We start from the raw sequence: 72,089 nt of genomic DNA, 5'->3' as shown, positions 1-72,089 counted from the left end.
CTAATAAACAAGTTTTGAAATAAAATTTTAAGGGATATAGATAGATTGTTGAGTGAGTATGATGATACAGAAATATAAGTTATATTAAATATAAGTAAAAAATCTTACCCAAAGTCACTGTTCACACGCGTTATAGTCACGTAAGAGTATGTAGTTCTCGTAAGAGTTTTAATTGTCTATAGATTCTTCTAAAAGTTCACATCCTAGGTCACCTTCATCATCGTCAGTGTCTGACCACGAACTATCAGAATCATCTTCGCCAACGTGTATAATTAGTTCAGCCACGTCATCTATTAAGTGTTCTTTTTTAAGGTATTCCTGTTCTACTTCAATGACGTGTTCACATGTATTCTTCCACACATCTGCTCCGAGATTGTTGAATTTTTCTTCCGCTATTTGCCTAACGTCGGACATTTTAAACGACACATTCTTTGAAGCCACATGATTTTTAACTACTGCCCAAATTTTTTCAATAGGATTTAGTTCAGGGTGATATGGAGGAAGACGTAATACAATGTGTCCTTGTTTCGCCATTATAGTGTCTACTACATATTGTTTATGTGCTGGTTTATTCAATTTAATTTTTGCATAAAGTTCTGGTTTTGTATCAGTCACTGCAAAATAAATGCATCTTTCTGTTAGCCATCGCTGCATGTCCTTTTTTTCCATGAAGATGTAGGGGCAACTTCACAGGCTACGTTATGATAGGATGCGTTGTCCAATACAAGCACGGTTTTCTGCTGCAAGTTGGGAATTAACTTTTCTTGAAGCCATTTTATGTTATAAAGTTTTCGTGGTTCATATCATTATGATAATCTCCAGTACGCTGACCAGATTTGAAAATTAGAAGGCCATTTGGAACGAAACTTGAAAAAAGCAGGATAGTAAAATCACGTCGGGAGAGACTGGCAGAAATAGAAATATAGCTGTGCTACTATCTATTAACGTGACAGGTAATGTATTTATATATATATTATTTACAGACCGATTGCTGATACTATAAATTATATATATATATATATATATATATATATATATATATATATATATATATATATTCATCTCGAAGTTCGTACAGCATCTGCCGCTTCTCGCATTTCGACCGCCATAGTTTTCTTTCCATCCATTTGTCTTCTTTGATGGCTCAAATCTCTCAAAATCTCTCATTATGTACCGTACATTTTCTTCTCAGGAAACTGAAGGCCTTCCTCTTCTTCTTCTTTGTTGTGGTATGTAATTTAAAGCTTTCTTTGGCCAGCTATCTTCATTCATTCGCTTCACGTGACCATACCACACTAGTTGTCTTGTTTCAATTCTGTCTACACTGGAATATACAGTATTTGTCCTCCTAATATTTTCATTCCTGATATGATCTTTTTTGGATACACCACACGTTCTCCTTAGAAAATCCATTTCTACTACTTCTATTCTTTTTCTATCTTTTTTCGTGATCTGCCAAACTTCTGCCCCATAAGTCATAATAGGCTCTACCAAGGTTCGATAGATTGTCAATTTTGTTTTTTGTCTAATATCCTTAGACCATAGTAGAAAGTTTATTGGCAGAATTAGCAATACCACATAAGCTGATTAGACTCATTAAAGCCACAATGGATGAAACTCAGGCATGTGTACGAATACAAAACAACCGGACAGACTTTTTCAAAATCTCGCAGGGACTAAAGCAGGGAGATGGGCTGGCACCAACATTGTTTAACCTGGCACTGGAGTATGCGGTTAGGCAAATGCAAACTGGACGAGAAAACCTACTGACCAATAAAACGGTTCAACTGGCTGCCTACGCCGATGATATTAATATTATGAGTAGAACATCAACAGGAGCACAGGAAGCATACGCAGAGTTAAAAACACAAACGAAAAGGCTAGGTCTGGAAATTAACACAGAAAAAACAAAAATAATGGTACAGACGAGAAGAAATATAATCCCACAAAACATTATGCATGAAGATGACATTGAAACGGTTGGAAAGTTTACATACCTGGGAGTAGAAATATATGCCGATGGAGCAGAGGATGGAGAAATACGAAAAAGGATAACGCAGGCAAACAAAGCTTATTTTGCCCTCTCCCATATATTTCGGTCTAAAAGTGTCCACCGAAATACAAAGATGAGAATCTATAAAACTTTAATTCGGCCAATAGCATGTTATGGCAGCGAAGCATGGGTCCTGAAAGAAACATCCAAAAACAAACTCGACACATTCGAAAGAAAAGTACTGAGGAGAATACTAGGACCTGTGAGGGAAAACGGAATCTTCAGAATTCGATATAACAACGAGCTCTATCAACTGTATAAGGAAACACCCCTGTCAGACTTCATTAGAATACAAAGATTGCAATGGGCCGGACATGTGATACGAATGGGAGAGGATAGGCTACCAAAACGAGCACTGAACGCCAGAATGCAGGGAAAGAGACCAGTTGGAAAGCCAAGAAAGCGCTGGGAAGACACAGTAAGCAGCGACGCACAAGCACTTTTAGGAGTCCGTGTATGGAGAAGAGCAGCCACAGACAGACAAGGGTGGAGGCAAAAAATAAAGGAGGCCAAGGCTCATTTTGGGCTGTAGTGCCGTAGAAAAAAAAATAGTAGAAAGTTTAGAATGTTTACCACTTTTTTTCCCTGCTGAGTTCTGTTTTCGATGTTTCTTTTGGTAGTGCCTTCTTTAGATATTATAGATCCGAGATATTTACATTTATTGCATGTTTTTGTGTTTCTAATTTCTAACTCTGGACCTTCTTCATCATCTCCTATTTTAAGATACTCTTTGTCTTTAACATATTCATATTGAGGCTCCATTTTTCATATTCTTTCTTTAGATTTCGAAACATGTAGTCCAAGTCTTCCTCATCATTCTCTACGACTACCTGATCATCTGCGAAAAATAAAGTTGTTAGACATTTACCACCGCCTATGTCTATTTCCATTCCGGATACTTGTTTCCTCCATTGCTCTAGCGATGATTGAATATATATTTTAAATAAGGTCAGAGATAGACAATATCCTTGTTTAAGCCCCTTTGTTATTGGAAATGATTCAGGGTACGCTTTCCTTCTTTAACGACACTTTTTGCATGTTTGTATATATTTGCGATACCATCCACATAAGGTACCGTATCGTATGTCTTCTCTAAATCTACAAACAATAGGTGGGTAGATAGATTCGTTGCCTTCCGTTGTTCGATTACCTGATGCAGAACGAATATACCATCAGTGCACGATCTTCCTACACGAAATCCATTTTGTTGTTCTATGTCTTCTGATTCTATTCTTTCTCTTATTATTCGACCGTACAACCTCCCCACTGAGCTGATAACAGTTATTCCCTTATAATTAGAGCATTTGTGTTTATCCCCTTTCTTGAATATTGAGCTGATGTATCCAACATTCCAATCATCAGTGATATTTTGTTCTTTTAAGCATTTGTTAAATAGTTGAACCAACATCTCATGTAATATTTTTGGTCCATACTTTACCAACTCAATTGGGATGTCTCCAGGTCCTGCTGCTTTACCGTTTTTCGATTTTTTGGAGGCATCGCTTAATTTTCCAGTTTTTATCTCAATTATTTGTGTATGTTCGGATATTTCTTCCATTTCGATCTCTTGGAATTTACATCTATCCTCAGTCAGTAAGACCTCATAATGGTGTTTCCACTGTTTCAGATCTATTAACTGTAAGTTAGATTTCTCATTTCCTTCCCTCCGGAGAGACTTTATCACCTTCCACGCTTGCCCAACTCTTGTTCCACCCATATACCTATCCACTTCTTCACATCTTCGATCCCACATCTCATTCTTACTTTTCACTTCTTCTCTTTTTACATCTTGATTTAATTTTTTATATATCTTGTAATCTTCCTCATTTCTCGTTGATATCCATTTCTGATAAGCAGTTTTCTTCTTGTTTACTAACGTTTGCATATTCTCCGACCACCATTCTTGATTTTTTGTTTCATATTTGTCTTTATACCCCAAAGCTTCACTTGCAGCCTTATGAATGCATTTTGAAGTTGCTGGTATAATTCTTCCGCTGATATATTTTCTCGATCCACATTTTGTAATTTTGTGGCCAGTCGTAATTTGTAAAGAAATTTCGTTGAATCTTCTTTAAAGTTTTCTAGGGTATATTACTTCTTGTTCCTTTTCTATATTCTGTGCCTGAGTGTTATTGTTTTTGCGATAGTTAACTATCACGTTGGCCATAAGTAAATGATGGTCGAATCCACATTCTGATCCACGGTATGCCCTTAAGTCAGTTGTTTTCAGCTGGGAAGTTTGACGTTGGATTACATAATCGATTATCGAGCACAGATTCCTAGTAGGTGTATCCATGTAAATTTGTGGATGTATCTATGTATGTTGAAAAAATCCATTTATAATTTTGAGAGACATTGTTTCACAAAAATCTCTAAGACGCATTCCGTTGTCAATGGTTATTCGTTCCCCATATCTTCCTACGACTCTGTTATTTTCTTCTCTCCCTACTCTGTCGTTTAAATCTCCTAGCATAAAGATTTCACAGTTTTCTTTAACTTCAGAGAGTATTTCATTTATCTTGTAAAAATCGTCTTTACTTTCTGGATCTGCATCTTCATTTGGGGCATACACTCCGACAATTACAATGTTGTGCCCATTCTTTTTCATTTCCAGTATTAGAAGTTGTTCATTTACTTCAGTCCACGATTTAATATTGTTTAAGATTTTTTCGAATGGCAATAGAGACTCCTCTTTTAGCTCTGTTATCTTTACTCACTCCACTGTAGATATGTATATATTCTCCTATCTATTCATTTCTTTTTCCCTTTTTCTTGGTTTCGGTGAGAATACATATATCTATTTTTCTTTCCCTTAATTCTTTGAATACTTCTGCTTGTTTGGTTCTAAGTCCTTGTACATTCCATGTAGCCAATATCATTTTCTTTTTCCGTTGCATTAGTCGTCTTTGTTTTGATCCATCCTTTCTATTCCGAGGCTTTTGGTCGAAATTTTTAGCATTTATTTCTTTTGACAAGGGATGAGTTGCTAGCCCATCGCCTCATCCCTCCTCCTTTATCCGGTCTTGGGACCGGCACCGGCATTTACTGAGCTACTCAATCCACGCAGCACTTACCGGAGGAGGAGTTAATGTATTTTTACCTCCATTATTTGTATTTGGTAGAGTTAAAACGGCAAGAGTTAAAAAAGGATGCTCCGGAGGGGAGTATTTTTTTGCTTGTGAACAAATAGAGTGGGTTACTACCAATTCATTTTTGTTTTGGCTAAAAATGTTTGTTGCTCGAGTGAATCTCACTAAGGTAAGTCCGGCTCTTTTGATACTTGATGGCCACAGTTCTCACAAGGAACTACAAGTAATTATAATTATATGCTATAGACCACAATGTTCACATTAGATAATTCTACCCCTCACGCCACCCATAAACTCCAGCCTCTTGACCGAGCAATAATGAGACCCTTCAATGCTGCGAACAATGAGGCTTGTGCAAAGTAGATGAACCAATATCGCCCGCTTAGAATAACCCAAAGAGATATTGCTGGATTGGTTAAAACATTTTTAAAAGGGGGATAAATTCTAAAAATAGAGTTTATGCTCATTTTTTGTTAACACATCCATCCTTCTTTGTTCTTGAAACTGGATTGCAAAAAATTATTTATTTAGTTTATTTGCAGTATTGTACCAATTTAGAACTAATTTTATATAAACTCACTACTCTAATGATTACTCTGAAAGATATGCATCCTTGAATAAGAAGAAATGTTTTTCTGAGTAAGTATATTTGATATTTTTTTACCTTATTTAGGCTACACAACGTTTGTGATTTATTCGTGAATGTTGAAACAATAGATATTTTTGCCACTTTTCTTGTTAGTATAAATCTTAAAACCATGTCTTTTTAGAAGTATTTTTTGTTTGTAAAATAACAAACAAAATAGCATTAACGAAATAATTTTCAACTAAACCTTATAGCAATCATTTCCATAAACTCACGTTCATTCTTTATCTAGATTTTACTTTCAAAAGTTACCTCAAACGATATTTTCGATTCCTTTCATTCCCGTAGAAACACCTAGTCTGAAAAAACAGGAAGAGTGGAGGAAGTTAGCGACTATGTTTTGAATCAGTTCAACCAAGAATGACAAATGGAATTTTCTTTATTCTTTTTAATACACTTAGAGCAGCAAAAGGGCCGTTTTGGCGCCAAATAAGTCTTTCGGTATCCCGACAAAGTCTGGACGATATCGCTACGATGAAATTTTAACTTTCCAAAATTCCACAATTTAACTTTATTTTGTTGGAGATAAATACGATTTAGGAAATGGTCGTGTTTACAGTGTCGGATAAAGTAAATACTTTTTAAGGAGTCATCGAAAAACTGTAATACTGTGTCATCGTAAAATTGAGTTCAATGTACGTACCTCGTTGAAAAATATAAGGCCAATAATTTCTTGAGTATGTTTACAGGTCTTCGAGACCGTTCAATTTTAATATTCTGATATAATATGACTGCAAGATATGACTGTTGGCGATTTCTACTATTTGTTTCCAGAATTTGAGGTTTTTGCATTTTGCTTCCAATTTATATGATCCAACAATATTGGTCCTTTTTTTATTTTCCTCGACCTTTTCCTATATTTTTCTCTGTTTCTTGCCTGTATTGTCTTATTTTATACATTTTCCATTTCCATAATATATTTCCACTATCTTTTTTTATGTACTATTTTTTGATCTTAAATGAAGTTAATCATTCCTTTATTGTCTCCTTATTAGATTGTTTATTTAATTGAAAGATCTTGAGCTAAATACCTTCCAGGACGTTTCGTTTCAGTCATTCTTAAGAATAGCTCACGATAGTAGAACAGAAAGGCTGTAGGTAAAGACGAAATACCAAACGAATTACTGAAATGTGATTGACCAGCTATGACAGAACAATTAACAATATTAAGTAACAAAATTATAATACACGATTAAGTACCGGAAAAATAGAGAACTAGCGAACTCATTCTGCTGTTCAAAAAAGTAGATAAAAACAGCCACAAAACTATAGAGGTATAAAATTATTAAATACTACATTAAAATTTTACAAGAAGTAATGAATCAGAGAATAAGTTTAGCAGATGAACAATGGAACAGCAGATGTACTGTCTTTTGACTGATTCCATAGATAGATGCAAATTGAGCTGTAAAAGAAGTAGGGTTCACTATCGTTTCATCGATATCGAAATTATGTCAATTTTTTGTCATCGCTAATTGTTGGTCGAGCTGATCGTTTGACATCTTGAACACCACCTGTTTGTTTAAACTTCCGAAGAAGATTCCTCAAATAAGCTCTCGATGTTGGGCGATCGGGGTACCTCTCATTAAAAAGACGTTCCGCTGAATGGAAATTATTTCCACATTTACCAATTATTAACACAGCTGCTAGTTTGTCGGCTACAGTACGTACCATTCTGCCGTTTTAAAAATTTAAACATCTCGTTAAACAATAAACTAAAATTAAACTAAATATTAACTAAGAACAACTAAAAGCAATTTGACTGAACTTGAATTGACTAAACTAAGCAGAAACAGAAACTAAATATTCAGGTATAAACGCGTTTGCAAACTAAAAATAACTAGAGAATTGACTAAACCAAGCAGAAACAGAAACTAAATATGTATTAAGAAGCTATAAACGCTTTTACAAACTAAAACAACTAGAGAATTGACAAACGTCAACTTTTTTGACAAATAACCAAAGGCGGACGTTAGAATTTTTAATAATTAAATGCCAAACTACAATTTTAGTATTTATTTAATTTATTCGTCAAAATTATCATAAATCCAAACAAAATTAGTATGATTGAATAGGTATATTAAAATAATTGTAGTTCCGCATTTAATTAATAAATATTCTAACGTTCGCCTCTGCTTAATTGTCAAAAAAGTTGACGTTGACGTAAAAATAATTAGAGAATTGAAAAACGTCAACTTTTTGACAACTAACCAAAAGCGGAGGTTTTAATATTCATTAATTAAATGCGAAACTACAATTTTAGTATTTATTTAATATATTTATCAAAATGAGCTTAAACTCAAATAAAATTAGTATGGTTGAATATGTATTTCAATACCTTTCAAACGAGGTATCATTTGCCATAAGTTACGATTTAAAATTATCTGTCACAGGGGCACTGTAACGTCATCTGTGACTATTATGTTACTTGTTATGACTACTTAAGAAGCCTACATCTGTTTATTACGAAGATATTATAAATATATATATATATATATATATATATATATATATATATATATATATATATATATATATATATATATTGTTATGATGTGTTGTTTGTTTGAATGATGAGCAATGAGTATTTTTAATAATATAATATATAGGGTTAGGTTAGGTTAGGTTAGGTTAGGTTAGGTTAGGTTAATATAGGGTTTTTATCGCGGTTCTCAAAGAATTAGCTTGTGAGTACTTTTTTAAATTATCTTTATTATAACTATTATGAAACACACATATATATCTAACCTAGCCAATGTAAATTTAAAATAAACTATCTTTAAATTGATGTTCTTATAAAACTAATTAAATTCTATAGACAATGTTAAATTTAAACAAACTATCTTCAAAATTGAAATTGTTATAACACTAACTAAATTATATTAACAAAATTTTGTACCTTTCTTTCACTGAATGCCTAAATGAACTGTTTTCCACTATATAGATTCTAATCATCAATAAATGTCTTCGTACTTCGGTTATCCTTGTTTTTGTGAAATTACTTTTTTCCAATTATCAGCTTCTACCAATTTAAGATATAGTTTTCTTCACCAGCATTTCTACACCACCAAGCAAACCAGCAAACACCATTTATATTTATTCTTCTTTTCAATATTCCAATATCCAATTATTATAAGTTGATTTATACTAATCTCCAATCATAATATAATTTTAATTCCTTCCAATGTCCATCCAATATTCTTCTAATATACTTTTATAATCTTCAATAATTATTTGTGTATAAATATAAATGTGCATTAAATATATGCATAATTTTTAATCTTCATTTAACTCACTATATTAAACAATTTGACTATTTGTAACTGATTCACTGACTCCAACCAATCTTTCATATTTCTTACTAAACTTTTCTGACTGACTCCTTGAAAATTCTGAACAATTTACTTCACTAAATGTGTCTACTAACTTTCATAATAAACTGGCCTGACTTCTGACTAAAAACTGCTATCTTGAATCCAAATCACGGGTATTTATATCCTTTTTAATATTCCAGAACCATCTGGTAAGAGATCATGTTCCAATTTGTTCTATTTCTTCGATATCGATGTTCTCGAAAAAATTATCTGTTCTATCCACCGACATAATCATTATTCCAGAATGTTCGACCGTAAACAATGGTCACACTCTGCACTCTGGAGAATTCGTTAATGTTCCATTGATAATTTTGTTGACATTTAGGCTTTTCAGATCAGAATAAACATTCAAATTAGTAACTAACACTCTAATTTAATAAAATACACAATTCAAACAATATATTATTATAACCCCACTTTATATTCCCAATTATTTCCTAAAATGTCAACTTGGAGACAGAGTTTGTATAGTTGGTTGCCTAGTCACATGGCTCACTTAAATGTATCTACCACATTATAATTACTAAAATACAACTTTTTACAATTATTATATGCTAATTTCTTAAAATGCCCTCACATAAATATATTTTTATTAAATTCTCTAGTATATAACTTATTTAAAACAACCAAATATCTAATATTATGTAGTACATAACTTATAAATTATTTTCTATAAACCCCAATCGTCACAATATATATATATATATATATATATATATATATATATATATATATATATATATATATATATAAATATATATATATATATATATATATATATATATATATATATTTATATATATATATATATATTTATATATATATATATATATTTATATATTTCTGTATCTGTCTGTCTGAACCTATGAAGACACCCATGTCCTGTGAGCACTTGCGTCAGGAAATAATCCAGTCGCCTGTCCAACCAGTCCCTTTGGCTTGTGATCAGTGTCTTAGTCCACTGGGCAACCAATATCTTGCTATCATGCTGTTCCACTCTTCTTGCCATCTTTCCATTGATATTTCCCTTTATTCTTTTTTATGGTGTTTACCCGTTATAGTCCACAAGGCTGCCGCAGATACCTACAGTCCTGTAGGCGCATGCTACTCACAACAGACTCATTCTGTCCACTAGTATCATGAGCCCGTTGTAGGTCGGTATCTTCCTCCACTACAGACTGGTGCCGCGTAAAAAATGATTGACTCCACAACACCGTGTAGGACCCCCCTTCTCTCCCTATTGGTGTAGCGTCACCCCTAGATATTTGACGCATTATTTTGATGTTAGCTATGCCCCTGAACATTGGAGTTTCATCCCTTGTCTTTTCTGTTTACACTTCAGAATGATGGCTCCGTTCTTCTCTGTCGCGAGTTCCAGTCAGTGATCTGTCATCCAGTCCTTCACGACGATACCCGTATTTCTTACCCGAAATCGGAGATCCGGCTCATCCCGCGCTACTACCAGCACAGCGAGATCATCCACAAAAGCGAAGGGGGTTATACCTTCCCCGTATTTGCAGTTCATGATTCCGACATATGCCAGGTTCCATACCGTCGGACCCAAGACCAATCCCTGTGGTACTTCGGCCATTACACGCCAACGAGCGTGTCATTTCCATCCATGATGTTTCTTTCGGAAAGATATTCGGCCATCACATTCATCGGATAGCTGGGACACTCCCTCTTCTCCAATGCCCGCAACAAAGTGTTGAAAGCATTTGTAACATCGAAGCAGAGCCGCCCAGCGCTGTCCGTCCCCAATGTTATGCAATACCAAGAGTATAGTCAAAATTACAAAGTGGTACAAAGTGGTACGTTACAGGAATAAACTCACAGGTCGTTTATTTTGCTAATACAAACGAAGCAGTTTTATAACATGAATTTCTAAAGCATCTCTGTATGGAGTTAATTCATAAACAACATCTTTTAGGAAGATCAAAAGTCAGCTTACTACTCTCAATATTAATTCGAGTAAAATAAGTTTTATTAAAATTTTATCACACCGGCGAACGAGAAAATGATTTTAACGTTACCGCTGGGGGGAATAGAATAATCAAAGGCTGCATACCTTGTATATTAGTTAAGAAGGGAGAACTTGTGGATTTTCTAAAGAAGAGATAAGCCTGAATATATTAAAACAAAATGAGATACAGATAAAAATATAATTGGTCACTTTTAGATTCACGATACATTTGTACTGATATGTATGAGTTGTATTGTAGTCTTTAAATGAAGACTGTTACAAGTAAGTATTCATATTTTCAAGTACTCGTGAAATGTTCTATATCGTCCCCGTATCAAATATTGACCTTAATATTGACAAACTCACTATTGGCTGTTATTCAGTACTTGAAAGAGGTCTTCATGAAAGCAACTTATACAAGAATTATTATACAATTCAATTCTAATGTTATCTTGAAATTAATTTGTTTTTCAAACTGCTTCCTACATTGTTGTAAGCATTGTTATATAAAACAATCATAACAAGAAAAGCTAGCAGAAACTTTTGACCTAAGTTTTATCGCAGAAGTTTTTAAAAGTCTTTGAATGCTAGATGCAGTAATAAAATTATTACTACTTCCTTTAGAATTTAATATTATATAAGGTTAAAAACTTTTAGCACGCTATAAAGAATTCTTTCATTAATTTATTTCTTGTAGTCTTGAGTATATATACATATATAATCTTCACTATATATTCTTCACAAATTATATATCTATAATTTTCACAAAACATGAAATTTAAATGTAAAATGTAATGTTTAAAGTTTAACAAAGTGCTTATTGAAAATGGCAAATTTGCCGAAACGTTTAAGCAAAATTTAAATAGTTTTATTTACATCAGACCGACAAACCCAGGAAATAAAAAAGTTTCTATATATATATATATATATATATATATATATATATATATATATATATATATATATATATATATATATGTATGCATTTTGTAGTTTTCCGGGTTTGAATCCGCGTTGATTAATTTTGGTTTTGATAAAAACCATTATATTGACGACGTTTCGGCAAGGTCGCACTTGGCATTGTCAAGTCAGGTAGTAGCGCTTCTCGCTGCTGCTGGAAGTTAACTGACTTAAATGAATTATTTCGGCCTATCAGAAAATGATATTATTAAATCGTTTTCGTTCATGGCCACCAAAGCAGGTGGCACCTCTGTACGCTAACCACTGCAGTAGTCAAGTTTTAGAAGACATTTATTGGGCTTTCCCAGTTTGAATTTTTATCAGTTCAAATGTCTGATGCGGCTGGGATAGGCCGAAATGATTCATAACACCTTATTGATATTGATTTGAGCACGGGAAGTTTAACGAATTTGTCCTCCTAGGCCATATATTTGACCATTTAAGGTTAGACTGAATAAGGTGGATGGTGAGAGCTGGCATGAAAGTAACGATTGGTATGTGTAGGTTTTCGATAAACAGAGTAATGAAAACCTTGGGATTGGTTTTGCTTTATGATAACGTCGAAAAACGTTAAGGATGAATCAGTTTCCATCTTCATCGTGAACTGGAAACTAGGATGTATACCATTCAGATGGGTTTGAAAAGACAACAAAGCATCCCTGCCATGGGTCCAAATGACGAATGTATCGTAAACATATCGTAGCCAACTTGTGGGTTTAAGCATTGATGTGGATAGTGCTCAGGCCTCGAAGTCTTCTATAAAGATATTGGCAATTACTGGAGATAAAGGGGAGCCCATTGGAGCACCATTTATTTGTCTACAACGTTTACGTGTACAATGTTTAATGGGAGATAAGTGGTCTTGTTGGATATTGTATTCAGTTTTCAAAATGTTTAGAGTTTCATCTATAGGAATATCGAAATTTACTAGAATGTCTGACAGTGATATGGGATATTGTTTAAGAAGTTCGATGAAATGAAAAGAGTTTTTGACGAAGGATAAAGCATTTTCGGCGAAAGGTTGTAGGGTTTTGGCCAAATACTTGGCCAAGGCTTATGTAGAGCAGTTGTATGCACTGACAATGGGACGTAGAGGAATATCGGGTTTGTGAATTTTGGGAAGACCATATATTCGAGGTGTTCTAGAAGACTTTTCACGAGGAATTAGAGATTATGGCTTTTGTTGTTTTCTCCAGATAGGTTGTTGGATTATTAGGAATTGGTTTGAATATATATATATATATATATATATATATATATATATATATATATAACGATCTCGTTAATACTCCATATATATATATATATATATATATATATATATATATATATATATATATATATATATATTTATATATTATAAATTTTTTTTAATGTTAACATTAAATTGATTTTTAAAATAACGATTTGTATATTTTAAAGTCTACTTGTCAAAAAAATTTTTTTAAACATGTGTACAAAATTTTAACATTATTTTGCAATATAATTTATTCAAAATTTGCTTTAAAACAAACTTCTAAAGAGGATATGAAAAATGCAAAATTATTGTTTGGCATCCTTAAGTTGCCATATATACTCAAGGAAACCTGTGAGACAGTATTGGTGAAGTTTGCGTAATCTGTGTTGGTGATTAGATATAGAGATATGTTGGAGTGATGAAGGCTGCAGCTACAGAAAACTGTGACCTGAACAATGGAAGTATAGACATTGAGAAGGAGTTTTTCCTTGGTAGATGCATTCGGTGAAAATTTCAGTTCCATCATCGTCTGGTCTGATATAAGAATTCTAACGTTGTATGAAGTAATATGTATTTGTCACTCTTTGTAGTAGTCTGATTTTTTCCGGGGATTCTTAGCACCCTCTGCTCTAAATCTGTTCCAACCGCTACCTTGGTTGAGAATGTTGAAGGCGCCGGAGACTGAGGGCCGTTCAGTAGTTTCGTCTTTCATGGAAAATAACTTTTAGGGTTCTAAAGTCATTAAAACGCCACGCTTGGCTAGTGCGTATTCACGAGTTGGTTTGGAAGTGGGGGAGGAAAGGGTGGAGATGGGAATATTTTGGGTTTTGCCATAATTTCCTCGGGGATGGGAGGCTGGGAAAATCCATGAGCTAGCGTGGGCAGGTATGCTATTCCTGAAGTAGATCTATCCCCTGTCGGGATTACAGAGAAGTATTTACCCGCTACCCTTTACAAACAATAACAGCAGCACTTTAAACTGTTCATTATGTTCACAAAATTATCTTTTTATTATTTTCCTAACTTTAGGAAATTACAACCAACCTCTCGCTTAAATGAAGCAAAACGTTTAAAACTCTGCACAAATTGTTTACGTTCTAGACATCTTACTAAAAACTGCAAATCTTCTGGCTATCCCAAATGTAGTAAACCTCATCATACACTTTTACATTTTTATAATTCTAATCAGAACACTCCAAATTTGAAAGTAACATCTTCTTAAACACCTTCGAATCAAACTAATTTAAGGATATTTGATCCTCTTGGACTCTTAGTAGCAGTTATAATAACCGCTAAGATCATTCTATAAGACTTAAGGCGCCTAAAAATTTCCTGGGATGAAGTTGTACCCATGGATATTTATACAAAATGGTCAAATTATCATTCTGAATTAGTTAACCTAAATTCTTCTTCTTCTTCTAATGGCGCTACAACCCTTTGTGAGTCTTGGCCTGCTTAACAATGTTCTTCCATTCTGCCCTGTCGGATACTTTCCTTCGCCACTGCCTGATGTTCATGGTTTTAAGATCCCTCTCTACGTCGTCTATCCATCTTTTACGGGGCCTTCCTCTTGTTCTGTTTCCTTGTAGCTTCCATCTCTGGACTACTTTTACAGCTCGATTATCTGGCATTCTTTCTAGGTGACCAAGCCAGTTTAGTCTTTGTGATTTTACAAATCTGACAATATCTGCGCCCTGCACTAGTTCATCCAGCTCGTGGTTCATTTTAATTCTCCACGAACTATCGCTGCATTGGGTTGATCCAAATATCTTCCTTAGTATTTTGCGCTCAAATATTCTCAGTTGATTTTCATCAGTGGTTGAGAGGGTCCACGTTTCACATCCATATGTGACCACTGGTCTAATTACTGTTTTGTAGATTCTCAGCTTAGACTCACGATTCAGTAACTTACTTTTCATTAAGTCTTTGTATGCATAAAAGCACTTATTACCGCTAAGAATCCGTGCTTGTATTTCTTGACTGATGTTGTTGTTGTCATTTATTATTGAGCCTAGGTAGGGAAAAGTAGAGGCATATTTGTAGGTATGGTTGTCTACCTTCAGATTCTCATGTTCATTCGATTTTGTGCACTCCATATATTTTGTTTTGCTTTCATTTATATATAGACCAAACGTAGCAGCTTCTCGTTTCAGTTCTATAACTTTTTCGCTTAATACCCTTTTGTTGCGGCTTATTATGGCAACATCATCCGCATATGCGCATATTTGCATAGATCTTGTATTAATACAGCCGTTTATATCCAGTTTTCTAACAACAGCTGCTAAAGTTAGATTAAAAAGTGTTGTTGATAAGGCATCCCCTTGTCTAACTCCATTTTCAATATCAAAGGCCTGCGTCATATCTCCATCTATTCTCACCATAGCTTTGGAACCCTCCAGAGTCATTCGTATAAGTTTAACCAACTTATTGGGTATCCCTAACATAGATAGTTGCTTTAACATCTTTTGTCGATCTACTCCATCAAACGCCTGTTTGAAATCGATATACAAGTTGTAAATAGGTATGTTATATTCAACACATTTTTCATGTATACCTCTTAACATATGTATTTGGTCTATAGTTGACCTCTTTGGTCTGAAGCCACATTGGTATTCACCAATAATCTCCTCCGAAAACGATTCCAGGCGGCTATTTATAATTCCTGATAATATCTTGTAGATGACATTTAAAACTGTTATGCCCCTATAATTTTTGCAGAGTCGTTTGTCTCCCCCTTTGTACATAGGAAGTATGATTGCCACTTTCCAATCTTCTGGGATGACTTCTAGTGTCCATATGCGGTCGATTAGTTTATGGATACGCCTCCATAGCGCATGTCCACTATTCTTTATCAGTTCTGCAGTTATTCCATCTGTGCCAGGTGCTTTGTTATTTTTTAGATGTTTTATGACGTTTATCGTTTCTTCCAATGTTGGTTGCTCAACTAGTTGTTGTGCTGTGTGGTGAATTATCTCTTCATCTTCGTTTTGTTCTTTTTCTGGGTTTAACAGCTCTTGAAAATGCTCCTTCCACTTTTTCATTATTTCCTCTTTCTCGCTGATAATTGCCCCATTTTTGTCCTTGCAAACTGTTGATCTTGTTATATATCCTTGGGTGCATTGCTTGATTTCCTTGTAAAATTTTCTAGCCTCTCTTCTGTTATTATAATCTGTTATTTGTTGTATTTTTCTATTCAACATTTCTCTCTTTTTCCTTCTGCATATTTTCTTTGCATCTTTTCTGAGTTCTTCATATGCCTTTCTATTCGATCGGGAATCCCTTTGTAGACATTTCTGTCTAGCTATATTTTTGCTATTTATTACTTGTTGGCAATCTTGGTCAAACCATTCCTCGTTTCTTTGGCTTGAGGTTTCACCTAATGTTTCCTTTGCCATATTTGTAATTGTCGTTTTGATGATATTCCATTCTTCTTCAATGTTGTTTTGTTCTCCTCTTTTATTTAATATTACTTAGTTAATCTAAATTAATTAAAATAAAAAATGAAATTATTTATAGGTGTGATTCCAGCATTGTTATGGCATGGATCAATACACCTCCTTTGTATTGTTAAAACTTGTTAAAATCTTTCGTTGCAAACCGAATTTCACAGATTTAATCCTTGACTACTTCTAATTCCTGAAGATATATAAACACACATGAAAATCCTGCAGATTTATTGTCACGTGGTATTTTACCCACGGCACCACAAAATTCTGATCTATGGTTTCATGGCCCTCCATGGCTTTCATTGGCTGAAAATTTCTGGCCTCATCAACCCTTCAAACAGGTTAAAATTCCTGAACTTCGATATACTGTTAATCTATCCGCAAGAATTTGCATGAATTTCGACATTATTTACAAAATTTCTTCCTGAACTAAATTACAACTAATTGTTGCCTGTATATTACGTTTTTGCAAAAATTCCAGGCTAACCATGCCAGAAAGAACCTTTAACGATTTAACATTTTGAATAAATTGCCTGTCTGATTTGTCTTATTCGCATCGTACAAAATCAAACTTTCTCTGATGATCTCACACATCTCAAAAAACATGGCAAGGTCGATCATAAAAGCAAACTTCTCACCCTGAATCATTTTCTTGCTTAAGATGATATAATTCCGAGTTGGTGGAAAAATTCACAACGCTGACATCTCATTCGAGAGAAAGCATTCCATCGTTATTCCACAAAAACGTCATTTTACAGACATACTTGTACGACATGAACACATAAAATTACAAGATGCTGATCCACATCTACTTTTATCTTCCTTGTGAGAAAAATATTGGCCTCTCAATGGACACTATGTCGTTAGAAAAGTTGTTAGAAACTGCATCACAGGTTTCATGGCAGCCCCAAAACTCAAAACATATTTAATGGGTAATCTACCTTCTTCACGTCTTGCTCCTTCACGATCCTTTACCCACTCGGGACCTGATTATGCGGGACCCTTTCCTTTAAATGACCGTCTTATGAGAAACTACAAGACTATTAAGGGTTATGTATCACTTTTTATTTGTCTGGTCACATAGACTATATACTTGGAGGTTGTGAGTAGTCTGACTACGGAATACTTTATAGCATGTTTAAGACGTATCACTTCTCGACGGGGTAAATGCGCTTCTATTTTTTTCGATAATGGGAGTATCTTTAAAGGTGCCAACAATGAACTTTCCAACTTTCTCAAGATTAACAATTCTGACTTACATAACACACTCTCTTCTGAGGGTATCGATTGGAAATTCATTCCGCCGCGTTCACCTCACTTGAAGTACCCTTTTCAAGATTGGTTCCTTAGTATTTGTTAAAGAAGATGGACTGGAACTTCTTAGATGGGCCTTAGGAAAAGTAACTGACATCCATTTCGGCAGTGACGGAACTGTGCGTAGTATAACGCTAAAAACAAACTCTAATGTATACAAACGTCCGGTTGTGAAGTTTTGTGTGCTACAGAACGAAAATTAACTTAAGCTTTTTTTGTGTTTTGATAAACTTTACAATTTCAGCTTAATCTTGACTTGTAGACTTTATACAATTGGGGTTTTGAACCCCCTTGTGGCGTTCAAATGGGGCGGCTTATGATAAAACCTAAACGATCTGATCTGAATGATAAGATAATCGGCCACGGCTGATTGTGAAGAGATCTGGCTGAAATCAACCCTCCTGTTAAAAAAGACATTCCGTTTTAAAACTTCGAACAAGCAACATGTATTAATAATGTATTTGTAACATTTATTTTTATTTAATTATTACAAACAATTAAGTTTTTTTTATATTTTTACATTTTACATTTACATAGAAGTATTAAACCGTTTCATTTATGGTCTTAAGTTCTTTACTAAAACCACGGAAAGTCCTAATAACATTAACCAACAAGTAACTGGAAGAATTCAAGATTTCGTTTTCTACTGGACAGTTACCACCACACATGCTGACACACTTCAAAGGCGGCATCTGAGAGTGGGCATTGTGACTGTTTTTTATTCTGTTTGTATTGTTTTTTACTCTGTGGTTAAACTTAATAAAATTTTTTAGTAGCTGGGCAAATTATCCCCTGGGATATTACCCAATAAAGAAAGAAGAAGAATTTTTTAGTATATCTGACGGATTTATGAATTGAAGTAAGGTTAGACATTTATTTGATGGACAGTTTTGTTTTATATAAATAGCTATAATCGGTTCACAATTTGTCGATAGCTCACTACAAGTTTAACCCTAATTAGAGAACTGAAATACAGAGAGAATATTTAATACGATATAATAGTAAAAACCAACCTGAAACTGACGGTTTAAGATGTTTTTGACTAACCCACCTTGTATCTGAAGGAATACAATACCTTATAATCCGATTACGAAGGTATTTTGAATGGTTACAGATGACCGACCAGTGTCCTTTTTAGTTTTCTCAGGAGTTGAAAAAAAATGGATACATTTAAAACACATTGAACATTTTGACAGGCGACATTTTGCGCCTTTCCCCTTTAATACCATACGATTACAAACTACTATTACTTACCTTATATCATTACGATTAGAAAACTATTCAAATTCCAAATAAATAGGATCAACTTCGGAATCCGAGTCGTCTTGAGGGTTAATAATTAGCGGTTGTGTCTCTATGGTCGTATCAATTATGTTATCAAGATCCCACATTTTTTGTTCTTCTTCTATTACATGTCTTACTGCATATTTCCAGTTTTGTTCTGTAAAATGTTGTAAAGACTCGTATAACAATTCACGTACAGCTTGTATTTTATATGACGTATTTTTTCTAGCCACATAACTTTTCATTTGTGCCCAAATGAGTTCAATTGGATTTATTTCGCAGTGGTAGGGTGGAAGTCTAAGGACTATGATGTTTCGCCTTTCCGCCATTTTGTCAAATACGTATTTCTTGAACTTAGTTTTGTGTTGCCGATCAATTTTTAAAAGTTCTGCTTTTACCATTCCATCATCGTAAGGCAGCTACATATTCCGCAGCCAGTCAAAAATATCCTGTTTCTTCCACGCAGTCGTTGGAAGTCTTTCTACTAGTCGTGAATGATAAGGTGCATTATCTAATACTATAATTGAATTTGGTGGTATGTGTTCAATCATCTGCTCAAAATACTCTTCGAAAACATCAGCTGTCATCTCCTCGTGATAGTCTGTTGTGCTTTTGGACTGAATTCCAACAAACCATGCTTAACAAATCCTTTTTCACGGCCAATGTGAGAAATTATTAATCTACTGCCTTTACCAGAAGGTGGGGAGATACCAGTAGACCAACCTTTCATAAAGGCTTGCCTGGAGCTTAATATATTTATATCTGACCAAATTTTTTTCAGAGTATGATCTGAGTTTACCCACGTTTCATCTTGGTAGAAGATTGGCCTTCCTTTAGCCCGGAATTTTCGTATGGATATTAGATAATTTCTTCTCCAACATATTATCTCCTCCCAGTCAATCAAAAGTGATTTTCGGTCTGATTTCTTCCACCGGAAATTTAATTCTTTTAAAACTTGCCACAATTTAGTTCGTCCGATATGAGACAAATCCGGGCCGTCTCTAACTTCTTGTAAAATTTTGTTTAGGTTTGGTATTTCTTTTTTGAAAAAAAATCCATGAATTTTCCTTCGAATACCATTTTTGGCAAATTCCATCAATTTCAATAGGCTTTTTTCCTCTCTTTAAGTGTTCGTTTGTGTTTGGGTTAGCTACACTGTGTTTTTTTCTTTCTGATAGGAACCTATATATAGTTGACTCCCCTACGCCAGTCATGTTGGCACAACTTTCGACTATGTTGCGAACAGTGTTTGTGGGATTCTGAGAAACCAGAGCATCGTGAACATTCAGGACAAGTTAAGTTTCGAATATAAACTGAACAGACGAGGCACGTGGCCAAAACCGGCATCTTTATACCCATTATATTATTAAAAATCTGGGGAATTCCATCCTAATTATCTTGCAACGAATAGTACCTTCGGATATGAATTCCAGGTTTTCTAGTAAAGTTATTAGCGCGAAGATTAGTATTGAAATATCCAAAGAGATAAGGTATTCTTATTTACAAAATTGTTAATGGTTAAATTCTTATTTTTATTAATATAATATAATAACCAACATTAGCCGTGAAAGTTTTAATTGTTTTTTACTAAATATATTAGTATTACAACATTATTATTATATATAACAGTATTAAAACATTATATTATTATTTAATGAATAAACACCTCAGGAATGCCTATGATGATACAAATTTTACGACCGTTTTATGACTTTGAGGCACATTTCGTGCTCTTAACAATTTGTGAACGGAGAATAGTACAGTTTTTGGTCATTATCATTGGTTAAACAGTTTAAGTAGTTTATCAGCAATCAACATTACATATGTGGCAAGAGTGCATCTTTCTGGATATAATTTACAGTCACTTTTATGGAGCTTGAACTTTGTCCTATATATTTTTTATTACAAGGGATACTGTAGATTATATTCGTTGTCAATTATTTGGGATGTCTATCTTTCAATTTTGAGAACACTTTATTTATGGTTAGAACTGTTTTATTTGAAGTTATTACATCTGTAACATTTTTAAATCAATAAATATATATATATATATATAGTATACATTACAGTTTAGTAATAGGTATATTGTTTTATTGTTAATTTTTATTTTTCCTGAATCAGATCGTTGGACGTCGCTGATTCCTAATGTATCTACATTCAGTCTTTCCATTTCTTGAACGGCATTATGCACCTTTCCTGCTTGTTGTAGACCTCTAACATTATAAGTCACTATTGTGCAAGGTTTTCACATATTGACTACCGGAGAGGCATTGCAGTCTTGTGCGCTTCTTCGTCTGCCAGATCTTGTTTTCCTAGTTTAGTACTTACAGTGTTTGGTTATAATTTTCTTAGTCATGATGATTAGCTAGGGACGCTCTGCATTCATTTCGCTTTGCCTTAAGCGTTTGCATGACGTTGTGCAGTTCTGGTTCGTTCACCTTTAGCAATGTATTCGATTTCTAGGAAAATAAGGTGCTCCTTCACTTACCAAGTCTTCCACCCGAAGCTGTTGATCAGTAAAGTAAGTGGGAGATTGCTTATACCAGAAATCATTCAGACGTTAGATCCTCGTTTGTTATCTAGCAGAATGCACCGAAAGATCACCGCACGGGCAGATGGAGCTGACATTTAAATAAGAGAGGCTATACGTCGTATCTCACTATCACTTGCATCCCTTTTGACTTGCATTACATTTATAAAAGTTCCAGTATAAACAGAACATTGTTTATAAGAGGTTTAAATAACTTTCATCATGCGACAAATATTACGTGTGTTCGTTTATCGAACAAATTCGTTTACAACATATTTTACTTAATTTTCCTCCACATAAACAAATATAATAATAGTCTCCCGTTTTAACGAACATACCTATATAAATAAGTACTTATAATATCTTGGTGATGTTTCGCGACATGTTAGCCCAAGCAGACAGTCAAATTTTCTATAGAATTAAATCTTTTGCTTCTACTATATTTCTCGTATCCTCATCGTTTACGAGATTTATCGTCACTCTGTTATGAAGTTCTAATTCATATGTGCATTATGGAAAGGTTAATATTAAATATCGGCATAAAATATTTAAATTCGGTAAGTAATGTTAATGTTCTCTCTAAGTAAAATATGGAGAAGAGGCCGTAAAAAACCAACTTGGTGAGCTAATACTAGAAGTATGGGATGCCGAAGAAATCCTCAAGAATGGAATAAGTTGATTACAATTCCTATACACAAAAAGGGAGATAGAACTGAATGAGCAAACTATAGAGGAATTTCCTTATTAGAGGTAATATATAAAGTACTCGCCATATTTATTAAAAAACGATTAGAAATATATATAGAGAAGAATCTAGGAGAATACCAGGGAGGATTTCGAAAAGGAAGATCAACAACCGATCAAATTTTTATGCTAAAACAAATCCTAATCAATTGCTATGAATACAACATTTCAGCACAAGTACTTTTCATTGATTACAAAGTCGCCTACGATACAATAGACAGAAACAAATTAATATAAACGCTAAAAGAATTCCAAGTGCCAGAAAAAATAATAAGATTGGTAAAAATGACATGTAGACAAACCATTTGTGCTGTGAGATGCAACGGTACAGTCTCAAAAGAATTCGAAGTATAAAAAGGTGTTCGCCAAGGAGACCCGTTGTCTACATTGCTATTCAATATAGTTCTAGAAAAAATTGTAAGGGTTAGTGGGATAAATAGGTCTGACGATGTGGTTCTTATTGCAAGAAATGGAAAAAAACTATCAAATATAGCAAAAAGACTGATTCGGGAAAGCTCTAAAATGGGACTGAAAGTTAATATTAATAAATCGAAGTACATGAAGATCTCGAGCTAAAAAGGAATAAATACCAGGGGATCCTTTAAATTGGAGGTGGAGGATAAATCAGTTGTAGAATTCGAGAAGCTGGATGAATATATGTACTTAGGTACTCTTATTGATCAGACATGTAAGCAAGAAACTGACATCAACCTGAGACTGACCAAGAGCAACAGGTGTGCTACAGCCATGAGCAAAATAATTAAGGCCAAAGATATATCTCGTAATACAAAAATATGAGTATATAAAACTATAATTAGACCTAAATTGCTATACGATGTCGAGACATGGACTATGAATAAAACCATACAGAACATATTGGAAGCATGGGAAAGAAAGATACTTCGCAGAATGTTTGGTGGAAAAGTAGTAGAGGAAGAATGGAGAAGACGATGAACTAATGCAGAAGATTGTATGCTAACCCTACAATAACAAAAGTGGTAAAAAACGTAGACTAGAATAGTTCGGTCATCTAGAAAGAATTCAAGGTAATAGACTAGTCAAAAATATTGCTTGGAGAGTACCTGAGGGCAAAAAAAAGATAGGAAGACCAAGAAAGAAATGGAGAGATATAGTGATGGAAGATGTCAGAGAGATGGAAATCAGAGATTGGAAGCTGATAGCTAAGAACAGAAAACGATGGAAATTATCCATCCAGCAATGAGCCTAAAAGTTAACGCTGTACACCTTTCAAGTGAGTGAGGGGCGTATCTATAAACTGTCTTCTAGTACGAGGCCAGCTTCTTGCATAGACAAAAAAGGTCACAAAGAACCAACCAATAAAATTGATGTCACAAAATTTAAGAAACACATCAAGTCATTTCCTTGCTATAAGAGCCATTATACACTTTGTGATGCTCCAGATAGAAAATATTTAAATCGAGATTTAAATATTAGAAAGATGTATCGACTGTATCCACTTAATAAAGAGAAATGCGAACAGGAAGGTTCAGAACCAGTCAAGGATCAGAACCACATGTACTATCATGTTTTCTCATCAAATTTTAATCTTCACTTCAAACCTCCATCTAAAGATACCTGTCAGTTATGTGATTCTTTACAAAATTCCATCAGATTTGGGAATAACGACAAAGAACTACAGAACGCAAAAACCGATAAAGAAATTCATCTCAGAAAGGTAAAACTAGCGAGAGATTCGCTTAACAAAGCTAAAAATTTAGCTGATGTAAACATTTATGTTCTTAGATTCGATCCACAAAAATCTTTTCCTTTTTTTAAACTAAGCACGTCTGTTGCTTATTATAAGATGAACTTATATGTTTACAATTTGGGAATTCATAGTTTTAACGACAACAACGATACATGCATGAATGCAGGAAATTGTAATAATATAATTTTATATTCGGACTATTGTACAGGCCAGAACCGAAATATTACACTAAGTCTATCACTGCTCAACCTCGTACAAGACCCTGAAATGAACGCTACTTCAATAGACCGCGGGGCAGCCCCATGGCACTATTCCGACACTGTTACTCACAATTTTTTTAAGGACTCAAAATGGAGGTAGCATAAAAAAATTTCGGTGCCCAACCCCCCTCCCCCCCCCCCCAGGACAATTCAAGGTGCGCCACTGGTCGTAGCTACCTTCCGAATGATACAGATTTTGGAGTTATTAAGTCAAGCAAAGAATAAAGAGCTTATTTATTGTCCTGAAGATTGGATCAATTTAGTTTCCACTGCTACGAAGACTAATCCATTTCAAATAATTGAAATAAAACGAGAAGAATTTCTTTCGACAAGAATGTTGTAAAACTGTATCATTAATAAAAAAATCGATAATACAATGTATCAAAAAAAAAGCTTTTTATTTTCATTAACTTTTCTTATATTTATCAATATGTTAACTTTCAAAAAAAATAATTATTAGCACCTATATGGGAGTCGTTATTTTTGAGCCCTCCTTATGGAACTTTTAATAAGGCGCTCTAAAGGCCCGTCGTCACTGTAACATGTTACCGAAACTTTTGGCAACGTGTTTCTGATAACATGTTGATAACTGTTGTGATGAACGTCCTTATTATGATTGCAAGCAGTAAGTAACATTTTTATAGTCCAGTCTATTTCAACATGATGTACTTCTCGTAACTGCCGCTTGTGTAATTTTAGCGTGCAACGTTGAAAAGAAAAACTTTACGTTCACCGAATAAGTATTGTGGTAGTGATCTTTTAAAGGTCTTAAAAGCTGATAACTCCATTTCATTAAATGGCGAATTTAAATGTGACGGAAGCTTTAAACATTTTGCTTAAATGTCAAGTGCGGATTTTGACTTTTTGATAACTCAAGTTGGTCATAAAATATATAAGGACACTCGATTTAGAGACGCAATACCTGTGCCAAAACGACTAGCTATTAATCTTAGGCTTTTAGCAACTGGAGACTCTTACCACAGTTTGGTGTATTTATTCAAAGTGTTGAAACAGATAATTTCGAAAATAATTCCGGAAGTGTTTGACTCACTAATACATTCTATTCTAAAGAAAAATATAAAAGTAAAAACATTTTAATGAATTTATTTCGGAGAAAACGGGAGAGTAAACTCGTCTTGACTGCTTTGCTGGACGTAGATAATCGTCAATTTCCAATCCTACAGTTAAAATATGCGACGTTTGCTTCAAGAGTGTGACTTGGCTTGTTCTTATCCTTTGAGAACCTTAAACTATTAAATGCAAACCACTTGCTTACGTAAACGTCATCAATTCCGTCTCCTGAAAGAGACATACTTTTCTTAAATTTCCTCTAAAATTGTCCTATTACGCTTTTAATTTTTTTTTGTCTGTTGCATCTTTTTGTATTTCCATCATTGTCGCTATCTGGGTAAATGCATCACTCTTAATTTGCCGTTTTTTTAATCTTCGTAACGGCAATCCGACAATACGCTATTATATTTTTTGACCACTCCATTTTTCCCCAAAATTAAAAAAATATAAAACAAATCATAAAAAATATGTCTCATATTCACTCACTTCCGGCTTAAGGCCGTATGACACTGCATTTTCTTGTATCATTTCTTATATCGTTTCTGATATAGAAAGTTATTTATGTTTTCTTGTATCATTTCTTGCACGTACATATGTGCTCTGTATGACACTAGGGGAAAAGCGTGTACCTTGGGACAAAATTTACTTTTAAATTTTTATGTTTTTTTCTTTCATCTGAAACTGAAATGTATTTGATCCATGTAAAAGAATGAAGATTTAGGCACTGGACTGATATTAAAAATATCGATAATAACCAACGAGTAAATCAGTAATTACCATATAAGTGTACAGTGATATTAGTCCCAAGGTTCAACCTGTGGTTTACCCTTGGGACAGTGTTGTTTGTACATTGGGACATGAACTGACTGTATTTATATAAATAAAACAAATATTGAAATAACTTTTTTAATGATGAAAAAACCAATAAAAGTATTTTATTGTATTTATATATTATTTAAAAGAAATATTTTGTGGAAAGGCAATGTTGAATGAATGAAATCCTCGCCGTATTTTGGGCACAGGCAACACTTTCACTATGCTTGAATGCTTCACGACGGCAATATCTTCAACATTTGGGAAGACAAAATAAACTTTCCGTTTTCGGAGAAACTTCACAGTAACTTCTTGGTTTATGCTTACTTGAACCAAACCAGCATAGTAAACATCAGTGGATGTAGCTTTTCCAGTGACTTCAAATTTTACCACAACCCAGCTGCCAATGGTAAAATTGAGTGCAACTTTGTCTGATGGAAAGAAATCAGGAACATCTTCATCTTCGGAACTTGAGTCAAATCTGCTTCCATCAGAGATGTCTTTAAGCTCGAGCTCGTCTTCATCTTCAGACGAAGAAGAAGATACAACTAGTGCTCTTTTGACTGCCTCTTTTTTCCTCGGGACTGGCTTACATATTTTAATTTTCTGCTCCTTGATTTTCTGCAACTCCGGTGAGTCTGTGACAATCATACATCTTCCCGGTCTCCTTCCCCTTCCACCAGTCTTACGCGGTGGAACCTTCGGAAATGGGCGAATTTGTTCAGGGGTCATTCCAGTAGTGGAACATGGCGCACTGCTTGTTGATGGTATGGCTTCATCAACTTCCATAAGTTCTGTCTCTTCAATATCAGTTTGTTTTGGTTCATATGGCCTGTTGGTCACCTCAGCTGGTAAGAACTCATGGTCTCCGAACACGTTTGCATTAAATGGCCATATACCTGCTACTTTGAAACCTGACGAAATGTTATTTGGGGTAAACGCCAATGGGAATGCTTTGCCTATCAGCTCTGACATGTCGTAAATAGATATAGGCTTTCCCGGATGGTTCAGCATCCATTCTTTGCTAGCATTATTGAAATACTTTTTAAATGGCCCAAACACAGACCTATCCAACGGCTGAAGTTTGTGACTGGTATGCGGAGGAAAGGTTAAAATTACTATTCCATTATCCCTAGCTATGTGTATAGCAGCCAATGAGAGGTGGCTTTCGTGGTTGTCGAGGATAAGCAACACTTAGTTTCAGGAGATGGCTTCACAACTGAAATGAAATGTTGAAGATATTCAACGAACAATTCAGCATTGGACCAACCACTAGAAGTTGCCATACCAATAGTTCCAGGTGGTGCGTTGTTAATCATGTGCTCTTTGAAGTGAACACGTGGAAAAATTATACCTGGTGGAATAAATGTTCCGGCAGCGCTAACGCAGGCTATCATAGTAACATTAATACCCCTCTCGCCAGAAGTAGCTGCTCCAATTTGCTTAGCTTTTATATCGCCAAGCACACGAACTGGCTTGTGAACAGTAGGGCAGCCGGTCTCATCGAGATTCCACACATTTTGAGGTGTTAACTTTAATCTCGAATAAATTTCTCCCAATTTATCAAAAAATATTAAAACGTTTGGCTTGTTGAAACAGGCCATTCGACCTAAGCTTGTGGCTTCAGGCTTCCGAAGAGATATTTTGTTATTATAAGAAGTTCTAAAACATCGGTACCATTGTCCACCAGCAGTTTTATTATTATCCCATGATTCAGGGTAGTTCACATTGTTGAGTTTGGCGTACTGATATGCTAGTTTTCGCATTTCTTCAACAGTGACGCCATAGTTCCACTGTGCAGCTTTGATAATGTAAGTGAGCAGTTCGTTTTCTTGTTCAGTACTGAAGACTTTGCGTGTTGAATTATTCGCTTCATACTTGAAAGTCGCTTTCATAGACACTTTATGTTTTTGAATATGCCTACCAAGAGTACTTTTTGAAACACCATACAGATTAGCTATTTCTCTCAAAGGTCGACTATGCGCCAGTATCTCATTGGCAGCTGCTTCTAATGCTTCTGCATCTGGTTTCACCCTTTTTTTTCCTGTAGCACTTCTTCCCATCTGCAACAATAAGATTAACATTAACACGGTGAAGAAAAATATCTGGTTGTACCTTGGGACAAGTCCCTACGTACAACCATAACAACGTCCCAAGGTACAACCAAGCACATGTTTTACTAAATCTAACCTCATCAATTTAAAGTAAAGTTTTTTCTCATAAAATATAGTTTACAGTGAGCATTAAATATATAAAGACGAAATACGCCGAAAAAATTCAACCAATAGTTCTTACCGTGCTTTTCCTATTATTTTATAAAGATGGATAAAATTTACTTCACGGACACCAAAACGTTTTACACTTGTCGTCACATCAAATGGCTGCTGACGGAAACGCGAATGTTTGATGTAAGTGGAGACAGTGTTGCCATCATATTACAAATTTCTCAGATTTCTCGCTACAACGGTTACATTTTTATAATGATTGTCCCAAGGTAAAACCGTCCCAAGGTACACGCCTTTCCCCTATGCAAGTTCTTTTACCGGAAATTGTATGTGATTCGGCACATGATTGGTAGAAATTTTGACACATAGACACATATAAAAATAGAACTGCAGTACCTGAGGACCCCAAGCCAGATGCTACTGAATATTTATTAAAATACTGTGGTTCAAAAATGAAAGAAATAAAATGTCCCAATATTAAAACTTAATTGGAAACCACAATTTTTGAAGATATTCAACAGGCTGTAATGGAAGACAGAAATAATAATAATATTTTAGTAATACATCTCCTACTTTCAATAGTTCCGATGCTATTTGATCCAATCCCTGTGATTTATTGTTTTTCAATTTGGGTACTGCTGTTCTAATCTTGGTTATGGTTGGTGGGCACTTTTCTCTGATGTCTGCTTGGCTTGGTCTAATTGTATATCAAAGTTCTCCTCCAGCTCCCATTATGACAGAAGTTTTACGTTTTTGCGCACAAATTGGGGCATTTCTTGTACAAGAAACTGCAGCGGACACAAATTCTTGTATCGTTTATGATATAAGAACTATACGCTTGTATGACACTATCAATTTTTTGTTATATCAGAAACGATATAAGAAAATGCACAGTGTCATACGGCCTTTATAATGCAACTGAAGAATAGATTCAAAAACATTAAGTGAGGACGCAGTACCAACTGTTGCCAACATCCTTTCATCATTACCGCTCACCAACGGGTAACAAATAACTTACAACATGTCGATTTTTTAATGGTTGAATAATTAGGTACATTTGAATCAAAAGAAAGAAATTTATCTTAAAGACCACTGGTAAGTACCAAAGTACCAAAAGTAGGATTGGTTGTCTATGTATAGGATTGGTTGTCTATGTATAAGGGGAAGTAGAGTTGTAATTGTTGTAAAATAAGGATAATTTTAAATTTGATTGAAAAATGAAGGGGTTTTCTGGGTTTTCTAGGATTATTGATGCTAGGAGACAGATATGTATTGAGAAAATTTTTATGAAACATGTAGTAAATATTCAGTGTAGGTGATATAAGATAAACTGTAAAAAATTGAGAAGAATAAGAAGATTATTAATGAGGACTGGGGAGAACTGGATGAATTACTATGGATGACATGGATTGTTAGCTATCCTACATTAACGAAAACTAACAACCCACCTCTTATTATCCATGTCATCCATAGTAACTCATCCAGCATCCAGTTCTTCCTAGTCCTCATTAATGATCTTCTTCTTATTCTTCCTAATTTTTTACAGCTTATCTTATATCACCTACACTGAATATCCACTACATGTTTAATAAAGATTTTCTCAAAAGGTTTACACTATATATCAATGTTTATTGATTTGCAGCTACACGTTAAAGCGCTGAACGTGAAGTACAAAGGAAGTACAAATTGCGTAAAATGCCCTTTGTCTAGTTGGAGAATTAACGCATTGTAGGATTTAAAGAATGGAACTGGCATTTTGCATATCTTAGCAGAATGTGTATAAAATAAAACAGAAAAACTATAAACTACCTCTTTAACTCTTCTAATTAAATTAACTCTTCATTAATTTAATTTTCCGGCTTCCAGATCGGAAACCTTTTTCCAAATACAAATTCTTAATAAAAAAACTGAGATATAACGGAAATAATATAAGAACAATATTGTATTTCTATTTAAAATAAATTTTTACAACTATTTACATTGATCATTATAATATCTTTTATTGATCATTATAATATCGTCTTTTTAGAGTTCTATACTTTTTCAACATATATAAAGTCTCGATCTCCTTCTTAACAAAGTTTCCATGAGCAATCATTTTTTCAATTTTTTCGGAATCCATTTCGTTTTTGTTCTTCATAAAAGCAGCGTGAAGTCGTTGTCGAAAAAAGTCGTAACCTTTTGGCCAATCTTTGCCAAGGTGAAGAAGCTAAAAAATAATTAAATTAGTCTAGAATATAAACTATGATTACAGTAAAGAATCTGCCACAATATTCGTTGAACAAATTTATATTGCTTTTGTAAAATAAAATGTTGATGATCAAAGGAAAAACGTAGCTAGAGCACTAGAGTAACAGTTCATTTTTCTTTCATTCGTGAGCATGATGATATTAAGAAACACAATTTAGTGCTTCAGCATAAGTACTAAAGTCTTCTACAGTCTACTACTACTAAAGTCTTGAATTGTAAGAGTACTAGATATGTGAATAAATGATCATTAATTATCAAAAACAATGGTAAACGTGTATAACTTTCGTAATATGCTTATATGTATTCTGTTTCCCCATTATATGGGTGGCTCCACTCCGTATGGAACAGATATATTGTAATAGTTTCAATGCTATGAAATAAAATAAAAATTCGGAGAAGAAAAGAAATAAATAAAATAAAGATTTTCGGTTTCTTAGTTTATTACATTTCTCTTGTTCCTAGTCGGTCGACCGGTTTGGACACCGTGACACTTAGAATCCTCAATCATGATTTGTTTCCATCTTTCTCTGTATTCTGCAACTCTGAAGCAATGGTTTAGTAGGGCTCCGACTTCTTTGTAATGTGGTTCACATATCTTGTTAGTGTTCTTCCTCGGATTCCCGTTCCTTGAACCGTTCATTACAACGTTAGCTTCCCAGACCATCTCTATACACCACATGACCAAAATGAGCAGTGATTTTTTCCGTAACAATGTTTCGGAGCCTTTTGTAACGTGCAGCTGTCTAAGGATCTAAGGATTCTTCTTGCGGTCCAGTGTATTCGCAAAATTCTTCGCCAGCAAAGCATTTTGGACGCATCTATAGTGCGTTTATCAACTTCCTTCAAGGACCAGCGTTTAGACCCATATAAAAGAAATGGAGAAGGCCATTATTTTTTAAAGCCTTGTCTTTGTATGTACTTACCATGTATGAATTTAAATCAGACTCAGAACATTGGCTGCTTGGGTTAATAATAAAGAGTTCAATTAAACCGTCAAATACTGTCAATGCTCAACATATTCTGGTCACTCACGCGACTTATAACACTTTAAAGAGTTGGATAACATTGTCTATATTCTTCTTCTTATTCTACATATTCTGGTCACTGACGCGACTTATAGCACTTTAAAATAGTTGGATAACATTGTCTATATTCTTTTTCTTCTTCTTCTTTATGGGTAGACATATCTCTGTTTTTCAATGTGCCTCCATTAAGTTATCGTTTCATCATTTCATTTTCGAGGTCATCCCACTGATCGTCTTCCTATTGGGGAACGTTCTTCCCCAATAGGGGACCTGGCTCCTGCCTTCTTTACTACTCTATTTGTGGTCATTCGGCTTATGATCATTTCATTATACTCTTCTCTTTCTTACCCAGTTCTTAATGCTCTCCACTTTGTAACTTTGTTTGCTCTGTTCACTTGATCTTTCATTTCTGTTTCAAACTTTCCGTAGCTAGATAGTGATTCCTAGATGTTTAAACTACACCACTTGTTCTATTCTCTGACCCTCCAGCTCTTATTTATATTTTAGCAATGTCTTATATATTTTTGGAATTAACTCAGTAAGGAAAATCTATAAATTGAAAAAAAAATGGGGTGACCATTTAAAAAAAAATGGTGATGACATCATCATACGAAGGTGGTTCACCCTGTATATTAAATTATAATTGGAAAAAATACTAAAATGAAATCAAAAATCGACCTGTTTCGGGAATTTCTAATAATGTTAATTTAGCTAATATGTAATTAATTTACGCGTTACTTTATGGATGCACTGTATACTCCATAGTTTAGTCGTAACAAAAGAAAACTAGAGATTTGACGCACACTGTATGTATATACAGGTAAACGCTTATGTAGGTAAACATGTATTCGTACTCTAATATTTTATTTTTATTTCCAATTGTCTGCTTTCACTATGTAAACTTTCATGAACTTGATTTCACGTCATTAATAAATGTTTGACAAGATAAACATAAAACATTTGTGTGTCCCCCTACTATAATTTTAACAACTACTTATTCTTTCTGTAGTAAATTTGTAAAATTGTTTCTGTAAAGGCTCCTATACATACATTTCAGTTTTTTTGGATTCAAAATTCAGTGTGTTAAAAATAATGCAAGTAAATTCATTATCTAAGATGGTGCTTCATCAGAAATACCATTACTGGAGTTACTGATTCTAAAGTAGTTATTTTTTTGTTGTTCTTCTTTTTGCAGATTTTCCATATTATGCTTCATAAAAAAATAGTTAAAATGTACCACATCCAGTTGAGATTTGATTTTATACCATTGTATTTATAAATTTTATTATAGTATTGCCAAATAGTTGTCCTATATATGTTACAAAAATATCCAAACGGGCTTATAAGCGTTTTCAACTATTTCATTTTCTTTAAAATTGTGTTTTGTAAAAGAAATCAGCTAATCGTATGTAAAAATTAGATTACATACAGAACATTAACAACAGATGACAGAACAATTAACAACATTAATTAATAAAATTATAAAACACAATAAAATACAGGAAGAATGGAGAACGAGCGAGCTAATTCTACTATTCAAAAAAGGAGATAAAAAACAGCCAGAAAACTACAGAGTTATAAACTTGTCACATACTGTCCTAAAACTTACAACTTTTACAAGAACTAATAAATCAGAGGATAAAGAAAGCGTTTGACAGAGTAAGACTCAAAGATGTAATCCATCTTCTGCATAATAGAGAAGCTCCCCTAAATATTATAAAAACCATCGAAAACATTAACCAAAACAACAAAAAGGAAGTCGGAATAGATGGACAACTTACAGAATCTATAGAAATAGGCAGCGGAATAAGACAAGGGGCTTCATTGAGCCCCATGCTCTTCAATTTGATCATGGATGAAATCATCAAAAGTGTTAACAAAGGAAGAGGATACGGAATGGGAAACAAAGAAATAAAAATACACTGTTACGCAGACGACGCAATATTGATAGCCCAAGATCAAGATAGTCTGCAAAGACTAGTCCACATATTTAACATAAGAGCAAAAGAATTTTATATGATTATCTCATCTCAGAAAACTAAAACAATAGTAGTCAGCAAAGAACCAACCAGATGTAAAATAGAAATTGATGGCATCAGTATTGGACAAGTAATGGAAATAAAATAACTGGTAATTACACTGTCTAGCTATGGAGACCTGGACAAAGAAGTGAGAGATCAAGTACAAAAAACAAATAGACTGGCAGGATGCCTTAATAACACTATATGGCGAAACAGATACATTAACACTGAGATGAAATCAATAATTTATAAAGCCAGTGTAAAACCAATAATGACATATGCCTCAGAAACAAAACCCGACACAGCCACAACGCAAAGGCTACTGGAAACGGCAGAGATGAGAGTACTGAGAAGAATTACAGAAAATACGCTGAGAGATCGAAAGAGAAGTTAAGAAATTAAAAGAAAATGTAACGTACAGTGTATAAATGAATGGACACAAAATAGAAAAAAAGAATGGAGTAACCACATAAGCAGAATGGAGGAGACCCGTGTGGTCAAAATAGCAAGAGATAAGTCACCAATCGGCAGAAGAAGTATCGAACGATTGCACAAAAGATGGAGTCCGCCATGAAAAAATCCGCCAATGAACAAGCAGAATTGCTTATAAAGAGGAAGAATAAGAAGAAGAAGAAAAATTAGATTATCAAGTATTGATTTACATTTATTATGAATTAATTGTAAGAGAGTAATCAACCATTCAAAAGAAGCAATGATTATTTCAAGGCTTGCCTTAATTACATTGTTTTTCGATTGCTCGTTACTATAAATATGGAAATATAATACACGTCTCCCACACGGTTATGAAGTAAGATAACTAACAAACGCGAAAACATTTCAGGTAAATTTAGGTAGATTAGAAATATACTTTTTATCCTTTCATTTTCTGTTAATTTTACTCTTTCTTGTATACCTCACAATTTTGTTTGCTAAAACAGATAAAAGTAGAATTCATTGATCCATAATCTCTCAAACGAAAAGTCCATCACAGGATATTTTGTAACAGACATACAAAAGAAATTTTCCAACAGACAGCATTTGGAAAACAAAAGGAAATTTTCCATGAAATTACCACATCAATTCTTTAGTAAATAGAACTGAACTGTATTGTTTCACCCAGTGCTTTTTGCAACGTAGGTAAAAGATGATAATGATAAGTTTTAAATAAGTTTTAAGGTGCATTTTGAAATTTTAATACACACATCAAAATAATCGAGGGAGAAAAACAAAATGCGAGATTACAGGATTTTAAATAATTTATTTCAAATATTTTTAATAAAAAGTTATAAACCAGTGTCCTGAATATAAAATAAACATTTTTTCTTAGAATTATCGCAATATCTTTTACGAAAATTAAAAGAAAACTCCATAAGTCAAAAAATGGTAACAAAAAAATAATTTGTGGCCCCTCAACTCCCAACAAAAGTAGTCTTTAGATTAAGTTAGTATAGTATATGGCATGCACGGTTGTTGATTACTGTCCTACATCTGAAAGGTAAACTCACGATCAGATGGTCAATGTCTTGCCGCGGTATTCTGTTCCACTCCATTGAAAGGTCCTCAAACAGTTACTGTCTTGTATTGAACGCAATATTTTGTGTAAAATGCGTCTGCCCAATATATCCCATACATGATCAATTGGGTTTAAATCTTGTGATTGTGCAGATCATGGTAAAACCTCAATTTCATTATCTTCGAGGAATATTCGCACGACCCTGGCAGTATGCGGACACGCATTGTTGTGCATTTATTGAAATTGTGAATCAGCTTTTAGTGCAAAGGGTAAACAATAGGTTTAAAAAGAATATCGTAGCAGTCTGTTGCGTTTAGAAAACGTTCCAGACAAACGAAATTGGTCCTTTCACCAAGAGTGACACCACGCCATACCATTATACTGCCGCCTTGCTGTCTATGAACCTCCTGCACGGTGGCCAATCGTTCAGCATTGCCAGATCGTTTCCAAATTCTTGTCCGTCTTGTAACTGGTGCAAATTCAAATCGGGACTCATATGTGAAAAAAAAGGCCCATTCACGTCTACCCCAATTTTTATGTTCTTTTACCCACTCTTACAGGTCTTTGAGCATTTAACCCTACTTTATGCAGTATATTTCTAATTGTTTGGCCACTTACAAACATCTTATGCAAGGATGCAGGTTGAAAAGCCTGCAACCTACTAAAACGGTCTTCAATTGTAGCATTTTAAATCACCTTGTATATGTTAAACCACCGAAAAAGTATTTTCAATCCTTTTGCATCGCTGGAGTTTATAATAAACACATTTTAAAGTTTATTTATATAACACAGATGCGTATTTCTTCGGTATTCTTTGATCGAGAGCCACTTTAGGATATTTTGCGAGTAAAATGAACAGAAATATTCCCATTTATGTTTTGTTTATACCGAGTGGGGCGAATGAATTTTAAAGATAATTACATCACTCTCAGTGAGGCCGCTGTCAGAGGCAGTTGGTTTCGGTGTTGGTCCGAATTTTCATCTAATTCGTAATGATTTTAAAACATGCGTCGACAGATATATAAAAATATATACATATTATCACTTGTCAAACGAGTTTCGTTGCGCCCTAAATCTATTTTACTTTATCTTTGATACCTCGCGTTTGTAACAGCTAACAACCCTAATTTTTGACCATTTTTTCTCAGGTAACCTTATATCAACATATTAAGAAAAAATTAACTTTAATTTGATATAAAAAATATGTATATGCGTCATGAGCAGCGTATTTTATTTAAAAAATAAATTACCCAAATAAAATTTTTACCAAAAATTAATTACTATTAATTAAATTAAAAATATTTGAGGGCACTTTTTGACTGGCACCCTATTATCAATGTATTCTCCTAATTTTAAATGTATGTAAAAATGGGAGTTCGATGAACTACGTTATGAACGTAGTGATCCTGCAGTGGGATCTTGTACTATAACACATTTATAGAAATAACCGAGTTATTATGCTGTGATCTGCTTCTTTTCACTTTTTACTTTTTATTTAGTACAGTCTGGCAAATTTTTTGAAGTAAAATGATGTTACATTGAATATGTCACCACACTATTTTAAGCAAATACGCTGTTTATATAACAAATAAAAATCAAAACCCCAAAAATTATATTTTTACCCGTCAAAACTACGATAAACATATCAACAATATCCACATCAAAACGACAATACCTTCTTAATTCTAAAAGTAAACCAAGACTACCTCTTTTAAGAAATTTTTTTCTTGTCCCGTCAATTAAATAAATGAATGATAAAGTGCAAAAAAAAGTTAAAAACTATGAAGAACATTAACACATAATACACAGGAAATGGGGAAATTTCCTCCCAACAAGGTCCAAAATTAAAGATAGATAAACTTAATGTATACAAGTTATTATTTATGTCTTTTATGTAGTTTGGGTTTATCTTCTTTTGGTTGGTATTTCATTGAAAGTTTCTTCCCCTCACCCAGGCAAAGGTCTAGATCCGCCACTGCACTACAGTATGGTAGATACAATGATCAATATTTCAGAACGGTAATCCTGAACATCAGAAGTAAGTGTTTCTATCCAAAGATACAAACTTTGCTATCTCACTAAATAAAACCTCACAATAAAAAATCTCACAATAAAAAAACTAAATACTGAACACGGCATTTCAATTTAGTTTATGACAAAGGAAATGTAAATCCCCTACTAAAAACCGTTAGTTATAACAATCAAATTGAAAAGCTACTGAAATCTATTCGAATTCGAACTATCAGAAGTGAAAAATTATTCAACTTGTCTAGTGCGTCAATGCGCCTGTGTGGCTTTCCCAAAATTCACAAGGAAACTATTCATTTAAAACCGATTGTCAGAACAATTGTCTCTCCTAAATATCAGTGTTGAAACTTTGTCTAATCTCCACCAATTGTTGGGGGAAAGCTTATTAAATTCCTTTTCCCAGCGGGTAGTACCAAATATTTTAGAACCATGGACTGTTAAAAAGATTCCTTCGATATACGTAAGCAGACTTCACGGTGATCATTCCTTATGTGTTTGGTTTTATCGGGTTGTACTTATAGAGAAATAAAGCGTGATCGATCTATACTACTCATTTAATAACTAGAGAATATTTACAAAACAACTATTACTAATTAAAGAGTTTGTTTTACCACATTGTTCATTATTATACCGTTATTTTTAGGGCGCGAGAATATAGCGAAAACTAATGCACTTTTCACTGCATTTTTGAGACGAAGAGATGAGAACTAGGTACCGAGTACCGCATACAGCCGCACGTTCGGCTAGCAACTTGACAACACAAATCACATCTACGATTATTTATGCTGAAACCAATTTTTATCTAAAAGTGTGGAGAGGCCGACGTCAGTGGTTATAACGCAACGCCCATATATCATTTATGAGACAAATATTTTGTAGGCAAGAAGTACAGTCTATCGCATAAGATTCAAGCCAATATTTGTGAAAACGAAAAATAAACTAATATTAATATAACTTGTTGTTTTTACAACAATCAGTATATTGCAAAGTATCTAACGGCGCTAAAACCATCCATTGGTCATTTACAGTACTTACAAATTTCAAAAATTTACATTTCAGCCAGTTCACCATGGGTATAAAGAATAAACAAATTGCTATTTTAAATGTTTTAATAGAACAAAAATCCAACGGAAAATTTCGATACAAATAGAGCTGGCTATTACATGTACTTTAAAAATAATTACAATTACAAAGTACTTTTTACAATCTTTAATGGGAATTGACCAAAATCTCAGTTAAAAATACATTTATTTTGACGTTTCGATTCCCACTTCGGAAATCGTTATCAAATTAAATTATTATTAACTATTGTTAGTAGTAATTACCGAGCTCTGGGCACCGAGTATTGATACTGAAAACCAGCACAAAGGGACTGTTATTTGAATCACTTGAATGAGTAGCCTAAACAAAAGAAATGGGTCATAATTGAACCTCAATATTTTAAAGAAGTGTATTGAAACATATAGAAAAACGTTACTACACAACGACTGCGCTACAAGTGGCATTCTTCTTTTTAAGATGTCGTCTTCTTTCTAAGGTTGGCGATCAACATGATAAGTTTAACTCACTGCCGCTTAGTTCACTGCCGCTCTAAAAAGCTGGTTACACGAGCAATTAAACCACTCTCTTCGATTACGCAGCCATGACATTCGTCTCATTCCAACCCTAGGCTTTCCTAAAATCTTTCCCAGCATGACATTTTGCAGAAGCTGGTAGTTTTGTTTCTCTCATCACGTGGACAATGTATTGTAGTTTTCGTATCTGTATTTAATTATTCATGTTATGTTTTATATACGTATTCATGTATACATTATTCTGTTCTGTTTTTTTAAGTCTTCATAAGATTTCTTCATTCGTGACACTGTCTTCGTAAGATATTCTCAGGATTCTTCTGTAAAACCACATCTTGAAAACTGCCACTCTTTTCATCATCGTTTTAGTCAGAGTGGCTGCCTCTGTATGTACCGTATAGAAGGATACTTAATTTGGAGAATACTAAACAAGACACATTAAATAAGTCAAAAGTGATTCAAATGCAATATAAAAAAATTAGACAGTACAATAAACAATGAGAAGTGTAAAACTTGTTTACCATAATATGTTAAAAATGTTATAAATGGAATTGGCAAAAAAACAAAAAAAGGATTTATATATATATGGGATATCGCTGACACTATTAAATAGAGAACTTCTCCCAGATGCAACGAAAACTGTAATACTGATTCGAATCACGAGACAGACTGCATAAGGCAGACAACACAACAACTACAACTAGCACAGAAACACGAAGAAGATCATCAGTGAATGATAGAAAGAGGTAACGCCTACGTCCGCGCTTGAATTGCCTTTGATATCTGCGGTAGTTGCAGTTGTTTAACCCATTTATGTCCAGTGGGTCGATAATAATGGCCCATGGCACTTGACCCGTGTAACGGGAAATATTTGTTTGTTTTTATTCTTTATAAGTAGTCTTTACTGACTAGTCTATACTAAACATTTGTGAGAGTAACTTGTGAATCGATAAGCAAATTTAACTTTCGTTCATTTTTGATAGATAAACATGGACACAAAACATTATTGGTAAGGTTTTTTTCCTGGTCTTTTCCTCATAATTTACTATGGAATCACTAACAGGGGAATTTTACTGTCATCATTGCATGTGGTTGTCTATGTAAAGACGAATTACATGCTATGATTTTTCTGACGGATATTCTTAAGTTAAAGTTGATTTCATGTAATAAAATGAATCTTACAATAAAGTCGTCCCAGGAACGCAACTCAGCAATATTGGCAATATCATTTTAAACTCGTCTAATTTAAAATGTACCTATAACATGTGTCTGAATTGTCAATATAAAAAGTCAGATACAATTAAAAAAAAGAGGTTATTCTTTGTATATGGGTATATTTTATAAAAACCCTTAAAAGGGCTACATTAAAAACACGAACGTTTTCGGAACAACAGTTCCATCATCAGGTTAAAAATACCTAAAATAAGTATAAACCATTTAGTTAAAGCAAACGTGGTTTAAAATTTTGACTAAGGTTAAAAAAGCAAAATGGTTATACTTACAGGTTACCATGCCTGAGCCACCAAAATATTTGGGTAAAAACCCTTTAAAATATATTATGTTACCAAAGATTGTACATGATGTTGTTAATATTATTTGATGTTTAATATTTTAATTAAATTTTACTTCAGGTAACATACACCCATGCTTTAAGTGAGTTCCAGTGTCCGGAGAGTAAACCTCTTCAAACGGACTTCAGCTTCAGCTGGTAACTGATTGACAAGATACCCATGAACGGTGTCAAAAACAAAATGTCAATGTACCATGAAACAAAATTAGTTAAACATAGCATTACTACAGCCAAAAGGTTTAAAACTTTGATGATGTTAAAATGATAACAGCAATCCAGGTGTTGGGATTTAAAAAATTTTTAATTATTTAATATTGGATATAAAAGATGTAAAATTACTGATGTTGTTAAAGGTCATGTTTAAGAGAATGACGTATGCATTAGGCAGCTTATATTACTCTTTGTCGTATGGAGTGTGGTCTAAAAAGTGTAATTTGTGACAAATTAGCTTAAATATATGGAATTGTCCTTTTATGTTGCTCACATCTAGGACAAGGTAAAATTGAATAGTATATATTTGTAGCTAATGTAAGACTTCGTATTTAAATGAAATTGTTTAATACTGCTCGTATGGTAAAAAAGGTTAATATAAGTGAGTTCAATAAATTGAGGAAAGGGATTAAAGGGCTATGAGAAGAGTTGTCGGTGTAAGGGTTGAATGTCACGGTTGAAAGATACATGGCGATTAACGCAGTAGGAGCTTCTTTGCTTTTCTTTGACTATTTCCAAGACTTCATATAGATCTGATTTTATAAAAATTTTTTGAGTTATATTATGTAACAAAGAGACGTCTTCTGGTATGTTGAGGGTATGTTTATGTTGTGCGAGATGTTGTGAGAAGGTGGAAGTGGTCTCTTTTTTAGTGTGTTCTAGGGAACGGGAAGTTAGTAATCTACAGGTTCTACCTATATATGTAGCATTACAATCAGAGCACTGTAATTTGTAAACACCACTACGATCCATGTATTGATGCGATCTTTTGAATTGGTTAAACATTGTCCTAGATTGTTCAGGACTTTAAAAGAAATGTGGGTATTCTCAACAGATCTTTTTAGGATATATCTGATATCTCCAGAAAGACGTTCTTGAAGGTATGGTAAGGAAGCATAATGAGGTTTAATGGTCAAGTCTCTGGGGAACGCAGCCTCTCTCAATAGTTTGAGTTGTCTCTTATGAATAAGTTTGTTACTGAGGTTGGGGTCATACCCATTGTTGGATGCTATTTGCTTTAGAATATTGAGTTCTGTGTGGTAGTTGGATTGTGATAGTGGGATTGTTTCTAGGCAGTGAATATAACTATGGAAGGCTGCATATTTATGTGACATTGGGTGGTTGGAAGATAAAGGTATGATATGGTCGGTTTGTGTAGGTTTCCTATAGATACTGAAATCGAAATGGTCGTTTAATCTGGTAATAGTAAGGTCGAGAAAATTAATAGATTGAGACGACTCTAGTTCCATAGTGAACTTTATGTTTGGGTGGATTTGATTTATTTTAGAGAGTAATAGGTCAGCTGAATTCGAGTTGCATGATATGAAGACTAAACAGTCATCAACATATCGAAACCAATGGAGAATTTCAGGATTTTTCATAATGTGTGTGGATTCTAAGTGATTCATAAATATATCAGCTAGGAGAGGGGAAAGACAACTACCCATGGCTAAGCCATCAGGTTGTCTACAAAATTTACTATTGAAAACAAAAAAGTCTTGAGCTAGACAAGTTTTTAATAACTGAATAATTGAGTTAGTGGTAGACATAGTGATAGAATTTGCTTGTAGAAGAGAGTGGACCAGATTAATAGTTTCTTGTTTGGGGACTGAAGTAAACAGATTGCTGACATCAAATGAAAGCATTGTGATGTTGGGATGAAGATTTATTTGTTGGAGATTGTTGACTAGATGAATTGTATTTTTGACTGAAAAGCGAGGGGTGAAGTTCGTCATATTGTTAATGAGATTCAATATGAATTTTCACAGGATAGAAACTGGAGTGTTTATGAAACTAACAACGGGACGAATGGGAATTCCCTCTTTGTGTATCTTAGGTAAACCATACAATCTGGGTATTAATGGGTTACTAGGTATTTTATAATATTCCATATTATAAATCATGTTAATCGTCATGTATCTTTCAACCGTGACTTTCAACCCTTACACCGACAACTCTTCTCATAACCCACACTTCTCAAATTCGCCTCATCTTCTTTACCTGACCTTCCTCTATAAACGTCAACACCTTAATCCTTTTCAACAATTGTTGCTTTTAAACAACCATTCTCTTTACACTATTGTCACAAAACCCTCCCTCCAAATTTTTACGACCCTATTGTTAACTTCATAACCTACCATATCAATCATACCTCACTATTTCATCATTTTTACACTCTTCACGTTTACTTCATATTCCTGTCCATTCTTTTTTCTTTTGATAGTTCTCTGTCATTTCATATATCTACCATCCACTCATTAGTTCTAACCTCAGTAACCATTTAAACATAACCCAACAATTTATCAGAATTCACTATTACCCACTTTACCAAAACCCTTAATCAACCATTGCTTCCCTCTCTTAGGCAACAACTTAGTACAGCACACTCACAAATAAAATTTCAGGCTTTTATGTACCGAATTTAATACAACCAAAATATATTTTGTTCAGGGTGCTAGATGCTTTAAGCATGAAGGACCTCCATTATCTCTAATTTGTTGTTTAACTCATTTATTTTCCTTTAACCCCCTCTCCTTTATTCTTTAGTCATTTCCTTTACTTTTATTCTTATCAAGTCTCTGAGGAGCTCAGCCTTTTCAATTTTAAATTAATTCCATATGTTATAACTTTAATGCCTTCAGCCGGAAGATTTTTAATCCCTTTCCTCAATTTATTGAACTCACTTATATTAACCTTTTTTACCATACGAGCAGTATTAAACAATTTCATTTAAATACGAAGTCTTACATTAGCTACAAATATATACTATTCAATTTTACCTTGTCCTAGATGTGAGCAACATAAAAGGACAATTCCATATATTTAAGCTAATTTGTCACAAATTACACTTTTTAGACCACACTCCATACGACAAAGAGTAATATAAGCTGCCTAATGCATACGTCATTCTCTTAACATGACCTTTAACAACATCAGTAATTTTACATCTTTTATATCCAATATTAAATAATTAAAAATTTTTTAAATCCCAACACCTGGATTGCTGTTATCATTTTAACATCATCAAAGTTTTAAATCTTTTGACTGTAGTAATGCTATGTTTAACTAATATTGTTTCATGGTACATTGACATTTTGTTTTTGACACCGTTCATGGGTATCTTGTCAATCAGTTACCGTTACCAGCTGAGGTCCGTTTAAAGAGGTTTACTCTCCGGACACTGGAACTCACTTTAAGCATGGGTGTATGTTACCTGAAGTAAAATTTAATTAAAATATTAAACATAAAATAATATTAACAACATCATGTACAATCTTTGGTAACATAATATATTTTAAAGGGTTTTTACCCAAATATTTTGGTGGCTCAGGCATGTTAACCTGTAAGTATAACCATTTTGTTTTTAACCTTAGTCAATATTTTAAACCACGTTTGCTTTAACTAAATGGTTTATACTTATTTTAGGTATTTTTAACCTGATGATGGAACTGTTGTTCCGAAAACGTTCGTGTTTTTAATGTAACCGTTTTAAGGGTTTTTATAAAATATACCCATATACAAAGATTAACCTCTTTTTGTGATACATGGTATACAGCCAGCTGCAGGAATTATTTTCCTTGTGGATTTAGATACAATTAAATTATTAGAAGAACTTTTACCAAGTAACAAAAAACAAAATTTGTTTAATTTATTGTTTTGTATTTTGAGAAAGATTTCCGAAGTGGAAATTGAAACGTTAATAAACTTATTTTAAACTTAAATTGTGGCTTATTCACAAGAAAATAGCTTCAGAACAATATTGTACAGACATTTGCCAATTTATTGTCAGAAAATTTTAAATATCTACGATTTTCTTTAATTTTTAAAATCTATTTCAATAGCGTAAAGTTGATGGAAAAGTTACAAGAGATAAATTTTGGAGCAACAGGTACTGTTAGATGGGAAAGAATGGAAAACTGCCCACTCATAGCGAAAAATAAAATGAAAAAAAGAGAGAGAGGAGCATACGAGAGCCTCCTAATACAGGATAAAAAATAATAGCCCTACAGTGGAACAGTAGTAATATTGGAAATGGTATGTATCTATTTTGTTCTACATCTTTGTTGTATGTTTGTAAGTCCTTGTTCGGCAGTATGTTTATAAACACGATAACTTATAGTTTCGAAGAATAGTGGTACTGTCGTTACAAAAATATGATCAGCTACCACGTTTTTCTGGGCCATCACGTTCCTCTTTGTACCAGAAAGTCTAAAATCCAGTGGACAGCACTGTATAAATAGATACCACATATCTTCTACATATAAATATGTGGACAACTGAGACGTCGTTGTCAACTATGTAAAAATAAGACATAAGAAGACAGTTAAAGCTTGTCAACGCTGCAATATCCCTTTGGATGACAAATGTTTCGAGAAATATCACAAAAATAATGTATTTGTTCTTTTTTGTTTCTTTCAGATTCATTTTTCTTTGTTTAGGTACTTATATTTTTTCGAAATACTTTGTTATTAAAATAATTATTAAAAAAATATATCTTATCCTTCCTTTTTATTTCAAAATTCATTCTTCTATAAAAATGAGCAAAAACATATTTTTACATGCCGCATTTGTCCAAAGGGTCGATAACGACCAATGTACATATGTATGGCTAATATTAATGACGTAATATTTTTTATATATATTTTTTTACGTAATTTGAATCATTCAAACCCAACATATATCAAAATAAACTATATGTGAAAGAATATATAGTTGTTGGCATAAATGGGTTAAAGAAGAAAAAATTCCAGAATGTAACATTACAGCAACGTTATTAAAACTAGAACAAAAAAAATAAAAAAAGAAATGTACAATGTGGAAAGTTGAAAGTCTCTTTATCTAATCGAAATTCCACTTTATTATTAAGAAATTTATAGGTTCTTCAAATATACATAACTATATTATTCAAAATAAACCTGTAATATAGGCAACACATTCTACAGGTTCTAAAATAATGAGAATATAGATACCTACACATAAAACAGTTTAAATAGCTTCTATTAAAACTTTTCCACAATATTTAATGAATCAAATTATCAAATAACAAATATACTTACAGTTTTGTACAAATCTATCACACGAGCTCGCTGAGACATTTTAAAATGATAAGAATACAAATATTTTAAGTTTCTTAAATATTTACATTATTTAAAAAATACTTTTGAAAGTAATTGCTAAAAGAGTATCTTCAACTCTCAAATTTTCACAATTTGTATTAACAGTTTAAAAACTTGAATAACTTTTTTAAAGAAATACAGCTAAGAAAGTATGCCCAAAACAGTTCAAAGGTGAAACAAAACGTCAAAAGACGTCAGACCAAAACAAAACAATTTTTTCTAAAACAGATGTTTGCTTATATGACGTCAGTGAATTTAAAACCAGGAAAAGATTCATAAAACCGATAATATAAATTTAAAATATTATTACTGGTATTTAATGTTCTAAAATATATTAGTTTTTGATATATATAATATATTAAACACAAAAAATTGTGTACTTAACTAAAATAGTCTGTAGATAACTAAAATAGTGAAATGAACATGAAAATTGGACTTAAATATTTTGACATTTGATCGGCCCCCTTTTGATAGTGATTAGTGATTTGGTTGGTGACATTTATTAAACCATGCTGTTATTGTTTTCTTTGGCTGATTTTTAAAAAGTTAAAAATGAGTAAATCGTGACTTAACCTACTATAAAAATGGTTAAATGATTACAACCGAGCGGATGTATTTTTATGTAGACTGTTAAAACTACAAATATGGAAGGAAAACAACAAACAGATATGCATCTAAAAGCTATGCTGAGCAATCCTTCTAGGTTTACTCCAGCTGTTCCAGTTCCTGACTGGAATACACCATCTACTTCTACAAATCCTACAACAACCTCACAAGTAAGTACTGCATTCTAATTTTGATTTATTGTTTGTAAAATAGATTGTATGTTGACATTTGCACCAAAATTCTTAAGATTGCACCATAAAAATTTAATATTTTTAAACAGTCATATATGACATACATTATTTACATTTATGATTTTGTAATAAAGATTGAAAACCAATAATCTTGCACATTAACAGTCCTGTTGCATACAATTTTTCATCTCTTAAAGTGCCATATTTATTATGATTCAAGTGTGTAGATGTTCATCTGACATTTATTCATGATTGTCCCTTCTAGCAAGTGTAAAAATTTCACCTACATTTTAAATTGTGCACCAAAGTCTTATATCTAACAGTCATACCAGTTACACATGTTGTGTTCTATCTGAGCCACTTCTTTCTTGTATTTTACCTATTAAAATTAATCTTAATATCTCATATTTATCACCTCACATTATAGGTTGCTTAGAACTTATGGACTATTTTCTTTACTTCAATATGTCTTCTCTCCAATTCCTATTTGTTTTTACAGGCACTGGGACTATAAGTCTGCTTTTTCTTCTTATGGAGTGTAGGCATTTCTAAAGTTTGTATAAACTATATTTCTCCATCATTTATATTTTTTTAAATTGTTTATTAGTGAATATAAGATGATCATATGATGAGCTGTACATGATTGACCTCTTCCAAAACCTCTTGTTCTATCACCACAGTAATTATTAACTTATAGTAATAGTACTTTTATACATATAAATGTAAACAACTATAGTTGCAAAATAGTGAGAATGAGTTTTTAACTGAATAGTGTGCCAATTAGAAATACATATATAATCTGTGTTGTTTCACATTGGCCGGTTTTGCGATCCAAAGGGGGAGTATGTAGCAAGAAGAATATATGTGAACACGCCTTAAACTACTAAGTGACAGTTCAAAAGTTAAGTTAAGCTAATTAAACAAGAAGAGAAGAACAATGTAGTCATGGAAATGAATTTTATTTAATTTTACCTTACTAAGTCAGTGCTTATTTTTGTTAATTATACATTAAATTCAGTTTTTCAGAGATACAGAAAGCACTGATTTAAATATTTTTAACAATTAGAACAGTGTTAAGCTAAGAATAGGCAATATCATTGCCTATTCTTAGCTTAACATATATTATGTTAAAAGAACTATGTTCTTTTTTTAGCATATCATCTTTCAGTTATAAAATTTGTAATAAATATATAATAATAATAGTCTCCCTTTATACTGCTAGTGCTGCTTTGGGATTATGGCAGGATACTCTACAATATGATAAATATATCATGTAATATATAATTTAATCTTTATTGTGTGTATTTAAAATATAAAACATGTACTTATAAAGATTAGGAGTATAGCTAAGCATGTTATTTTATCCCCCACAAGGTAAACAAATATTTTCAAACAGATTGGAAAAATATTTTACACCAAACTTACTTAATTTTTAACTTTATTACATTCTAACATTCTAAATTCACCAATTGACATACTTTGCAAATTGTGAATTGCTTAGCTATATTTAAAAACAATGCTTTAGATTTGCTTAATGTTCTCATGGTGGCAAATTTTTAATAAAATTATAAATTTAGTACTTGAGTTGCTTAAAACACCATAATTTATGACAATATTTATAATTATGTGATATATAATATTTCAGTATTGACTATCTATGTCATATATCTAGACAATCTATAATCATAGATTCTATGATTCCAGTCACAATTATCTGTTAAAATAAAATTATACAGACCATCAATCATCATTAAAAAATTACACTCATAAAACCTCCAACATACATTAAAAGCACAATTACAAATGATGGTTTAATCATATACCATCAGAGGTATTACTGTATCAATTATTAGGACACTATTTATTATAGGACACTGCTATTGTTCTACTTTGAAGTTCTACTCTAATTTGTATCTAATGCTGAAATTATATCTTCACACTTTGTATCCACATCCAAATTCAAAAGGTAGGAATTAAAAATGCACTTGATTTTGGTATAGATTTATCATTTTTATGTCCAAACATGAAACATTTGTGTACTACATTAATATTAACGAATATAGATGCTTATAGAAGGACATTTCAAATGGGCAATTTGGTCGCATAAAGGGTCATAAAGGGGCATTTGGTCATATAAAGATAGAGTTGGAGGGAACTGGGAAAGGAGTATGAATGGAGTTATTGAGCTTGTGCATCCACGCTTAATAAAATTTCGATGCCATTGATTTGCAAACTGTTTTTTTTTTCAAATAAAATCTTTATTTTTTAATAAATTTTTAATTTTAAAACTTAAAGAGGTATGAAAATTTTAATATTAAAAGTATTTTTTTTATTACATGTAAATAAAATTTTATATCTTTGAATTAAAAATAGATCCCACTCATCTGATCTTTTGGAGAAATTAAATTTTCGTCTCACTTCTGTCCATTGCAAGATTTGCAAGAGTGTCATTCCACCAGGGTACTTTCCTGTTGAAATTCCTTACTATCTCCGAACAGTTATCTTTAAACACTTACAACCTCTTGAAAATGTTCATGTCCCTTTAATCATACCTAAACAATATTCCAGGTCTGCTTCATATGCTTCCCGGTTTGTTTTACAAGGATTATGATGAGTTTCCTTGATAAGCCCATTCCCTGTTATGTTAAAACAGATGTGTCATGGGGCACTTTGGAATATTATTGGGATCAACTATATTTTTGGATCAACTATATATTTTAACTATATTTTATAACAAACAAGTTTGCTCCATCCCACAGGCCCTCCCTCACCTCCCCTCTCTCCCCCCCCCACTTTAGTATACTCGTATACAGTTCACCTACGGGTCCCTTCGCTAAACGATGTTTTATGGAACAGCAGAAGTTCATTCTGACCTCCGATAGGAGCCTCATCAACTGCTTGTTCTCGTTTGTTAACGATCAGATATGCTTGAGCCCGATCTAGTGGTGTATGTGTGCTACTGCCATTCTGAATACTTTTGTCACATTGCTTTATGACATAGTCTGCTCGTTGAGATGGGAGATAATATTCTCCCGAAATCTCTTTTTATCTTCAGGTGTTGTCGATTTTTTATCTTCAGGTGTTGCCGATGTGGTTTTCTTGGGATATGCTATGGTCCATGTCCCAGTAGGCATTTTTGCCTCTTTCCTCATCATCCTTTGTTGAGCTCCAAAAAGGCATTTTTGAGACTTACTAATTAATTTTTTATATTTTACAATCTGAAATTATACTTTATAATTTCGAATTTTCAAATTGTAAAAAAAATCTTTGGTGTATGTGCTAAAGAGCAATTCTAGTGTACTAACGAGATCAGGAATTATTTTTTGATCGAATCACCTTAGAATTTCTTTGGACTTTCTCTCCCAGTGGTTGAATTTTGCTTAATTTCTTTTTATATTGTATAAGAGTGTTTTAATTATATTAGTTGTAGATTTGTACACATTTAAATTCAAAATTTGAATCACAATATTGATGAGTATGAGTAGGATTTGATCTCTAATTTTATAATATGCTAAAATTTAATGCTAAGCATTATATGCACATGACCTTGTGGCATCTACATAAGAAAATACTTGAAGTTGCATTTGTTTTTCCACTCTTTCATATTTTAGAAGTAGTAATAGCGTTCACGTGAGCACTCCCTAGAGGTATAGTAAGGAACTAAATCTTGTTAAACTTAATTCCACTTCAGCTGTGACTAAAAAAATGACAGTGAAGTGTGCTTCATTATGAGTCTATATTCATTGTTAATATAAACAAGTATGTTATTTCTTCTATTAATTTTGTTCTTGTAAATGTTCCTATATCTACATTCCACAACTGTTTTGTTGGTTGAATAATCACTTTATTAGAATTAGTTCAATTACATTCATTCTCTTAAATAGTGCTTCAGACATTCAAATGAGATCTGACTTTAAAGAACGTTATTTATGAATTTTATTACCTTGCGCTGACAAAAAACTCTTCTAATTACTTAACCTCTCCTATGTTACAAAAGTACCTAAATTGGTGTAAATATGCTTTAGACTATTTTATTTACCTAGAAATTGAAATTAGACAATCAATTGCATAAGTTGATTATGTAGTATGTACTTATTTACTTTTCTAATGAATTTCTTTTGTGGGAGTGACTAATAATGCTAAAGAAAGGAAGTTTATTCCAAGACATGCATTATTTTGGTCTATATTCTCATTAATAGGTAATTATATTTATATATATTTTTAGGTTCCTATTATAAAACCAAATTTATCCCTTATGACAGTAGCAATGCCTGGTTCAGCAGTAGGGGAACCACACACAAACATAATGTTACAGTAAGTATTACCATATAAAGATTTAGTTAAAAAGTATATTATAAAATAAAGAAATTATGATTTTCGTATTTTCTTTTTTTTATTCAATAATAATACATTTCAACAAAACAAGCATAAAAACATAAGTAGATATATGTACTAGTAAGATTGACAACACACAGCACCACAAGGGATAAGATGGCCTAATAGTTTTTTTTAAATTTATATAAAATCTTCTATCACTAAAACCCGATTAATTTATAATACTTATTTATATATATATATATATATATATATATATATATATATATATATATATATATATATATATATATATATATAAACATATTTCGTCACACTCTTCAAAACGCTTACAGAACCCAGTAGAATTCTCTCGGTGGCGTAGATCGAATCGTCGATCAAATGCATAGTATGTTCTATTAGGGCAAGGGCTACACCCTTGCTGCACCCCTGCTCATACGAGAATCATATGAGAATCATACATGATGTAGAAAAGAACACGTAAAAATTCTATTGTAGACCCTTTATTTGCTTGTATTTACGTCATGCCTTTCTTTATTGAGTTTTTGATCATCCATTGAGAAACTATATATCACTGTAAATTGTATGGGCCTATCATTTATAACATTACATTGTTTAATTATTCATTCCGTTGTCTGAATATATATATATATATATATATATATATATATATATATATATATATATATATACATTATATACACAATAAAGTGATTTTTAATATTATGTATTACCATCTCTATTTTGAATTACACTCCTCATTCGATTAGAATTGAATTTGATCAATTCTGGATATTATCGTGAGGAAAAGTTTCATTCTTTCATGAGCGCCAACCGAAGCTGGCTTTGAGCCGGCAAATTCATTTTTGGCCCACCAACGGTTTCCAGGTATTGCGTGACCATTATGGCTACGTGCGGCCGCGCGTTGTATTTCATGAAATGACAGAAGCAGCATATCGTTCCCACGTCTTCTATATGTTTTGATGCGACCGTCTGAGCCATAAAGAACCATCCTGACTCATCACTAAACAAAAAATTTTTCCTATCTTCTGTCATACAATGCTCATGGTCTCTAGTAGTCTCTGTAAACCGAAGTCGATGAGTTGCTAGTAACAAAGTTCCTGTTGCTTGGCAGCGAGCCCTTATGCCAAATTTCCTTATCCTTCTTCTTACCGTAGAAGTGCTTAATGTCCACCCGTGAGCATATTGAAAACAGTTTTGGATTGCTCTAGCCGTAAAGAACCGATTTTGCAAAGAAGTTGGCCGTCGTGGTACTTCTCGCGCCTGATCCTGGTAGTCGTTCGTGAGATTTAGTCTCTACGAATGTTGGAGTTGCAGTTTTAAGAGCTTCTTGCCACATTTCCCTAACTGCATCGTCACTGTATCCACTGCATCCAACGTGATTATCATAATACGTTTTACATATACCCCAGATGTGATCGACGGGATTAAACTGGCAGTGATAATGCGGTAACCGTAGTACTTGATGTCCACAACTTAATACAATTTGGTCAACTATATAAACTGTTGGTTTTTTATTACGTTTCGAAATTTCCAGTAACTCTGATTTGAAGGCGTATTATGGAAAATTGATATTATTTTTAACTAATCAATTTTTTATGCTTGGTACGTTCCACGACTGTTGTGGTTGTTTCTCCAAAATCTGCGAAGGGTAAGATGCAATATCTAAAACTATAACTGGTGATTCATTCAGACTAGGTAACAGTTTCTCCTCAAGCCATTTAACAAACATATTATCTGTATTCATGTTTTCATGGTAATTAGCAGTTTTGGAAAAATGAAATCTGCGTTTTCTATAAAGCCTTCTTTCCCTCCTGCATGAAGAATGATGTGTATTTTGCCTTAGCTATCTGTGTTGTATTGATTTTATGCTGTCGTCTTGCCAAATTCTTTTTATTTCACCCTTTGCAAATATCCATGTCTCATCTACGTATACGAATACTGCATTTTCAGATTTAAGTCTAGTATATTCTCTCAAAAATTTAATTATTTTGTGAATCACACTACTCCTTTCGCATAAAAGTAACCTACTATTTTCTTTTTTGAATTTAAATCCTAAATCTCTCAACACTTTCCAAAGGCTAGTCCTCTTAATTTTAGAAACTTGTCTTTCTCTTATTTTGGCCAGTAAAGTATCTAAACTGACATGTTGATTGTTTTCACGCATTCGATACAAAATATTGTGAATTTCAAATTTTTTTCCATCGGGTAAGTCAATGCTCCTAGAATGTTTGCGAGTTGTTTTCTTGTCTTCGTGATACTCAGTCATAGTAAGATCTTCTTGAGAATCTCTGACAGTCTTCATTACAGTTTTTAGCTTACTTTCACTTATCCCGACTGCGTCACAAACACGTAGATTTATACATAATGAATGCAGACTTGTCTCCAGTGAAAATTAAAGAAATAAAAACGATGTTACTGCACTCTACACTTTCCCAAAGAGTAATGGCAACTACTGCAGGAGTTTCGAAGTCTGAAGTAGATCGAATTAAAATAAAAATTGATTCAAACGAGGCAGTGGAACCGGATCGTGTTGGAAAATGTGGCAGGAAAAGGATCACTACTCCTCATACTGACCGTAAAATCCGGGACATTTGTCTCAAAAATCGTAAAAAGAGTGTGGCACATTTGACTACGATTATAAATACCGAATAAATTAATGTTTCCAAAAGAACGGTCTGATGAAACCACGGTCACCGAAGCCATGAAGAGAAAGAGACTCCAATGGGCCAAGCAGCACCGAAGTATGACCGTTGAAGACTGGAGTGGAGTAAGTACAACTTTTTTTAACGAATGGAGTTCGTGAACAGCGAATATTTTCACTTTTTTAGTAGCCCAGTCTGGTTAAAAAAAAGGTGGAAAAATGTTTCGCAGATATCTGAACCTTTTAAGACATAGGTGGGGGATACTAGATGATGAATAGATGAAAAGATACTCCTAGTTTTACCTTGTGTTTTTTCTAAGCAACAATTTATGGTCACAATTTGATTTTTTGTCTATAAATTTTTTCCCTTATATTTTAAATAAACAATATTTATGTCATTTTTTTATGTCAAGAATATCTTTATTTTCCCGTTTTTTTAATTAAAATTGATAAATAATTTACAGAGATATTTGCAAAAAAGCAGTTTTTTTGCACTAATTTATAAATTTTATTAATTTTTTTATTAACAAAATAAAAGGGTATTAATACATTTAAACATCAAGGAATTACCATCTTTTAGATTTGTGCGAAATTTCCCCCCGATCAGTCAAATATTTTATAAGTTATTTAATTTGTTTATCCCTGAGGCTAATTATTTAAACGATTGAGCTTGCCCTATGCATGATGCTAGACACATTCAGCAAATTTCATAGGATTCTTTAAGACTTAGACTATCTCAGAAGTTAAATGCATATTGAGTTTTCATCGAAATTATTTACAAAATAAACGTTTGAAAAAGGGGTATGTTTTTTACTTATAAACAATTGTAATAACTTCTATATTTTTCAAGCTACAGACTTGTACGTACAACCATTGGATAGCTGGTAAAAAAGCTCACAATAAAAAATAAAAAACCTTCTATGACCAATAGGAACGAAGTTAGTGACTATTTTTAAAAAAATCATATCTCCATTGTTTATAAACATTAAGAAGTAAAATTTGCACAAATTTTGAATGAAAATCTAAACTTTATATTGAAACTTATAGCTATAAAATTTATCTAATTTTTCGAAACGACGGTACTTTCGAAAGATCGACATAGAAAAGTGGAGAGGATATCTGTTTCAGCTCCGTTTTTTTTTTCGGCATCGGAACTTCAAATTGCAAACCGTAGGAAAAATTTACATTATCTCGGCTTCCTTTGCAGCTGCAAGCCTCTTTTTTTATTCTGGGGTAGCTCGTCGAACTATGAATAACTACTCAGTTTTCACTGGCCGGAAAATATGGGAAAACTCGGAAAAATTGAGTCTATTTGAAATTCACCCTAAATACTTACTTTTTTTAATTTGCTCGTATAGTCTGCCGCAGTATTAATAATGATGACATAATTTTAACCCCCATAAATCTCGGAAAATCCCGGAAAATCAACACATGTTTTTTCATTTTATATCAATGATGCAATAATACTTATATATTTTATAAATTAAATTTCAGGTAATTTTTTACACATTATATTATTAGGTATATTCCTTATATTAATTATAATTGTTTGTATTTTTATAATTAACAATATTGATTTTTATTCTATTTTTCTTACAAATATGATATACAATATTAATCTAATCTGCCTTACTGCTTTGATAAAATAAGTCGATTTTTTCATCACTTGCCTTATTAAATTTTGCAATGTTTATTGAACTTTACTTTTTTTATTTTCTTTACATACATTGGTTAAAAGTTAAAATTTGGTTCATTTATTCGACTTCACTGTCAGGTCTGAACCTTTTGTTGCAGGTTGTTTGTCTTCACTTATTAAGTCAGTCTTTCCATACATTAACATATTAATGGGCGATCTTAATGCCAAGGTGGGTCAAGGTAAGGTAGGAGAACAAGTAGGAAAATATGGGCTTGGAAACAGAAATGACAGAGGAGATCGATTGATTCAATTTTGCCAAAGTGAAGACTTCGTAATAACAAATACCTTTTTCAAATTACCTCCTCGACGGTTATATACATGGACATCTCCACAACATACCAAAGAAAAAATAGTGAGAAATCAAATAGACTACATTATGATAGCAAGGAGGTATCATAATGCTGTTAAATGTACTAAGACGTACCCAGGAGCTGATATAGGCTCAGATCATAACCCGGTAGTTACTGTGATAGACGCGAGACCAAAAAAGATTAGAAGACCACACAGAAAGGCACTAGATTTAAATAAACTTAGAAACAAAAATATACGACAAGAAACAGGAGAAGAAATAAATGAAAACCTCCGTTCAGTGCAGCAACAAATTAACGATACAAACAACGTTAACCAAAATTAAAGTACATAAATACAGCTATACAAACAGCAGGAACGAAACATCTTACAAAAACAACAACAAAGAATAAGGGGTGGATGACACAAGATATACTAGACTTGATGGAACAAAGAAGAAAGATGAAGAATTACCCAGACAAATACAAAGAAATAAATAAACACATAAAAAAGAGAATAAAAGAAGCCAAAGAGGAGTGGATTAAAGAACAATGTGAAGAAATGGAAACCTATGAGAAAAAGTACGGTGCGTTCAATATGCACAAAAAAGTAAAAGAGATAACAGGAAGCATAAAGAAATGCCAAATAGGTAAACTTAAAGACAAAGATGGAAATCTTATTGTAGATCTAGAGAATAAAATAAAAAGATGGACAGAATACCTGAATGAATTATTTGAAGACGATAGAAACAACTTAACTCAGATAATCAATGCAACTGGGCCAGACATATTGAAAGAAGAAGTAGAATACGCAATAAGAAACGCTAAAAATGGAAAAGCAAATGTACCTGATGAAATTCCTACAGAACTGTTGAAGCTTTTGAATGATAAATCCGTAACCATAATATTAAATTTTGCAGCGAGGAGCTAAAACAGTTTCCCCTCCACTTTCCTATGTCGATCTTTCGAAAGTAACTTCGTTTCGAAAGGTTTTAAGTTTAGAAAATTAGATGAATTTTATAGCTATAAAATTCGATATAAAGTTTAGATTTCCATTCAAAATTTGTACAAATTTTACCTCTTAATGTTTATAAACAATGGAGATATAATTAACAAAAAAATTATCGCTAACTTCGTTCCTATTGTTCATAGAAGGTTTATTTTTTTTATTAAATGTGAGTTCTTTTACCAGCTATCTAATGGTTGTACGTACAAGTCTGTAGCTTGAAAAATATAGAAGCTATTACAATTGTTTATAAGTAAAAAACATACCCCTTTTTCAAACGTTTATTTTGTAAATAATTTCGATGAAAACTCAATATTCATTTAACTTCTGAGATAGAATAAGTCTTAAAGAATCCTATGAAATTTGTTAAATATGTCTAGCATCATTCATAGGGCAAGCTCAATGGTTTAAATAATTCGTCCCAGGGATAAACAAATTGAATAAAAATTTTGAATAAAATCCTTTGTATAAAAAGGTATATAAAAAACCCAGTTGGGCTATGTTAAATTGGCAAAACGTTTTCGGAATAAGTATTCCATCATCAGTACCAAGTTAATACATGGATGTAGCCACTAAATATGGGGTTACAAAACCCTTTAAAAATTGCTAATTGAAATTTAGTTTACATAATGTCTGTTTTACAATTTAGATGGTAAAGTTACCGTTGGATTGGTAACATGGCGACATATGACTCTGCAATAAGTTGCAAGTCCTGAGACGGTATGTCTACGAGGACTTCAATAAAGCAACTCCTCCTTGAAGTCCTCGTAGACATACCGTCTCAGGACTTGCAACTTATTGCAGAGTCATATGTCGCCATGTTACCAATCCAACGGTAACTTTACCATCTAAATTGTAAAACAGACATTATGTAAACTAAATTTCAATTAGCAATTTTTAAAGGGTTTGTAACCCCATATTTAGTGGCTACATCCATGTATTAACTTGGTACTGATGATGGAATACTTATTCCGAAAACGTTTTGCCAATTTAACATAGCCCAACTGGGTTTTTATATACCTTTTTATACAAAGGATTTTATTCAAAATTTTTAATATATGGTATACAGCCAAACACAGGAACTTAGTTTCCTTGTGGAAATTGAATAACTTTTAAACTATTTGACTGATCAGGGTGAAATTTCGCACAAATTTAAAGGACGGTAATTCCTCAATGTTTAAATGTATGAATAACATTTTATTATGTTAATAAAAAAATTAATTAAATTTATAAATTAGTGCAAAAAAACTGCTTTTTTGCAAATATCGCCGTAAATTATTTATCAATTTTAATTGAAAAAACGGGAAAATAAAGATATTCTTGATATAAAAAAATGGTATAAATATTGTTTATTTAAATTATAAGGGAAAAAACTTATAGATAAAAAATCAAATTCTGACCATAAATTATTGTTTAAAAAAAACTCAAGGTAAAAATAGGAGTATCTTTTTATCTATTCGTCATCTAGTAACCCCCACCTATGTCTTAAAAGCTTCAGATATCTGCGAAACATTTTGCCGTGAAATCGATGATTTTTGTATAACCAGACTGGGCTATAGGTATACTTCTCCGGCGAATCAATATTCCAGATTTTAGTGAACAAAAGTGCGTCGTCCGACGACGTCCTGGGGAGCAGTTACATCCAGATTGCATTGTGAAGAGAGTTAATCAACCTTTTTTAGTGTCATGGTGTGGTCTGTAATCTCGGCCAAGGGTATGGGATGCTTATACATCGTGAAAGGGACAATGACGCAGGACCAGTATAAGCAAATACTTGAAACTCGGCTACTTCCCCAGCTCAAAGAATGGTTCACTGATCAAAAAAATTACATTTTTATGCATGATTCTGTACCGTGCCACAAAGCTAGAAGTATAACTGCATTTCTGTCCAAAGAAAATATTGCAGTTATGCGCTGGTCGGGAAACTCACCTGACATAAACCCCATAGAGAGTATGTGGGAGTTAACCCTATATTGCATACCGTAGCTTTAAGGCAACACCGGAATTAATTTCCGTTACAAAACTAACCTTTAATTTATTAAGTAAATTAAAACTGCATATTTCGTACTGAAAGACACATTCTATCTAAGTAATCGGGCAAACTCCTACGTCATTACGTCAAGTCAAGTTTTCGCCCCTAAAGTTCTCGGGCGTTGCCAATCGTGTGTTATAAGCGAAAGGTAGAAGATCTTTCAACTTGTTTTCTTGTTGTACACTACTTTTGAACGTAAAATTGGTTACTCTATGTAATAAGCTTATGTGAGGGAAGTAATTCCTAGTAATTTTATAATTGTAAATATAAAATAAGAATCACAAATCAAGTTGTAAACAGGTGTTGCTTTGAGGCAATTTTATGCAATTGAGTCATGGAACTATCTGAAGTTAGTGTAAATCGATTCTATGGAAATCGAAGTAGCAGAAATGCAAATGTTGTTTTAAGACCAGTGCCAGATGATTCTGATGACAGCGAATTAGAGGATAATGACGCTGATATTGATGATTCCTGTTATTTACCTTCTGACAATATTGATGCATCTGTAAGTAAATATTTTAGACTCATCTCATGAGTGATATTTCTAACATCGCCATTTTTAGGAAGAAAATACTCACGAGGATGATGATATTGTCTCTGATGAGACATCTGATGATGAGGTGGATGATTCTTCCAAACCTAAAGCCAAAAAAATAAAAGTAGCCTACCAATGGAAGGTTTGCAAAACAAAAATTGCATTACCTATTCCCAAGTGGAAAGGTAATATACATATGGCACACTAAATAAAACAACCAATAGAATACTTTATTAAATTGATTGATAACGAGTTGATTAGAACTTTAATAGAGAAGTCAAATTTATGTAGTGTTCAACAAAGTCCATATAAGCCACTTGGTGTAACAAAAAAAGAAATTGAACAATTTATTGGTATGTCATGCTACATGTCTATATATAAACTACCAAGACAATGAATGTTTTGGAATCCTAAAACGAGGATTACCCAAGTAGCCGATGTAATGTCTGTGAATCGATTTGATGCTTTAAAAAAAAATTACATATGAGCGACAATACTAAACAACCATCTAAAGAGTCTCCAAATTATGACAAATTATACAAAATAAGACCTATAGCGAATGAAGTATATTCTACAATTCCCCATGAAGAGTTTTTGTCAATAGATGAACAAATTGTTCCTTTCAAAGGAAGAAGTAGTCTAAAACAGTATAACCCAAAAAAACCGAAAAAGTAGGGGTACAAAATTTTTGTTTTATCTGATACTTCTGTTTTGATGTATAAATTCGAAATATATACTGGAAAAGAACCTCATACTCTAACCGATATTGGTTCAGCTGGCAATGTAGTCCTCAGGTTATCAGAGATTATCCCAAAACACCAGAATCACAAATTATACTTTGACAATTGGTTCAATAGTATTAACTTGCAATTAGAATTAGCAAAAAATGGTATACAATGTGTAGGGACTGTAAGGCAAAATAGACTCGCTGGTTGTGATTTGATGTCGGACAAAGACATGAAAAAACAATGGTACAATGGTACAATTGTTACTCCCCTGACTGTTGTGAAGTGGTATGACAATAAAGGCGTTATAATTGATTGTCCATCATCTATCCTCTTATACAATAAGAGTATGGGAGTCGTTGATTTGCTCGACTCGCTTATTGCTCTATACAGAATATCAATCAGGCCCAAAAAGTGGTACCACAAATTCTTTTATCACTTTATTGACATTATGGTTGTTCAAGCATGGTTTTTATATAGAAAGTACTGCTTTAAAAATACCAAAAAAGGAACAATCACCCCTATTGGAATTTAAGGCAGAAATTGCACAAACTCTGTGTATGAAAAATAAAGTAAATGGTTCTAAAAGAGGGCGTACATCTAGTTCAAATGTATCTACAGCATATGAGAAAAAGAAAAGGAAATACCATGCAACAGCACCCATTCCCTGCGCAGAGGTTAGAAAAGATGGAATGGGTCATTGGTCTATATATTTTGAAAAGAAAGGAAGATGCAAATTACCTAATTGTAAAGGAACTCCCAAAGTTCAATGCCAAAAGTGTAAAATATTTCTTTGTTTTACTACAACTTCTAATCGTTTTAAGAATTTTCATACCGAATAAAGTTTTCACATAATAAATTTTAATTGCACTAAATGTAGTTTAATTGCATATTGTTGCTTACAGTACACATTCCGTATTTTCCAAAAAAAGGGGGGCCGACTCAAAAATTAAATTAGGGAACATTTATGTTCATAATTAAAGCCATATACAATGAAAAAAAGATTTTTAGTTCGCATATTTAAAATTCATGCAATATAGGGTTAAAAAAAATCAAAATGTTTACAAAACATAAGACCACAACATGATTTCGATGTATACCCACCCTTTTACCTTGTCTTCCCTACAGGGTGTCTAAGAAAAACATAAAAAACAAACATAAAAACGTAAGAAAAACATTGTCTTTCTTCCATCCAGTATAAGTTTAGAAGATAAGTTTGCCCAACAGTGTAAATACCAAAGAAAAAATCTAAAATAATAAAAAAATATCGGAATCCGTTAATCCGTTCACGAGAAAATCAATTATGAAAATGAGCATAATTTTTTGGTGTTGCGAAACTTGTACTCTTAAGTGTATATATCACGTATAAAAATACAGACATCTAATGATAAAAATTATAAAAAAATTGTTTACTAATTTTAATTGTTTTACAGGAATTGTCTATCTACTGTAGACCTTCAAGTAAATCTTGATTTGGAAACAATCAATGCTAGAACGAGAAATTCTGAATTTAATCCTTCGAGGTTTCATGGAGTCATTATGCGATTAAGAGAACCAAGAACTACTGCCCTTATTTTCAGATCAGGTAAAATTGTATGTACAGGAGCCAGAAATGAGTATGATGGATTGTTAGCATCAAAGAAATTTGCCAGAATCATACAAAAATTAGGATACAATGTAAGTGGTAACATGATTCTACTTCTCATTTAACGAATAATTAATAAATTAAGTATTGTACTCATACAAGTTTTACAATATTTCTAAACTTTCCAACCAATCAACCGTTGATAAAATGTATCTCGTAACTTTGCTTCCAATTCCAGTTCTGTCCTTACTTCTTCCCATTTCATATCACTGGCGTTTGTAGATAATTTGTAGCTTCAAAATCGATTGAGCCAGGAAATTGATCTACACCATCTGTAGCAATTGTTTGATACTAAACGTTTAATATATTATTTTAGATAAAATTTTGTAATTTCAAAATACAAAATTTAGTAGCTACCTGTGATCTGAGGTTTCCTATTAAACTGGAAAATTTAAATATGATGCATGGACAATTTAGCAGGTAATGTAAAAGTTATAATATATTTATATGTCCAAATTGACGTCAATATACTCTCAATCAAAACTTTATTGAATACTCTTGTTTTAAATGGACAGACAGAGAGTAAATTTAATATCAGCAACAGTGCTACGGTACTTCAAGAAGAAGCAGATACAGCATTACGCTTCTTATCAATTCCGCCGAGTTTTGTCGTTTTAAAAATTCTCGAGTAAAATTTATTCTCTAGTTATTCGATCGATGGATTACTCGGAAATTTTTCGTTTTCGTTTAAAAATAAACTCCAGTTCAGTATTTTGTGAAAAAAATATTAAAATATTCGATCAGGTTCCAAATTTTCCTTCATTTTATTTACAGTTCAAAAATGTCTTTTTGTGTTCACTTATGGGAATATGTCTTTAACATGCTGCAAACATAAGACTTCATTTTATGATCGTTTAGAATAGTGTAGTTATAAAAGAGATAATATTTTAAAACTATTATTAGTTGAAAGACCGGCATAATCAGATATACACACAACCAAACCTATATGGAATCACCATATATTTCGAACCAATATTTATTTCTTTTGAAAAACTTTAAATTAAAAACAATTATATAACACAGCTCGATACGTTATAGATTATTTGTTTTAGTTGTAAATTGAACAAAAACAAATACACTAACTTTTGTGTTCAGAAACGAAAATATGCCTTATGTGGGGTTAACGGATGTGCAAAGGTGAAAGATTATTGATCTTATGGAGCAAGAAATCTCTTAGAATTGTGTCAGAAACCTATGCTAGGTATCAGGAATTAGGAACGCTTAAGAATAGTTCAAGATAAAGTTGCCGAAAAGTAACAACGGCTCGCCACGATCGTTTCATTGCTAAAGTAGCTAGAAGAGACCCACCAATTTCTCACCCATAGCTCCAAAGGTAACTTTTGGAAGCTACAGCGTAAGTGTTTCAGTTAAAACGATAAGAAAAATACTCCGTGCCCAAGGACTACACTGCAGTAGACAGTTACAGGTTCCCGAGTTATCCAGCCAGTACAAGATTGATCACCTAAATTTGTATCTTCAACACCAAAACTGGAAGTTTTGGATATTTAAAGTGATATTTGACATATGACAACTAAGATGACTGTATCTAAAATTATGGACAGTCATTCAAAAACTCTATGGCAAACTGAACATTGACCACAAGTACAACCGACCAGTAGTATAGTAGAAGTCAACAGATAAAATGAAAATATGTTAATTGCTAGATGTAGACTGTATAATCCAGCTCCCACACTCAAACCTGTCAACAATAACTGAGGTGTTAGTTTGGGGACTAATATAATGGACACAGAGTGTGAATGTAAGAACTACAGTAAAACAATATACTTGGTAGTGGTTGGTTGCCTACACTAAAAAGTCTTTAATAAGCTCTACCAATATTATAAGAAAAAAAGAAGAAATTGAAATACTTCATCAAACATCCATAAGTTTCAGGAATTCTGTACAAAATTTGTCGGGCCCTACAAGTTTACCATTTTTAGTTTTTCTAATAGCTGACGTGACTTTTTCGATGGTAATCAGGCATGTTCAGCATTCCGTGTCTTCAATGATATTTGCATTTCATCTGCAAAAGTTACGTCCACATATTTCTTCCAACTGTCTAGTCTCTCTTCCACACTAGTGGTTTGTCTTGTTGTCTGCCAAACGCCCAACCCTTCTACGCTTGTATAAGCCTACAGCTTCTTTAACCTTTTTGTACATGTTGAATGAATCGTGTTTATGTTGCAATAGCTGTATTCCGCACATTGTTCTCTTAACCGTGTATCCTTAGCTATTATGATTGATTTTTTGATCTCATGTCTATCATTTTGTATAATGTCCTGTCCTGATCTTTGAACTTTCGCCTCTCCTCCATCATATCTAAAATCTCATTTTTCATCCAAGATTTTTTCTTTATTTTTGGCAGTTTGAGGAATTTCTCTTATGTCTTGTGAAACTATATGCAACTTTTCAAGCTCCTGGTCCGTTACAACCGTTTGAATAACGGTACTTATTATATATCTTCTTTCGTGCCTAACATATTTTCGATAAGAGTGCACAACAGATACCAGAGCGTGTCGTAGTCGTGGTATATATTGGATCGTTTTGTTTTTATTACCTCTGAGTAGTAGTAATGTAATTTTATTAAAAATACATAATAAACAATGAACCAATAAACTAAGTATTTTGTAGTTACGAACCGGAGCTCTTCCCTGGACTAGTATACAGAATGATTAAACCCAGGCTGGTGATTTTAATTTTTGTTAATGGTAAAGTAGTGTTCACTGGCGCAAAATCAAGAGAGGACATCAAAGAAGCTTTAAATAACATATATCCAATTTTAAGAAGTTTCAGAAAGAATTAAAGAAAGTAATGTTGAGGAGTCACATGATATGCGACATCATTGTAAAATTCGAATTATTTACAGTCAGATTTAAAGCAGCTCTGAGTAGGTTTATACATCAATCAGAAACATTTTGTAAATTATGTCACAAATTGTAATTATTTCCGACGGTCTGAATCAGACAGTTGAAGTAAGTACATATATTGTACCACATTCTTTATACTATTGGCGTTAAACAAACTCTTTATTGTTATAATTAGACATTTTGTATTACTGATTTAACATTTTTACAAATTTTTATACAATATTTTGATACTGATATACCTTCTTAAAATTATTTTACTCTTGCACCAGAATGTCTTTTATTTATTAATATGTTTTTAATTAAACTACTACATTTTACTTTTCTTATTTCTTTTACTATCAGTTTTCCTGCCTTCCCTAACTGTTATTCTGACATTGTATGCCTATTTTTCCGAACAATATGATACACTCATATATGTTGCCAGTATCGTTTATACACCTGGATGTACACAAAGCAATATGGATTATCCATAGTGAAGCAATTGCCAATGAAATTGATCGCATCTTTATCTACAAAAGGGCCACTACAAACATACTGGATGTAAAAAGTTTAAGACGAATATCTTGAGGATGTGTAGTTTTACATGACTGCAAAATCTCAAGAAAAACAAACAAGAACAACAAACAATATGAACTATGAGATAGTAAGAATCTAAAAACGGATAAACACAGATAAAATTGAAAGTAATAAAAAACAAAGCAACAAAGACCATAGGCAAAAAAAGAAAAAGACACAATAAAAAATGTAAACCGTCCAACAAGAAAGAGACGAAGCGCTCAAAAAAGTATATGGAAATGGGAACTAAAGAAAGAAGAACAACTTTTGAGGAATCATGACGGATAAACTAATAGGGAAAAGGACGGAAAAAGAAAATTATTAGATAAAAAAAATGCAACGGAACTTTCAAAGTAAAGATCTAGGCCAACCCCGTCCAACATACGGCTCCCGGGCCACAATGTCTCCCGCATAAGTCCATCATCCGGCCCGCGGCGCAATGATATAGATATTGATATAGCGCCTGCCGAGGTATGCGGACCACGATCGTGTTGCACGTGTTTATATACTTACTAATTTGTAAGTTAGTAGGTAGCGATGAAGTTTCTTGCAGTAAAAGTGGTAAAATAAATTAAGTAATTTACTAAACTATGCGTTTAATTACGATTGTGTTTGTTAAACATTGTTTGAGATCACGAACATGTTCGTCACTGGAGCTGGTAATTTACCCATATTTATTGTATCTGTACGCTCGTAGGTAGGGTACATGTGTGTGCCCAATCGTTTTCCGTCTGATGTGTTGAATTGGACACGTCTTCCGTATACATTCATTTTTCAGCGCTGAGAAATGAATGTGACTTCTGATTAATTCCATTAATCGTCGATTTTTTATTCACGGAATAAATATCGTCATACTAACCTTCTAAGGTCTACGAAAGCTGAATATGTACATGTAGAACTATATATAAATTTAAAATAACGAAATAATTTTCATATTTTGTCTGCTTAGACCAAAATAAATGTCTTGAGAAAAACGAATTCTGTCTTCGATTATTATTTACTACCCGAGGTTATCAAAGTGGCGCCCCAGCAGTAATTTTAAGAGTATTAAAAATGGATATTTAAACGGAGTTAGACATGCAAATATACAAAATATGTCGGACTCACAGGGAGCGGTAGGCTTAGAAATAGCGGATGCAACGGTAGGCTGGATATATAAATTAAAAAAAGGGGAATTGCGCAATTATATGGCAAAATTTAACTTAGACACGACAGGTAAAACAGATGATTTTCGATCAAGAATGGCTATCATTAACGATAAAAAAGCCGACACAGTTATCAAAGCCGGACCAGAAGTTCCAGAGACGTACGATACACAAAAGGAAAATAACTCAGTCAGATAATGGACAAAGTTGGAAAATCGGGCTTACATACAATGGTTTCGAAACAATTATGACAAACTGAAATGCTTTCACGGAGGATTTCATTCTTGCATTTCAATCAGGAAACTGGCTAGACGATTTGGAAGATCAGATCAGGATAAGAACACAGAGAACAAACGAACCATTTAAAGATTTTCTATTAGACCTTTAAACTCTAATTAGAAGATACGGCAAAATGGACAAAAATTAAAAAGAATTTACAAAAACATGCTCCCAAATTACAAACTATGCATTAGGGAAAAGATATCACATCCATCAAAGATCATAATACTCTACGAAGAAGCAACTACCAATTTAATTATAATAGAAGGTACTATTAGATGCGGAACATTAAATGTCTCACACAGAGATTACAGTTGCCGCAATCCGGGAAACGACAGAAGGGTCAAGACACCCAGAGGCATCTCTAACCCAAATTCGACAAACCAGAATTAAGGACCTCTGTCACATCCTGCCGTAACCAGACAACCAATTTCGACAACAGACAACATTGTACACTACTCTTCACAAACGGAGAAACGGTTATAGATACAAACACTGATAGATACCGGATCACAGAAATCATCATCGGGTCAACAGGTCGGAAGATACTGTTCAAAAATAGCTTAACGGAAGAAGAGGAAAGAGCAGGTATTAGACTTGCAGATGGTAGCACTCAAGAAATCAGACAGCTAACATACTATATGCCTAATCAATGAAGAATGGCATCAAATTAAGTTCTACTACATGCTATATCTTTCTTCACAAGTAATATTACATTAATGGGATACGAAACTGCAGATTATACATCGATTTCTCGACAAACCACTCAAACTATATAAAAGACAGTACACACGTCAACGCCGAATCTCAAATACGAGCTGATGATTTAGATTTCTCAATACAGGAGCGAGTTACTAATAACCACAGAAAATACTCACGACACCGTTAACAAAGCCAAATTATGAGTTTATGTCAGAACATGGTAGTTTTGGCACCCGTTTGTGGGGTACAGGTACAGGACGCTCTAGCCCACATTTTTAACTTCCATAGATTGGCAAATGGGAGGGGAGACTTCGAGAGGGCGGCGAATGGTTTTCAGGCTGGATGAAAGAAACATGGTAAACATAATGATGAAAGGAGAGAAAGAATGGAGAGAAGTACATTGTCTGATCTCTGGGGTGATGAAGAAGAAGGAGCAGGAGGAAATTGAACCAGGGATCTGAAATCTTGTTTCTTTTTTCTCTAGAACCAAAAACTGGTAAGTACCAAAATTAGTTTATGACCATACGGAAATATATTCGTTTTTTTATTTCTTTTAATAAAATGCTGTTTTAAAACAATTTTTTTCTGATTTACGGTGGTAGGTATGGTTATTTGTAAGTTTTTTCTTAATATAATATAGTTATTCTTCTTTTCAAGTAACGGTTAATATAAGGATTTTAGTTGTTTATGGATGGCAATACCACTACTCTGGAATGGTGGTTAAGGTTTTAGCCGGCTAATCCGGCACTATCTTGGGGTCTTCTGGCATAGTATCTTACTCGGCCGAAAGATATCAGGGTATCTTGCTCTGTGACAAATAATATCAAGTTGCCTTTGGAAACAAAAGTTAGTTTACTTTGTTTACTGTCTAAGTAAAGTATCTTGGGGTAATATAAGACTCAAGGTTCACTTGTAATCAGCAGATAGTACGATTAATCGTGAAGCGATAACTACGTTAATGGTAGCCAGACGCACTCATGGAAAAATCTGTGACTTAAAACAAGACATATATATTAGATTTATAAGATAATGGTAAAACTAATTGCAGTACATGCAATTACATATGCATCAGTAGTATGGTAACAACATTGGAGACCTTACGAAAGTAAACGACCAAAAGGAAGACCACAGATGAGATGGGTTGATGATATTAAAAGAATAGCCGGAACAAATTGGAAATATGTTGCTTAGGATAGAGACCGATGGAAGGAGTTGGGAGAGGCCTATGTCCAAACATGGACGACAGAAGGCTAAGAAGAAGAAGAGTATGGTAGCAAAAAAGTGCCATCAGTTGCCAAACGAAGAAAGGTGGACTTGGTTGCCTTGGAATTACAGGGATATAGTTGGCACAGCAACGGCAGCTATGGAGACCCTCTTGGAACTTTCTTCTTTTGTCATCTACGGCCCTAATTGAGCCTCAATATATTTCGCCAGTCTGGGGAAGGCATTAAAGACTGTGAGAAAACTACAAAGAAACATCGTCTAAAACTGCAGAAGAGTCGGGTGCAGGAATATTCAGTAGTGGTGGAAATTTTAACATTTCGATTCCACTAGAAGAGTATACCTCTGTATTTCAAGTAGAGGTTTTTGCAATCTTGTAGTGTGCAAGAGAAATTAACATGAAAACTTTCAAACTGAAATAGATCAATATATGAACGGATAGCAAAGCAGCTATGTGGGAATATGTGGCTATTGTGGGAAATCCGAGAGGAACTCGACAGATTGGCGGAACATAACAGTGTCACACTGGTATGGGTTCCATATCACTGGGCAATAGACGGCAATGAAAGACCTGATGAACTTATCAGAAGAGCATTAGCTACAGAATACTTCGGTCCAGGGCCGGCAGTGGAAGTGCCAAAAAGCATCGTCCGTCAACGAAAAAATCCAGAATACGAAGACAGCAACATAACTCTCAAGAGAAAGGTATACCTCGTTAAGTACATAGCAAAATTTATATTGGCCGGACATGTGCTAAACTGAAGTTCTGCGGAAACCTAGCAGGAATCAGCTCAGAGTAATAACAGGCTTTCTTACTGGACATGCGCCAGTTAAATGGCACCTGCATACAATGGGACTGTTTCATGCAGACTTGAGATGCAGACTCTGTAGCAGAGAACATGAAACAGTGAACCATATCTTGCATGACTCTCTAAAAATATATGGTTACCATCCTTATTCTTAATCGTTTTGGTTTTTGACTGGAGATCCTTTTTCCTATTTTCATTCTCTTATCTTCTTATGCAGATCTTTCTTAGAAGATCTTCGTTCTTCCAACTCTTCCAAAAAATGTTTCTCTAGTTTCTATTCTACAGTTTTTGCCGTATATATTCTGAAGAGTTTTTATCAATATTTAATTCTGACAAGATTGTAATTAAGATTGTGATAAATCAGAGGATAGGGGTTTAGCAGATGAAAATCAGGGTTTTCGTAGTAGAATGCAATATTCAGATGCAATATTCGTTATAAAGTAAATTACTGAGAAATCACTAAAATATAATAGACCAGCATTTCTGTGTCAGATCAACCTAAAGAAAGCGTTTGACAGGGTAAAGGCTGATTTATAAACTTTACGTTGGCGTTGGCGCTGGCGCTGACGTTCGCGTTAAAACATGGTCAAATGGGAAACTCGTATGTCTATTTCTAAACATCGTTCGCCTCTGGCGTTGGCGTTCGGTTCCGTTCAAGATGAACCAACTTTATCTTTTGCCGTTGGCCGTTGTAGCACAGAATACACCAACCCTTCTGTAGTTGCAGTCACGATCACAGAACATAAAAAAACTGTATCTTTGTCATCGCAGCCAACAGCGATACCGAAAAAGTACAAGGTTTGTCAAACAAATCAAACTAAGTTATTTGTTTATGTTTTTATTTCCACGTGTTTATAAAGTTTATATTTATATATAAATTTATATTCCCTACATAATAGAAATTCCATCAGAGCGATAGTTTACATTTATTTTTGGTTTTACCATTTGCAGTAATTTTTCAGATACTGGAACCTGCATCTAGGTATATTTAAAAAACTGTTATGGGTCCCAGTTTTTTATATTTGTATAATAATTAAAATTACCTCTTGTCTTTCTGTTCTGGTTAATGGGCCTCCATTTGTATTGACGTTGTCTTTTATTTCGAAGGCTCAGTGCTGCTCGAATACAAAGTATCGTGTATAAGTGCCACTGCACCTAACAAAGGCCGAGCATTTTCATTTTCCATTGTATTAATTTTCAAGCAAAAATTAATAATACCAAATCAAAAATGTAAGGTTAGAAATGATCTTTAACGCCAACGCCAAGCGAAAGTTTATAAATGCAGTATATGATAGCCAGCGCCAAGGTCAACGGCGAACGCCAACGCCAACGTGAACTTTATAAATCAGCCTTAGGATTCAAAGATGTAATCCATCGTCTGGAAAATAGACAAGCTCCCCTAAATATTATAAAAACTATCAAAAATATCTACCAAAACAACAAAATGGAAGTCAGAATAGATTGACAACTTACAGAACCTATAGAAATAGGCAGCGGAATAGGACAAGGGGACTCATTGAGCTCCATGCTCTTTAATTTAATTATGGATGAAATCATCAAAAACGAGGATATATAGAATGAGAAACAAAAAAATAAAAATACTCTGTTATGCAGACGACGCAATATTGATCGACCTAGATGAAGATAGACTAGACTACAAAGACTGGTCCACAGATTTAACATAAGAGCAAAAGAAATTAATATGACAATCTCATCTCAGATGACTAAAACAATAATAGTCAGCAAAGAACCAACCAGACGTAAAACAGAAATTGATGGCGTCAGTATTTATATATATAAATACCTGCAAATTACACTGTCCAGCTATGGAGACCTGGACAAAGAATTGGGAGATCAAGTACAAAAAGCAAATAGACTGGCAGGATGCCTTAATAACACTATATGGCGAAACAGACACATTACCACTGAGATAAAGACAATACCTGACACAGCCACAACGCAAAGGCTACTGGAAATACCAGAGATGAGAGTACTGAGGAGAATTACAGGAAATACGCTTAGAGGTCGAAAGAGAAATGAAGACATTAGAAGAAAATGAAACGTAGAGTGTATAAATGAATGGACACAAAATAGAAAAAGAATGGAATATTCTTATTCTCAAACACATAAGCAGAATGGAGGAGAGCCGTGTCGTCAAAATAGTAAGAGATAAGTCACCAATCGGCAAAAGAAGTATCGGACGACTGCACAAAAGATGGATTGACAACCTTACATAGAGGTATTAATCCGCCAATGAACAAGCAGAATTGCTTATAAAGAGGAAGAAGAAGAAGAATATTGTGATTTGAATAAAAATCTAGTTTGCTGCTTCCGTCGAGTGAAACCCATGTTGCTCTATACATATCTTTACTTGGAAGTATAGTATTTCTTATTACTAAATTCTTATATACGGTAAAATTAGTTAGGCTCAAGCCATCGTCGTTGTATTTTAAAATGCAAACTTTCTTTTCTACAGCTTTTTTAAAAATATCTTCAATATCATATATCGCTGTCAGTTTTACCTTATCTTATAAAGCCTTCTTATTGTCTCCATTTAACATCAAATTGATTAATTTGATGTTAAAAAAGCGATCTTCTACTCTCTAGGTATATATTCTACTGTTTACAGCATAGAGACAGACAGAGAGTTTACAGACAACATCTTCAAATTGTGAAATATTGCTTGTTGTCCTCAACGGGTCATTATATTTGAAAATATATATCATTTATATACCCCAAATAAAG

General features: G+C 33.3%; 2 protein-coding genes across 2 annotated transcripts; one reads left to right on the top strand and one right to left on the bottom strand.

Annotated features, from left to right (window-relative positions):
• Positions 1 to 30,662: 30,662 nt before the first annotated feature.
• On the bottom strand, positions 30,663 to 46,247 carry osi (electron transfer flavoprotein regulatory factor orsai). The gene is made up of 2 exons (XM_072526295.1): positions 45,984 to 46,247; positions 30,663 to 30,947 (listed from the first exon to the last, which is right to left on the bottom strand). The coding sequence occupies exons 1-2, from the start codon at positions 46,020 to 46,022 to the stop codon at positions 30,738 to 30,740; spliced, it is 249 nt and encodes an 82-aa protein (XP_072382396.1). The 5' UTR covers positions 46,023 to 46,247; the 3' UTR covers positions 30,663 to 30,737.
• Positions 46,248 to 46,494: 247 nt separating this feature from the next.
• On the top strand, positions 46,495 to 64,955 carry LOC140437054 (uncharacterized). Its single transcript, XM_072526294.1, has 5 exons — positions 46,495 to 46,819; positions 51,066 to 51,154; positions 61,555 to 61,798; positions 62,083 to 62,186; positions 64,398 to 64,955. The coding sequence occupies exons 1-5, from the start codon at positions 46,688 to 46,690 to the stop codon at positions 64,567 to 64,569; spliced, it is 741 nt and encodes a 246-aa protein (XP_072382395.1). The 5' UTR covers positions 46,495 to 46,687; the 3' UTR covers positions 64,570 to 64,955.
• Positions 64,956 to 72,089: the final 7,134 nt, after the last annotated feature.

This window comes from Diabrotica undecimpunctata, chromosome 3 (assembly GCF_040954645.1).
Source record: "Diabrotica undecimpunctata isolate CICGRU chromosome 3, icDiaUnde3, whole genome shotgun sequence".
Taxonomy (NCBI): domain Eukaryota; kingdom Metazoa; phylum Arthropoda; class Insecta; order Coleoptera; family Chrysomelidae; genus Diabrotica; species Diabrotica undecimpunctata.
Note: the sequence above shows the minus strand (reverse complement) of the source record. Positions and strands in the feature narration are given on the sequence as shown.

Bases quoted from the DNA above. Each gene is read 5' to 3' on its own strand.
- osi (XM_072526295.1), bottom strand. From the start codon at position 46,022: ATGTCTCAGCGAGCTCGTGTGATAGATTTGTACAAAACT. The intron at 30,948-45,983 runs GTAAGTATATTT...ATTATTTTTTAG, and splicing joins TGATAGATTTGTACAAAACT to CTTCTTCACCTTGGCAAAGA.
- LOC140437054 (XM_072526294.1), top strand. From the start codon at position 46,688: ATGGAAGGAAAACAACAAACAGATATGCATCTAAAAGCTATGCTGAGC. The intron at 51,155-61,554 runs GTAAGTATTACC...ATTGTTTTACAG, and splicing joins CACACAAACATAATGTTACA to GAATTGTCTATCTACTGTAG. The intron at 62,187-64,397 runs GTAATGTAAAAG...AGTATTTTGTAG, and splicing joins ATGCATGGACAATTTAGCAG to TTACGAACCGGAGCTCTTCC.